The following is a 72,089-nucleotide window of genomic DNA, read 5'->3' on the forward strand; positions in this document are numbered from 1 at the left end:
GAAGACTATTGGACAGTCTCCCAAGGGGTCCAATGAGCATTCAGCAGCCCAATGGCTTGCCTGATTCCTATTGGCCAGGAGACAAAGGGGTCCAATGAGAGTTTAATTGCATTTTCTAATTACCTAAAGCTCTCACAAAAGGGTAAAGCGGGACCATGTCAGAAGGCTATCACTTATGCTCCTGAAATCCTATTGGCTAAGCCTAGGGAGGTCCAATGAGGTGCTAGGAAGAGCAAATAGCAAGAGCGGTCAACCAAGAGAGAGAGAGGGCTGATTTTTCAAAGGCAATTATCCACACACACTCACACAAGCTCATGTGTAGAGTAAGAAGACTCTCTCTCTCTCTTCTCAAGCTTTAATGGAAAGCTTATCACCTACTCCAAGCTTGTGAAAACGGAGGCCTACACCAACAACTCTTGGCTTTGCGATGCAAATCCAACCAAGAGCCAAGCTTCAATGCATCCTCATCTCCTCTACCATGATAATTACTAAGCTAAGCTATGCTAACATGAGTGATTATGTGAGCAGATGTGCATCTTTCTCGTAAGACTACTCCTTCTTCCTCTCAATCTACTCTCATACCCCGCTAGCTCTCACCATCTTTGAAGATGTGTGAGGTCTTGGGTCTGAGACCATGAGGGAATTGATGTTGTGTTTGATAAGTGTTATGCTTAGTGCTTGAAGTTTCCATCTTCATTGCACTAGCAAGTATTGAAGGAACACAAAGAATCGTATTGTAAAATGTCTCTCTTGATGGGAGAAACCATAATACAAAGCCTTTTGGAGGGGGGACCGGCTCCATGCAAACCCGGTACTCAACTATTGTAAATTTTTTAATTTCTCTCTCTTTTAAAGTATTGTTCATGCTATCTAACTAGGTGTTATACTTTTTGTTGCTCTCTCCACCCACGTACTCTTGTTATTCTCAATAGGAATCTATTCTAATGAAATGCTCACTATGTTCATGCTATTTTCCGCTACACACAAGTTACTAGGCCATTAAATGTTACATTGGTATCAGAGCACAAGGTTTCTCTTTTCTTGCTCAAGAAGGGAGGTCCTCAAGCTAGCTATAAATGGTTGGTATTATTAATTGCATGTGAGTAAGTAGAAAAGGGATTTTTCAGCCTTGCAAAGCGCTTGCCTTTGTGCAATTAACGAGGCATCACCGTCGAGAGCTATGGTCTTAATAGTGGAGTCCTACGGGGCTTGTCTACGGCTTAACCACTATTGAGCTATTAGAAGCTTGACAGGACCCGGTGCTGTTTTGGTGTTGAACGACCCTCTCTTCTATTCCTTGCAATTAATGGTATTCGAGCCACGGGTACAGTAGCTTGCGTGCTTTTTCTAAAGGGGTAAAGAGGATTAGCAACTAGGGCTTGAAGTGCCAAAGTACACCTAAAAAGTTTACACCTAAAAGTTGTTAGAATGGCTGACAATAGTAAAGAGAGTGAAATTAATGTTGATAACTTTGATTTTGCTAATGAGCAGGCTACTAATGATGCCCCGATGCTTGTTAACTATCTTGTTTCTAGGCTTCAACAAGCCATGGGCAATCCATCCCTCCAACGTGAAGTGCAACGGCAGCTTCGTGCTCGTGAGATTCTCCAAGCTCCCCACCATGATGAGAGAGAATCTAGGAAGCCTCCTTGCGAAACTTTCAAAAGAGTCCTCTCTCCGATTCGGGAAGAAGAAGAGGATCCATACGAAGGGCTCAGAAATTTGCTTCTTGATGATGCATCTCCTTCCCAAAGGAGAATTCAAGATCCCCCACCGAAGGAACGAGAAAGAAGTGCGTCTCTTGCTATCTTGGCGGAGATGGATCCACGAAGACGGCGGACTAAACACTCTCCATCACCTCCAAAATGGAGAAGACCATCGCATAATTCTCCACACCATATTTCAAAGAGGGATGACAAAAAGCAAGAGAAGAAAAAGGCGAGAAAGAGGACACCCTCTTCTCCATCTTCTTCATCCTCTTCCTCTTATGAAAGTGATGGTGAATACAAAGAAGAACAAGGCAAGAAAAATGCGAGAAGGAGGTCACCCTCTTCTCCATCTTCCTCAAATTATTCACCCTCTGAAGAAAGTGATGGTGTATCTTTGAACCATCAAAAAGAAGAGGCCATAGGAAATCCTATGCCATGTGGAAGAGGTTGTCCAAGCTCAAGAAGTTCAAAGAGGGAGGAAAAAGCATCTCTTTCCTTACCTACCACGGCACCTTTTGGTGCTACGGACAAAGTCTTGGCCTTTATCCAACAGTTCGATGCGGTGTTTGGAGATGAGGGCTTCACGGAGTCCTCTAAGCTACAGCATGTAGCTATGCCCTTTATGAAGTCCACTAGACAATGGTGGTCTAGCCTACGGGCCAACGATGAAGCTCCACAAACATGGAAAGCTTTAAGAGCTTCCATTATGAAGCAATTTTTGGCCACCGATGCCAAAGACAAAGTACTCACCGAGTGGCAAAGCTTGAAGCTCTCTACCTACGAATCCATGCACAAATATGTAGACAATTTTTGGGACTTACAACTCAAAGCCACTATCTTCAAGAAGTTGGATTTTGGAGAGCAAAAGCAACAATTTGTGCGGGCTTAACTGAAGAAATGGTGGAGTATGTTAACTCCCAAAGGCCACGCACCATACCGGCGATTATACACCATACTATGGTGGCTTCTCGAATCAATTTCCAAACGGGGGCTAAAAGAAATTATAAGCCCACGGAAAACAAGGGTTCCAATGAGCCTAAGGGGAAGGACAATGTCCAAAAGTCTCCTAAGAGCAACTCCAACAGAGCTAAAAAGAAGGGAGTTTACAAAGGCAAAAATAAACTCTCTCCTGAAGAGGTAACTCACCACAAAGGATCTCCTCTATACCATGCTTGGGGAAAGGTAAGAGAACATGATGCTTTTATTCTCTTTGACCCTGGTTCTACTCACAATTTGATATCCACAGAGTTGGCCACCAAGCTAGGCATAGAAGATACGAGATGGGAAATGTCCTACCCGCAGACGGTGCTTTCAAGGGGCAAGAAGCTTTAGTCACTCCCTTAATCGGGAAATTGAGGCTCCATGTCCAAAGCTATGTGGACAAAGAGGACTTCTTTATCTCTCCTCTCAAGCATGAGGATGTAATCCTAGGGGCAACATGGTTTGATCTCATGGCTTCCAATGTTAAATTCCCTGCAAGGAGAATCTCCTTTAGGTTCAGGGAAAAAGATATGTACATAGATTCCAAGAAAATGGGTAACACCATACTCATTGTACATACACAAGCTTTCAATAAGTCAATAAAGAGCTCTATTTCCGTGTAGATGATATTTGTTAAGGACTCTCAAAACGAACCTAATGTTTTAGCAAATGAGAATATACACAATCAAAAGGATTTAGAGTTATCCAATTTTCTCAAGGGGTTTCAAGATGTCTTTATTGACGACATCCCTTGTGAACTACCTCCTAAATGAGGTAATGATCACCATGCAATTGAACTTTTTCCAGGAAGTTCACTGCCTAACAAACCTCCTTATAGAGTTTCTCAAGCTCAACAAGAGGAGATTATGCGGCAAGTGCATGAATTAGATGATAAGGGCATGGTTAGGCCTAGCTCATCTCCATTTCGTTCTCCTGTGCTACTAGTGCAAAAGAAAGACGGCACATATTGTATGTGTATCGACTATAGAACACTAAATAGGATCACTATCAAGAATAGGTTTCTCGTTCCACGTGTAGAAGACCTAATTGATAAGCTACAAGGGTCCACCTACTTTAGTAGGGTTGACCTAAAAAGTGGCTATCATCAAATAAGGATAGTTCATCAAGACATTGTAAAGACCGCATTCTGCACTACGTTTGTTCTTTACAAATACATTGTCATGCCTTTTGGCTTGACTAATGCACCAGCCACATTCAACTGCTTGACGGAGAAGCTATTCAGGCCTCATCCAACCTTTACTGGAGTGTTCTTTGATGATATCATCATGTACTCTAATTCATTAGACAAACACAAGCAACACCTCCAGGTAATATTTCAAGTTTTAAGAGAGAATAAGCTTTATGTTAATCGAAAGAAAAGTGAATTTTTCTTACAATAGATTCAGTATTTAGATCACATTATCTCTGAAGATGGCATCCAAATGGATCCATCAAAGTTAGAGGTAATAAAAGGATGGCCTAAACCAAGGAATCTTCATGAACTAAGAAGCTTTATAGGTATGTGTGCATACTATAGATAAAAAGTTATCACTAATAGCAGGACCATTACATGACCTAACAAAGAAAAATTTTAGGTACACATGGTCTGCCAAGGAGAACAGTGCTTTCAAAAAGCTTATCTCTCAACTTGTGCTTACACTACCGCATCTCTCAAAGCCATTTGAGGTCCAATGTGATGCTTGTGGTGATTGCCTTGGAGCTGTTTTTCTCCAAGAAGGGCACGCCATAGGCTATGAAAGTCGAAGGCTCGACCTTGTTGAGCAAGCTCTAGGCATATATGAAAAGGAACTCCTCGTAGTTCTACATGCCTTAGACTCATGGAAGCACTATTTATTGGGGACACCTTTCATTCTGCGAATGGATCACCAAAGTCTTAAGTACTTCATGACGCAAAAAAAGCTCTCCGACAAACAAATGAGGTGGGAAAATTTCCTTTCGCAATTTCATTTTCATATTGCTCACATTGCTGACAAGCATAATCAAGTAGCTGATGGACTCTCAAGACGGTTGAGAGTGAATGCAGTTTCCATAGCAACTCACAATGAATTATCTTCTCTGATAGATGAGTATGCTATTGATCCCGAATTTAGAGATATGATTTCAGCCCTTGCACTAGGAAAGAAAGAGGAACCATTTACTTTACAAGATGGTTATCTTCTCTATGGAAATAGACTATCTGTTACTAGCTCACTCTGTGAGAAAGTAATGTATGAATCTCATGCTCCTCCTTATGCAGGGCATACAGGGATTTAGTCTACCCTAAAGGGGATTGAAACATATTTCTATTGGCCTACCATCAAAGAAAACATACAAGATTATGTTTCTAAATGTGTGGTATGCCAAAGGACGAAGTTTGATAGAGGGAAGCAACCTAGATTTCCTCAACCTTTGCCAATCCCTAATTCACCATGGGAGAGTATATACATGGATTTTATCTTTGGATTCCCTAAGTCTATCCATGGGAGTACGGGAATATGGACAATAGTAGACAGGTTCAGTAAACAAGCTCATTTTATACCTGTGAAAAAGACTATCAAAGCCCATCAAATGGCAACCCTCTTCATTTCACAAATCTTCAAGTACCATGGCTTGCCAATGTCCATAGTGTCGGATAGAGATCCTAGAATGACCAGTTATTTCTAGAAGGGTCTCTTTGAGAATTTAGGAATAAGGCTAAATTTCTCTTCAGCCTATCACACCCACAAACGGATGGCCAAAGTGAAATAGCTAACCTAACAATCCTCGATCTACTAAAAGCCTATGTAACGGAAATAGACCAAAGATCCCAATGGGAGAAGTACTTACCCATTAGTGGAGTATGCCTACAATAACACTATACATACTTCCACAGAAAAAGCACCTTTTGAGGTAATTGAGGGAAGATTAAAAAGTCCCCTTCTAAAGGTACACTGGAAGATCTTCACGCAGATGAGAATAGCCAAGACCTACAAGAATTTTTCCAAAAGATTAAGGATGCTATCTCTATCTCATAGCAAAGGCAAAAGGCTGCTCTGCTGCTGACAAGCACAAAAGAGCCCAAGCCTTTAAAGAAAATGATTGGGTCTTACTCAAATTTCCCAAGGCTCGATTAAGGCACACAACGGGCAAGAATCCTATGGGACACCAAAAGTACTATGCTAAGTTAGCAAAAAGGTACTATGGTCCCTTCCAGATTCTTAGGTCAATCAATGAGATGGTCTATCAACTCAAGTTGCCCAGCCATTGGCTCATACATAATGCTTTCCACGCGAGCCTACTAAAGCCTTACAAAGGAGAGCCACCTCAAGAACCAACTTTTGAAGACCCACCGGAGATTGAGGACCAAGAAAAGGTGCTGCAACCCGAGTCCATTTTCCAACATGAAGACAAGGTACTAAGAGGTGGTAAGACTATCCGACGATATCTTAATAAGTTTAAAAATTATTTTAAAGATGCTAGATGGATGCAAGGCATACAATCAAAGGATAACCTAAACCTTGTCAATGCTTACAATGCTTCCCAAGAGTAAGCAAATGTATAAATGTTAAAAATGAACGCAGTTTTTGTCTTACAAGACTCTCTTTTTATTTATTGTGCACAAATGTGAAGTAGTATGCATGCTTAGATCAAGTTTGTGGAGACGACATCTCCCAAACACCAAGTAGAGCTTGTCACTCTTCTATGGAAGATTGATAGGACTAATGTGCAGACATGCTTGCGGAAGCTTAGGCTGTCAAGCGCCAAATGGACCAGTCATCCATTCTGGAACGATGTCGTAGGGTAACATAGGGATCCTCTACCCGCTAGGAAAAGGACTAATGAATATGCTTTATCTTCTCTACCCCATAGTCAAGGACGGCTATGATTTCAAGAGAGAGGTAATGTCATAATAACTAATATCTAATTCTCCTAAATAATTTTCTCATGTTAAACTGATCATTTAATATGGGGATGTGCCAGGGGAGAAAAAGCTAGAATATTGGTTAAGCTGGCAGAATGATAGGGATCGAAAGAGGGAAAATAGGGATCCAAAGGGGGAGCCACTTGCAAAAGAGCTATGTTCAGCAATGGGCTCCCAAGACCTTAGGGTTCAGCCCATTAAGACTTCCAAAATGCTAATGTTCCAAAATTCAAAGGTTGTGTCCAAAGGTCAAAGACTAGGAAATTTGGATGCTTTGTGGTGTATACAAAAGTCTTCACAAGTCCCTACAAAAGAGGGGGCGAGCCCAAGAAGGAGGGGATGAGAGAGAAACAACCACACACACTCACAACCTTCATTTGTACACAAAGGGAAAGAGGGACACACCCGGGGGATTCACCATGGAAAACTTATCACACCACGTAAGTGCAGGGGAGGGGGGGTTTTTAACAAGTTACATAAGTGTATAAGTTTGAGGCAAGCCTCCAATAATTTTTCTTTCAAGCTTAAAAATAAGGGAGGGGGTATCATATTTATGGGGTAAGGAAGGGAAAAATGAGAAGAAGTTTTTGTGTTTCAAAATCATGGCTTCCCAAAAGAGCCTTCCCTCAAACTTGTGAGTCAATAGCTACAAAGATACATGCAAGAACTAACACTGCTTTGTATCAATTGCTTGTTTTGTGATTATAGTTCATTTGTTGAGGGATGAAAGCCATAAAGAGCTTATATAGATGCAAATTTACACAGAGAAACTAACACAACTTTATAGCCATGTTTTTTGAGTAATTTAAATCGGTCCAAATTGAACAAGTAGTTAGAGTGCAGGTTGAACATGCACATAGTTTGAAAGTCAAACTAGGACACATTGAGGGTACATCTAGGTATCAACAGAAGTGGTTCCTTTGTACATTGCCAATCACTATGCTACATGCTCTTTGACTAGTTTTACTCAGTTATAGCATGTGAGACCTAAATTTTATATGTAAGATAGGGGTATGATAGTTTTTTGCATTGATTATAGTATAAGAGTAGAAAGGGGGGTCATATTCCCTAATATGAGTCGTATATAGGGGTTTTATCAAAGTTGTCCGCTCGCAGGTGGCGTCCCATTTTGTATATAGAGTGAATCCCCTGGGGGGACACATGTCATCTCCCTAGGCCAGATGGCCACAAGGTGTACTCAAATCCTATTGCATGGCCATAGAGGTGGACCAATGAGAATTAAGCTAGAGTAAATCTAGTTTAATTAATTTAAAAACACTTAATAAAAGAACCAGTAAGAATTAAGCTCTCTAAGAAGACTATTGGACAGTCTCCCAAGGGGTCCAATGACCATTCAACAGCCCAATGGCTTGCCTGACTCCTATTGGCTAGGAGACAAAGGGGTCCAATGAGAGTTTAATTGCATTTATTAATTACCTAAAGCTCTCACAAAAGGGGAAAGGGGGACACATGTCAAAAGGCTATCAATTATGCTCTTGAAATGCTATTGGCTAAGACTGGGGGGGTCCAATGAGGTGCTAGGAAGAGCAAATAGCAAGAGGGGTCGACCAAGAGAGAGAGGGGGACTGATTTTTCAAAGGCAATTATCCACACACACTCACACAAGCTCATGTGTAGAGTAAGAAGACTCTTTCTCTCTTCTCAAGTTTTAATGGAAAGCTTATCACCTACTCCAAGCTTGTGAAAAGGGGGACCTACACCAACAACTCTTGGCTTTATGAGCCAAATCCAACCAAGAGCCAAGCTTCAATGCATGCTCGTCTCCTCTACCATGTTAATTACTAAGCTAAGCTATTCTAATATGAGTGATTATGTGAGGAGATGTACATCTTTCTCGTAAGACTACTCCTTCTTCCTCTCAATCTACTCTCATACCTCGCTAGCTCTCACCATCCTTGAAGGGGTGTGAGGTCTTGGGTCTGAGACTGTGAGGGAATTGATGTTGTGTTTGATAAGTGTTTTGCTTAGTGCTTGAAGTTTCCATCTTCATTGCACTAGCTAGTATTGAAGAAACACAAAGAATTGTATTGTAAAATGTCTCTCTTGATGGGAGAAACCACAATACAAAGCCTTTTGGAGGGGGGACCGGCTCCATGCAAATCTGGTCCTCAACTGTTGTCAATTGCTTAATTTCTCTCTCTTTTGAACTATTGTTCATGCTATCTAACTAGGTGTTATACTTTTTTTTGCTCTCTCCACCCAAGCACTCTTGTTATTCTCATTAGGAATCTATTCTAATGAAATGCTCACTATGTTCATGCTATTTTCTGCTACACACAAGTTACTAGGCCATTAAATTACATTGGTATCACAACACAAGGTTTCTCTTTTCTTGCTCAAGAAGGGAGGTCCTCAAGCTAGTTATAAATGGTTGGTATTATTAATTGCATGTGAGTAAGTAGAAAAGGGAATTTTCAGCCTTGCAGTTCGCCTGCCTTTGTGCAATTAACAGGGCATCACCGTCAAGAGCTATGGTCTTAATAGTGGAGTCCTACGGGGCTTGTCTACGGCTTAACCACTATTGAGCTATTAGAAGCTTGACAAGAGCCGGTGCTGTTTTGGTGTTGAACGACCCTCTCTTCTATTCCTTGCAATTAATGGTATTCGAGCCACGGGAACGTAGCTTGCGTGCTTTTTCTAAAGGGGTAAAGAGGAGTAGCAACTAGGGCTTGAAGTGCCAAAGTACACCTAAAAAGTTTACACCTAAAAGCTGTTAGAATGGCTGACAATAGCAAAGAGAGTGAAATTAATGTTGATAACTTTGATTTTGCTATGAGCAAGCTACTAATGATGCCCCGATCCTTGTTAACTATCTTGTTTCTAGGCTTCAACAAGCCATGAGCAATCCATCCCTCCAAAGTGAAGTGTAATGGCAGCTTCGTGCTCATGGGATTCTCCAAGCTTCCCACCATGACGAGAGAGCACCTAGGAAGCCTCCTTGCGAGACTTCCAAAAGAGGCCTCTCTCCGATTTGGGAAGAAGAAGAGGATCCATACAAAGGGCTCAAAAATTTTCTTCTTGATGATGCATCTCCTTCCCAAAGGAGAATTCAAGAGCCCCCACCGAAGGAACGAGAAAGAAGTGAGTCTCCTTCCATCTCGGCAGAGATGGCTCCACGAAGATGGCGGGCTAAACGCTCTCCATCACCTCCAAAAAGGAGAAGACCATCGCATAATTCTCCACACCATACTTCAAAGAGGAATGACAAAAAGCAAGAGAAGAAAAAGGCGAGAAAGAGGACACCCTCTTCTCCATCTTCTTCATCCTCTTCCTCTTATGAAAGTGATGCTGAAGAAAAAGAAGAACAAGGCTAGAAAAAGGCGAGAAGGAGGTCACCCTCTTCTCCATCCTCCTCAAATTCTTTACCTTCTGAAGAAAGTGAGGTGCAACCTTTGAAATATCAAAAAGAAGAGGCCATAGGAAATTCTACGCTGCGTGGAAGAGGTCATCCAAGCTCAAGTAGTTCAAAGAGGGAGGAAAGAGGATCTCTTTCCTTACCTACGATGGCACCTTTGGTGCTACGGGCAAAGTCTTGGCCTTTATCCAACATTTCAATGCAGCGTTTGGAGATGAGGGATTCACGGAGTCCTCTAAGCTACGCCATGTAGCTATGCACTTTCAAAAGTACGCCAGACAATGGTGGTCTAGCCTACGGGCCAACGGTGAAGCTCCACGAACATGGAAATCTTTAAGAGCTTCCATTAAGAAGCAGACAAAGTACTCATCGAATGGCAAAGCTTGAAACTCTCTCCCTACGAATCCATTCACAAATATGTAGACAAGTTTTGGGACTTACAACTCAAAGCCACTGTCTTCAAGAATTTGGATTTTGGAGAGCAAAAGCAACAATTTGTTTGAAACTCTCCCTTGAAACTCTCTCCCTACGAATCCATTCACAAATATGTAGACAAGTTTTGGGACTTATAACTCAAAGCCACTGTCTTCAAGAATTTGGAATTTGGAGAGCAAAAGCAACAATTTGTGCGGGCCTAACTTAAGAAATGACGGAGTATGTTAACTCCTGAAGGCCACACACCATATCGGCGGTTATACACCATGCTATGGTGGCTTCTCGAATCAATTTCCAAACAGGGGCTAAAAGAAATTTTAAGCCCAGAGAAAACAAGGGTTCCAATGAGCCTAAGGGGAAGGACAATGTCCAAAAGTCTCCTAAGGGCAAATCCAACAAAGCTAATGAGAAGGGAGTTTACAAAGGCAAAAATAATCTCTCTCCTAAAGAGCTTGAGCGTTATTGCAAGGATAACCACTGTTTCAAGTGCGGCAAGCAAGGGCATGCGTACCGCGCTTGTTCCCAAAAGAACACTCGCCATGAGCCTCCTAGAGCTACCTTGGTCGAAATCCATGAGGAGGAAACTCACCACAAAGGATCTCCTCTATGCCATGCTTGGGGAAAGGTAAGAGAACATGATGCTTTTATTCTCCTTGACCCTTGTTCTACTCACAGTTTCATATCCACAGAGTTGGCCACCAAGCTAGGCATACAAGATTACAAGATGGGAGATGTCCTACCCGTAGAGGGTGCTTTCAAGGGGCAAGAAGCTTCATTCACTCCCTCAATCGGGAAATTGAGGCTCCATGTCCAAAGCTATGTGGACAAAGAGGACTTCTTTATCTCTTCTCTCAAGCATGAGGATGTAATCCTAGGGGCACCATGGTTTGATTGCATGACTGCCAATGTTAAATTCCCTAAAGGGAGAATCTCTTTTAGGTTAAGGGAAAAAGATATGTACATAGATGCCAAGCAAATGGGTAACACCATACCCATTGTACATACGCAAGCTTTCAATAAGTCAATAAACAACTCTATTTCCATGTACATGATTTTTGTTAAAGACTCTCAAAATGAACCTAACGTTTTAGCAAATGAAAATATACACAATCAAAAGGAATTAGAGTTATCCAATTTTCTCAAGGGGATTCAAGATGTCTTTATTGATGACATCCCTTGTGAGCTACCTCCTAAATGAGGCAATGATCACCATGCAATTGAACTTTTTCCAGGAAGTTCACCGCCTAACAAACCTCCTTATAGAGCTTCTCAAGCTCAACAAGAGGAGATTATGCGGCAAGTGCATGAGTTAGTTGAGAAGGGCATGGTTAGGCCTAGCTCATCTCCATTTTGTTCTCCTGTGCTTCTAGTGCAAAAGAAAGACGGCACATATTGTATGTGTGTCGACTATAGAGCATTGAATAGGATCACTATCAAGAATAGGTTTCTCGTTCCACGTGTAGAAGACCTATTTGATAAGCTACAAGGGTCCACCTACTTCAATAGGATTAACCTAAAAAGTGGCTATCATCAAATAAGGATAGTTGATCAAGACATTGTAAAGACTGCATTTTGCACTACGTTTGTTCTTTACGAATACATTGTCATGCCTTTTGGCTTGACTAATGCACCAGCCACATTCAACCGCTTGATGGAGAAGCTATTTAGGCCTCACCGAACCTTTACTGGAGTGTTCTTTGATGATATCATCATCTACTCTAATTCATTAGATGAACACAAGCAACACCTCCAGGTAATATTTCAAGTTTTAAGAGAGAATAAACTTCATGTTAATGGAAAGAAAAGTGATTTTTTCTTACAAGAGATTCAATATTTAGGGCATATTATCTCTGAAGATGGCATCCAAATGGATCCAACAAAGTTAGAGGTAATAAAAGGATGGCCTAAACCAAGGAATCTTCATGAACTAAGAAGCTTTATAGATGCTTCATAGAAAAGTTCTCACTAATAGCAGACCATTACATGACCTAACAAAGAAAAACGCTAGGTACACATGGTCTGCCAAGGAGAACAATGCTTTCAAAAAGCTTAAAGAAAAGCTTATCTAACAACATGTGCTTACACAACCGGATCTCTCAAAGCCATTTGAGGTCCAATGTGATGCTTGTGGTGATTGACTTGGATCTGTTTTTCTCCAAGAAGGGCACGCCATAGGCTATGAAAGTCGAAGGCTCAACCTTGTTGAGCAAGCTCTAGGCATATATGGTTGAAAAAGAACTCCTCACAGTTCTACATGCCCTAGACTCATGGAAGCACTATTTATTCGAGACTCCTTTCATTCTGCGAACGGATCACCAAAGTCTTAAGTACTTCAAGACGCAGACAAAGCTCTACGACAAACAAATGAGGTGGGCAAATTTCCTTTCGCAATTTCATTTTCATATTGCTCACATTTCTGGCAAGCATAATTAGGTAGCCGATGCACTCTCAAGATGGCCGAGAGTGAATGTGGTTTCCATAGCAACTCACAATGATCTATCTTCTATGATAGATGAGAATGCTACTGATCCCAATTTTAGAGATGTGATTTCAGCCCTTGCACTAGGGAAGAAAGAGGAACCATTTACTTTACAAGATGGTTATCTTCTCTATGGCAATAGACTATGCGTTACTAACTCACTCCATGAGAAAGTAATGTATGAATCTCATGCTCCTCCTTAGCAGGGCATACAGGGATTCAGGCTACCCTAAAGGGGATTGAAACATATTTCAATTGGCCTACCATCAAAGAAAACATACAAGAGTATGTTTCTGAATGTGTGGTATGCCAAAAGACGAAGTTTGATAGAGGGAAGCAACATGGATTGCTTCAACCTTTGCCAATCCCTAATTCACCATGGGAGAGCATATCCATGGATTTTATCTTTGGATTGCCTAAGTCTATCCATGGGATACGGGAATATGGATGATAGTAGACAGGTTCAGTAAACAAGCTCATTTTATACCTGTCAAAAAGACTATCAAAGCCCATCAAATGGCAACCCTCTTCATTTCACAAATCTCCAAGTAACATGGCTTGCTAATGTCCATAGTGTCGGATAGAGATCCTAGAATGAATAGTAATTTCTGGAAGGGTCTCTTTGAGAATTTAGGAGCAAGGCTAAATTTCTCTTTGGCCTATCACCCGCCAACGGATGGCCAAAGTGAAATAGCTAACCTAACAATTCCCGATCTACTAAAAGCCTTTGTAACGGAAGTAGATCAAAGATCCCAATGGGAGAAGTACTTACCCTTAGTGGAGTATGCCTACAATAACACTATACATACTTCCACGGGAAAAGCACCTTTTGAGGTAATTGAGGGAAGATAAAAAATCCCCTGTTACTTAAGGTACATGGGAAGATCTTCGCTGCAGATGAGTATAGCTGTGACCTACAAGAATCTTTCCAAAAGATTAAGGATGCTATCTCTATCTCACAGCAAAGGCAAAAAGCTGCTGCTGACAAGCACAGAAGAGCCCAAGCCTTTAAAGAAAATGATTGGGTCTTACTCAAATTTCCCAAGGCTCGATTAAGGCACACAACGGGCAAGAATCCTATGGGACACCAAAAGTACTATGCTAACTTAGCAAAAAGGTACTATGGTCCCTTATAGATTCTTAGGCCAATCAATGAGATGGCCTATCAACTCAAGTTGCCCAGCCATTGGCTCATACATAATGCTTTCCATGTGAGCCTACTAAAGCCTTATAAAGGAGAGCCACCTCAAGAACCAACTGTTGAAGACCCACCAGAGATCGAGGAAAAGAAGAGGTGCTGCAGCCCGAGTCCATTCTCCGACATGAAGACAAGGTACTAAGAGGTGGTAAGACTATCCGACGATATCTTAATAAGTTTAAAAATTATTTTAAAGATGCTAGATGGATGCAATGCATACAATCAAAGGATAACCTAAACCTTGTCAATGCTTACAATGCTTCCCAAGAGTAAGCAAATGTATAAATGTTAAAAATGAACGTAGTTTTTGTCTTATAAGACTCTCTTTTTATTTAATGTGCACAAATGTGAAGTAGTATGCATGCTTAGATCAAGTTTGTGGAGACGACATCTCCCAAACACCAAGTAGAGCTTGTCACTCTACTATGAAAGATTGATAGGACTAATGTGCAGACATGCTTGCGGAAGCTTAGGCTGTCAAGCGCCAAATGGACCAGTCATCCATTCTGGAACGATGTCGTAGGGTAACATAGGGATCCTCTACCCGCTAGGAAAAGGACTAATGAATATGCTTTATCTTCTCTACCCCATAGTCAAGGACGACTATGATTTCAAGAGAGAGGTAATGTCATAATAACTAATATCTAATTCTCCTAAATAATTTTCTCATGTTAAACTGATCATTTAATATGGGGAATGCGAGGAGAGAAAAAGCTAGAATATTGGTTAAATTGGCAGACCGGGGCCTAAATAGGGATCCAAAGGAGGGAAAATAGGGATCCAAAGGGGGGGCCATCTGCAAAAGAGCTATGTGCAACAATGGCCTCCAAAGACCTTAGGGTTCAGCCCATTAAGACTTCCAAAATGCTAAGGTTCCAAAATTTAAAGGTTGTGTCCAAAGGTCAAAGATTAGGAAATTTGGATGCTTTGTGGTGTGTACAAAAGTCTTCACAAGTCCCTACATAGGAGGGGGCAAGCCCAAGAAGTAGGGGATGACAGAGAAACAACCACACACACTCACAAGCTTCATTTGTACATAAGGGGAAAGAGGGACACATGTCAGCTCCCTAGGCCAGATGCCCACAAGGTGTACTCAAATCCTATTGGATGGCCATGGAGGTGGACCAATCAGAATTAGGCTAGAGTAAATCTAGTTTAATTAATTTAAAAACACTTAATAAAAGAACCAATAAGAATTAAGCTCTCTAGAAGAGACTATTGGACAGTCTCCCAAGGGGTCCAATGAGCATTCAACAGCCCAATGGCTTGCCTGATTCCTATTGGCCAGGAGACAAAGGGGTCCAATGAGAGTTTAATGGAATTTATTAATTACCTAAAGCTCTCAAAAAAGGGGAAAGGGGGACAGATGGTAGAAGTCTATCACTTATGCTCTTGAAATGCTATTGGCTAAGCATGGGGAGGTCCAATGAGGTGCTAGCAAGAGCAATTAGCAAGAGTGGTCGACCAAGAGAGAGAGGGGGCTGATTTTTCAAAGGCAATTATCCACACACTCACACAAGCTCATGTGTAGAGTAAGAAGACTCTCTCTCTCTCTCTTCTCAAGCTTTAATGGGAAGCTTATCACCTACTCCAAGCTTATGAAAAGGGAGGCCTACACCAACAACTCTTGGCTTTGTGATGCAAATCCAACCAAGATCCAAGCTTCAATGCATGCTCATATCCTCTACCATGCTAATTACTAAGCTAAGCTATGCTAATATGAGTGATTATGTGAGGAGATGTACATCTGTCTCGTAAGACTACTCCTTCTTCCTCTCAATCTACTCTCATACCCCGTTAGCTCTCACCATCTTTGAGGGTGTGTGTGGTCTTGAGTCTGAGACCATGAGGGAATTGATGTTGTGTTTGATAAGTGTTTTGATTAGTGCTTGAAGTTTCCATCTTTATTGCACTAGCTAGTATTGAAGGAACACAAAGAATTGTATTGTAAAATGTCTCTCTTGATGGGAGGAACCATAATACAAAGCCTTTTGGAGGGGGGACCGGCTCCATGCAAATCCGGTCCTCAACTGTTGTCAATTGCTTAAATTCTCTCTCTTTTAAAGTATTGTTCATGCTATCTAGCTAGGAGTTATACTTTTTGTTGCTCTCTCCACCCAAGCACTCTTGTTATTCTCATTAGGAATCTATTGTAATGAAATGCTCACTATGCTGATGCTATTTTCCACTACACACAAGTTACTAGACCATTAAGTGTTATATAATCGGGGCAGTTGCCAATTGGGTGTTGTCAAATGACTTTTGCCAATTTTCGTGGCCTTGGTTTGTTGGTTAGGGAAGCTGGAATGCGGTGTGGGTTTTAGGATCAAAGCCAAGGACTGGAGATTTCAAGTATTTTGTCAGCTTGACCATCAAAGCACCAAGTAGGAAAAGGTGATATCGTGACAGTGGGAAAAAAAATAACCCTTTGGTGATTTTGGGAGGGCTTAAAGAGGTTTGAGGGCCAGGGCCCTCACAGCCCCCCATGTGGCATCCCTTTCATCCCACATGGAGGGGACATAAGGTAAAGTGGGGGGTATCTATCCCATAGCTTGGCCCTCATTGTAAGTAGAGATGGGAGAGAGAGAACTCCCTTGGAGCCTTGGCTATGGTGGTCATGCGGTGCGGTGCTGTTGTGGTGGCAAAGACGTGCGGTCACCAGCCATGCTTGGTATCCTTGTCAGTGTCGTGGTGGTGGGGCGGCCTTGGGTAGTGTTATCCATGGTGAAGATGTGGTAGGGCAATTTTTGGGGTGCTTTCACATGCCCCAAAGCTTTTATGAAGGCAAGGGTCCCACAAGGTGTTGTCATGCCGTTTTAATGACCCTTAAGTGGGTGCCTCACACGTGCCTTGCTTTTCAAGTTATTTCTAAATTGGTATTGCTTTGGAGGATAAGCTGAAGATTACTTTTATTTTGCCATGGGGGTGTTTTGCCTACCATCAAAGAGCCGTCGAATGCCCTTTGGGTTGGTGAATGCTTATGCGACCTTTTAGGACTATATGAACAATGTGCTCGGGCCATACTTGGATAAATTCATCAGAGTTTTCATGGATGATATTGGTTGTTACAGTTCTAGGGCGGAACACTTGTCCAAGTTAAGGCTATGTTTTCAAAGGCTAGGAAGGTGGGTAGTTGAATCCAAAAAAGTGCAAGCTAGCTCAACTGCGGGATCATCTCTTGGGCCATGTGGTCTCACAAAATGGCATTGAAGTAGATCCAAAAAAAGTGAAGGCTTTGGTTCTGATGGAACCCCCCACTAGTGTGACAAGTTTGGCTTCCTTTGTGAATAAGCTCAAATGTTTGGCTAGGGTTTTTTGGATGATTTCACAGTATGTGTATCCCCTTCAGAAGTTAAGCCAGCATGTTGATAATTTTTGGTGGATGGAAGATGCACAGGTAGTCTTTAACAGGGTGAAGGAGATCTTATGCTAGTTGCTAACGATATGTCCTCCTAACACTGATGATGATTTTTATGTGGCCATGATGGTAGGCATTATCACCATTAGTGCGGTGTTGATGCAGAAGGTGTGTAACTGCTACAAGCCAGTCTATTTTGATAATGGGGTGATTAGTCTAGGGGAAAGGTCGTATATAGAGGTTGTGCAGCGGGTGATGACCTTGGTTTTTTCCTGTTGCAAGTTCAAAGTGCATTTGATTATTCAAAATTTCTTTGTGCTCACCTCTAAAAATATGTTTCCTGAAGTGGTGCTTCACTCAAGCTAGGAAGGCGTCTGAGAAAGTGGGCACTAGAGTTGTAGGAGTTTGAGTTCGAGTTTAAGATTGATCACACTAGTAGATTGCATTTAGCAGATATTTTGGTCAATAAGGTAGCAGATCTACCGGTCTATCCAAAAGTGGTAAAAGAAGTTGTTGTAGTGGATCCAGATTTAAAGGGAGCTTTCCCTATGTGGTTTGCCAGTGCTTATAGGAGAGTGGTGCAAAAGGCAGGAGGAGGAGTGATCATCCAGGATCCCCAGTGTATGGTAAATTTCTCCAAAGCCTATGATTTGGAAGGTGTTACCATATACATGTGGCAGTGATGTGTGTGAACACACTAGGACCGCCGGGGCATTTTTTCCCTCTTTAAGAGGTTTTTTCCCCCGAGCATTGTATATACGCCCATCACTCTAGGGCTATCTATCTTTCCATTGAACACTAAGTAACACACTCTCTATTGTGTGCCTTGAGCTTCCTTCGTCTTCTCCAAGCTGTGTGTTTCTCTGCAACCCTAATTCCAACAATTGGTATCAGAGCAGGTCACGTCCTCCCACGCTTAGTCACCAGCTGCTCCAGCACACCCCTGCTCACTTTCTCTGATTTCAGAGAGCTTTGGCGAGCGTTCGGAGGTCGACAAATATTTTGGGTGAGCTCAAAGAGCTCGGTCTGCTCTAAATTTTGATTTGGGCTCATTTCGGCCTCCGTTTCCACTACAGGCAACACTGCACAGGCTATTTCCTCATTTTGTGCAGAATTTTTGTTAGTGCCGTTTTTTGCATAACAGGTGCCTTATAGTCTTCTACGGTTTGTGCTATATAGCACAGGTTGTTCCCGCTCCGTTTATCCTATTTTCGGGCAGTTTTCACATCAGGTGCAACATTTACCATGGCTGACAACAACAACACAGATGTGTTCAAGATGTTTGCTGCTGAGGACAGGTTGGATGGGGACAACTACCCTATGTGGGCTTATATGATGCAACATGTTCTTGTGTCAAAAGGTGTCTGGAACATTGTGCAGGGCATTGATGTACGTCCTGGTTCTGAGGATGTAGGCGATGTTGAGGATGTTGCACGTCTTGCTGCAAGGATTGCAGATGTTATAGTTGTTTTGCCTACGGTAGAACAAGCTCGTTGGAATGTTAAGGATGCGCAGGCTCATGCATTGATTGCGTTGTCTGTGAAGCGCACCATTGTTCCTCACATCCGTTCAGCAAAATCTGCAAAACAGGCTTGGGATATTTTAGCAGGTCTTTATGCAAGCCGCAATGACGCTAAAATTGCTTTGCTGCGTAAAGAGCTGGAGTCGAAGATTATGCATGAGGAAGATGATATGGACACTTTCTTTGCTAGTGTCAAGGATATCAATGAGCAGCTTATTTCTGCAGGTGAAGTCATTTCAGACAGTTCCCTTGTGCAGACTCTTCTTGATGCCTTACCAGATTCCTACCAGACTTTTGCTAGTACTTGGAGACTAATGACCCAAGGAAATCCTGAAGTTGTCAAGTTTCATGCATTATGCACATTGCTGTTGCAAGAGTCACTTTCTAGAAAAAACAGGACTAGACAGCGTGCAGTTGAACAGGCTTTTATTGCTTCTCAAAGAAAGGGTGGTAACAGCAATGCAGCCACTTCTTATGGTTCTGCTGCGAGTGGCAAAAATTATGTTCCTAATGCTTCTGCTGGCAGTACTTCGTCTGGCAATTCTAGTGATAAGGGCAAAAAGAAGATGCGTTGCCATTATTGTAAAGGCAATGATCACTTGATCAAGTCGTGTCCTAAGTTGAAGGCCAAAGAGGCTAAGAAGAAAGAGGGTGGTTCCACTGCAAATGCTGGTTCCACTACAAATGCAGCCATTGTTGAGTCTTCTGTGAAAGGAGACTGTGTTGCTGATGTTGATGCAGAATGGGCTTTTAGCGCAGAGTGCACTTACAATCCTGCTGTCCATGATGCATGCTTGTCAGTTGCTGCAGATTCGCATGTGTGGTATTTCGATAGTGGTGCTACAAAGCACATTACCTCACATCGTGAATTGTTTACCTCTCTCGAGTCTGTCCCTCATGGGAATTCAGTTACTTGTGCCAACAACGCCTCTTATCCAGTTCAGGGAGTTGGAAAGATTGTGCTCACTGCTGCTAATGGTAGTTCCTTCACACTTGTTGATGCACTTTATGTACCTGGGATCAAGAAGAATCTCTTGTCTATATCCGCACTTGCTAGACTTGGACTTGTAGTCAAATTTGTGGATGACAGATGTACAGTTCATGATCTCAGTTTTGGTGATGAAATTGTTGCATCTAGGCTTTTGTGCCGTGGGCTGTATAAGCTCACTTTGTATGACAAATGTGGACAAAATTTTGCAAATGCTGTTGGAGATTCAAGGGCTATTTCAGATGCAAAACTTTGGCATGCACGTTTTGGTCATCTGAATTTTGCCAGTTTGCTGCGTTTGCAGAAATCTGATATGGTTGCTTCTTTGCCGCCTCTTGAAGCACCTCTCAAACATGTTTGTGAAGGCTGTATTTTGGGTAAGATGCAGCGTTCTAAATTTCCAAAGGATGGTTCAGTTCGGGCCACATACAGGTTGCAACTTGTGCAAACTCCGTCCTTGGGCAATTACCTGTACTTCGTGACTTTCATTGATGATTACTCCACGCATGCATGGGTATTTCCGCTTAAAGCAAAGTCCAAGGTTTTTATGTGCTTCAAACAATTTCTGGCTATGGCTGAAAATGTCTCGAAATGTACTATGGGACCCTCCGTTCCGATCGAGGGGGGGGAGTATATGTCTCATGAATTTAATGCATTTCTGGCTAGTCGTGGGATAAAACACCAATGTACAGTGCCTTATACACCTCAGCAAAATGGTGTTGCTGAGAGGAAAAACAGGTCACTGACAAAAATGGCACGATGTATGGTCAAAAGTCAAGGTTTGCCGCATTCTTTTTGGCTTGAGGCCATCATGTGTGCCACTTATGTACTTAACAGGTGTCCTACGAAAGCTTTGCAGTCTATTACTCCATATGAAGCATGGCATGATAGAAAGCCTTCTATTGAGCACATGCGTGTTTTTGGTTGTTTGGCATATGCTTTGGTGCCACAAACACAGCGCAGAAAATTGGATGATAAGGCTGTCAAATGTATTTTTGTTGGTTATAGTGCTGAAAGCAAAGGTTACATGTTGTATCATCCGCAAACAAAACGTATTCTGGTTTCACGGGATGTAGTGTTTGTGGAAGATTCTGTTCAGCCCTTGCTGTCATGTACTAGAGACAATAATGTAAGCTCACAGGACATTTATGACACTTTGTTGCCTCTTTTCAGTGGTGGAAATACGAATGTAAGTTCCAATGAGGCAAATGTATAGCCTATGGAGGTTTCTGAAAATGTTTTAGATCAGCCTATTACTGATGCAGATGTACATGATGTACTTGATGAGGAAAGGGCTGAAAATGAGCAGGCTAGAGGTATGCCAAAATGGCTGGTGCACACTTTGCGTGACAGTAAATTGGATGCACCTTTGTCTAGTCGTACTCGTTCAGGCTCTCGCCATGCATCTTATGCATCAGATTGTTATGCTTTGGCTGTGTCTAGTTTACATGATGTTGAGGAGCCTCTGTCTTTTGATGAAGCACAGAGTTCAGAAAATTGGATGGCTGCCATGCAATCAGAATATGATGCACTTATAGAGAATGACACATGGACGTTATGTGATTTGCCTCCTGGCAAAAAGGCCATTGGTACAAAGTGGGTTTACAAGTTGAAACGCAAGCCGGATGGTGAGATCGATCGCCATAAGGCTCGACTTGTTGCAAAGGGTTATGCACAGCAAAAAGGTATAGATTATGACAAAACTTTTGCTCCCACTTGTCGTATGACTACTGTGCATTTTCTATGTGCATTGGCAGCTCATTTTGGTTGGGATGTACATCAATCAGACATTCTTACTGCTTTCTTGAATGGTGACATATTTGAGGAAGTTTATGTAACGCAGCCTCGCGGTTTTGTCATAAAAGGACAAGAGGACAAAGTGTGCAAATGTAACAAGGATTTGTATGTGTTGAAGCAATCTCCTCGTGCTTGGTATGAGAAAGCTGACACTCATTTGGTCAAACAAGGCTTTCATAACAGTGCAACAGAAAGCACATTGTATGTAAAGCATGAGGGTGATGCATTTCTCATCGTGGTTCTTTATGTTGATGATTTGCTGATCACTGGACCAAATGAGAGACATATTGCTGAATTTAAGGCTGATTTGAATGCTACTTTCAAGATGAAAGATTTGGGGCTGTTGCATCATTACTTGGGTATACAGTTTAAGCAGTGTGATGGTGGTATTGCCTTGTGTCAGAAAAGTTACATAGAGACATTGCTATGTAAGTTTGGACTTGAGGATTGCAAACCTATTGCCACTCCCATGGAAAAAGGTTTGAAGTTGAGTCTACATGATGCTGGCGATCCTGTTGATGTCACTCTTTACCAAACTGATGTTGGCTGCCTCATTTATGTATGCAACACGAGGCCGGATATTCAGTTTGCAGTCTCACAGGTCAGCAGATTTATGCACAGCCCAGGGTCTAAGCATTGGCGGGCTGTCAAGAGGATTTTTCGCTACCTTAGTGGCACTTTACATCTTGGCTTGTTTTATCCCAAGGGGGGATCATTGCTGCCAGACTTACATGCTTTTTCGGACTCAGATTGGGCTGGTTGTTTTGACACGCGAGTGTCCACAAGTGGTTTTTGTTTCATGCTTGGCAGTTCATGTATATCATGGTTGAGCAAGAAGCAACCTACTGTGGCCACTTCGAGTTGTGAGGCTGAGTACAGGGCAGTCTTCACAGCTACGGTTGAGTGTGTATGGCTCAGACGCCTTATGGCTGATTTGGGTGTTGGACAGGACACTGCCAACACTATCTACACTGACAGTCAGAGCGCATTGGCAGTTGCGAGGAACCCAGTTTTTCATGCTCGCACAAAGCACATTGAGGTGCATTACCACTATGTCAGGGAGAGGCTCTCAACAGGAGAGATCAGCTTGGCTTATGTGCCAACACAGGACAACCTTGCAGATCTTTTCACAAAGGCATTGTCTCGTGGGAAGCTTAAAGCTTTCCGCAAAGCTTTGGGCTTACTCCCCTTTGTGGACTGATCATGTCCTCAGGGCATGGCACTTCCCTTTACTCATGTGCCAGCTCTCGTTCACCGCATCACTCCAGGGGGGATTTGTTACCATGTACATGTGGTAGTGATGTGTGTGAACAAACTAGGACCGCCGGGGCATTTTTTCCCTCTTTAGGAGGTTTTTTCCCCCGAGCATTGTATATACGCCCATCACTCTAGGGCTATCTATCTTTCCATTGAACACTAAGTAACACACTCTCTATTGTGTGCCTTGAGCTTCCTTCGTCTTCTCCAAGCTGTGTGTGTTTCTCTGCAACCCTAATTCCAACAGAAGGTGTTCGCACGAACAATGAAGTAGAGTACTTGACAATCCACTTGGTGCTCAAGAAATGTGTGGCATTTCAAGGCTGGTAGTTAAAGGTGATACCCTTTTAGTTATAAAGCAGCTTTTGGGCCAATGGCAAGTAAGAAGAGATTCTCTCAAGAATTGGTTTTCTTCCATAAAGAAGTTGTTAAAGGTTTTGAAGAGGTGGAGTTGAAACATGTTAGAAGAGAGAAAAATCAAGAAGGTGATCAGTTGGCTCGTAGTCATGTGTAGACTCAAGTGTCAGGTTTATATGTGGCACCAACTAAGTATGCAGGTAGGGAGACTCTAAAGGAGATTGATGACTTTTTGAGCACAGGTCAATGTTCGGAGGGGTTTGTCATGCAGGGGTTGTCAAAGATGCAAAAGAAGAGGGTTGTTTTGAAGGCTTGTAAGTTCACTTTGGTGGGTGAAGATTTGATGATATATGGAAGGAATGGAGTGCTACATAGAGTCCTCTACAAAGAGGAGATTTTATGGTGTTGGAGCAATTTTATGAGGAGAGAAAACATCAAGGCAAGGATCAAGTATAGTTTTTTATTTTGAGAGGTGTTTTTTGGTGGCCTTCTATTGTACGGGATGTGCACTACTAGTGCAAAACGTGCCACCAGTTCCACGAAATAGGTGAAAGAGAAGTGGTAGCTGATCTAGAAGGGGCTGTCATAGCTCATGATGTGTTTGAAAATTGGGGTTTGGATGCTATTGGTCCGTTGCCCAAGTCAACAAGTGGTAAGAAGTACATTATGGTGGCCATTGATTATCTTACCAGGGGGTTGAAGTTAAAGCAGTGAAAGAGGTAAATGCTGGTATGGTTGCTCAATTTGTTTTTGATTGCATATGTTGCTGGTTTGGACTACCTTGGGTGCTCATTTTTTTTCTTGGTCAAGGTTTTAGAAGTAAGCTGCTATGTGCACTAATGGAAAAGATGGGTATTCAACACAAGTTCTCATCTTGGTATCATCCATAGTGCAATGGTCTAGTTGAGAGTGAAAATGGACATTTAGTCAAGATGCTCACCAAATATATGTACAAGCAGATTGAAGAATGTGAAGCTAATCTAGACAAGTGTTTGTGGGCATACAAGACTTCGTACAAAGTTGCTACCAACTTTACCCCTTATGAGTTGGTCCATGACAAATAGGCAGTTCAGCTAGGTGCATTGAAAGGTAAGTGGAAAATTGATAAATCTCACCAAGATGTTTTCCACGATAAGGTTACAAGTCTTGAAGCTTTGGAGATGGATCAAAAGGTGGCAATGAATTTCTATGTGAAGCAGCGAGAGAAAAGAGTGGCAAAGTTCAACCAACATTCACCAAAGAAGCAGATAGAGAAGGGAGATTTGGTGATGAAGTACATGGACTTTAACTTCCAAAAGAAATTCAAGAAGAAGTGGACAAGGCCCTACAAGGTCCATAGGTTTTTCCCAATGGTACCTGTTTGCTGATGCAAATGAACGATCATTTTCTTAAGCAGAGGGTGAATGTTGTGCATCTCAAGATTTATTTTAGGAGGGAATTGGTGCATGTAGTGCATCAGGTATTGATAAGAGGGGTTGGTAAACCAATATAAGTAGGATATATACTCCAAATAATGCTTTGTACATATAGTGGTGATTATTTTGTTTACTCACAATGCTTACCAATTTTGCAGCTTCCTAGTTCCAATAATCATGTTTTCGATTCACCACGAATGTTCAAGAAAGGGGGTTGGGGAATTATGGTGCAATTAAATTTCAGATGCTACAAGGAGTGCAATGTAGGGTTGTGTGGGCTCTTGAGGATATGCCAAAGTGATTGAGCAGCTATGAAGATCAAGAGCAGGAAAGGAGCAACAAATATGTATGCTTTATGTAGTTTTTAGGGCCGGAATGCTATGCTGTGGTGCCTAAACAAGGTGGCTGGTCAAACTGTGCAAAGTGAAAAAATGGGAGTGCCAAAGGTGGCCCTTAGTATGGCTACGGGAAGGTCCAAACGGCTCCTCAAATGGAGCTATGGAGTGAAAGTTATGGCAACTTGAAGTTCAAAGTGGTTTGCAGATCCATACAAGATTGCAACCTTGGTTTGCGGGCTCGAGAATCTCAAAATGTAGTGTGGGTCTTAGGAATCAAAGTCAAGTACCGAATCTTTCAAGTGATTTGGTCGGTTGAACATTAGAGCACCTAGTAGGAAGAGGCGCTGCTCTGGGACAGCCAGACGATCAGGTGGCTATGCTGGGCGTTGTTGTCGATGTCGTGGTAGCAAGACGGCCTCAACGGTGTTGTCCATGGTGATGACATGACAGGACAGTTTTTGGGGTGCATTCACATGCCCCAAAGCTTTTATGAAGGCCCCTTGGGGTCCCACAAGGTGTTGTCATGCTTGAACATCAGAGCAGCGGGCAGGAAAAGGCCCTGCTCTAGGACAGTCAGTGGCTATGCAGGGAATCATTGTCAGTGTCATGGTGGCAAGATGGCCTCAGCGGTGTTGTCCATGGTGATAACATGATAGGGAAATTTTTGGGTGCGTTCACACGTCCCAAAGCTTTTATGAAGGCAAGGGTCCCACAAGGTGTTGTCACGCCGCACCATGATGACAGGCTTAAGGAGGTGCCTTACACGTGCCTTGGCCTCCATAGTAGTCAAAAATAGAAAAAGGGGAAAATTCACATGCAAAGGGAAGCTAGAAAATGAGAAATTAACAAAAATAGGAGATGCTCTCCACGCCCTATAGGGGGCCTTTTTTTGCGTTCTGGGGAGACTTCTCAATAAGAAGGAGGAGGAGAAGAGAGCTTTGGTAGGGAGAGAAAGACATTGTACTTAAGCTTGGGATTATAAATCCTCGCCCTTTTTAACTGCTATCGATTCCCCATCCCCCTTTCTCTCTACTCTGGTGTTCTTGCCCCTTGGTGTCGATTCTAGTTCATATGCGTGTTCCCCCAGATTGTGGTATGTGCGGTGCAAAGAGAGAGAATCTAAGAGAGTTGTGGTGTGATTGTGGTGTGTGTAATTGAAGTTGAGGGTTTTTGGTGTGAGTTGAATTCTCTAAGCTGCGTTGGTGCATGTTTACTCGGCGTGGTAAATTTTTTATGGGAAAATTTTTGTTGTTTTGAAGGTGAATCTGAGACGAGTGGGGTGTTGCGACTGTCCTGGGCTATAGAGAGGCATCAATGTGTGTCTTCATGTGTGTTCTCATTCCCCCTCTCCGATGGTCCATAACAACCCTTTCAGGGAACTTTCTATTCAAGCAGACATTGTCGCTCAGGTTGAAAAAATTAAAAGAATCACTCAGACATTGGAAAAACAACAATTTGACTATTGAAGCCAAAGATAAAGCTTGCATGAGGGCATGCAACGATTAGGAAGGGGAGAATGTTAGCAAAAGTACCCAATGGGTGTCCTCCTAGTTGGATACACCATCACAAAGCCATGATTTTTTGTACTATTATTTTTTCAAGAAAGCCTTGTATAAAAGATGTTTCAAAACTATTGAATAGCTTTGTTGTACATTTCAAATTGTAATCCTTTTGTCATGAACTAAAAGCCTTGAAAGGCCAAATTATGAGCCCTAGGTATAAGGTTCAAACTTTCAAGTTTGAACACACCCTTGTATCATTATCTAAAGTTTTTGGGAAGATCTTTTTATGTACGACTCGTTTTGTTACAAGTTTTACGACCTCGATCATGATGGATTGTGATTCTGGTACCAGGTTGGCTGACCCTAGGCATATTATACCTCCTTCTAAAGTTTAGTTGCATTTTGAGTTTGTTTAGTCGACAAAGCGGTGTGATGACCTAGAGCAGTGAGATAGGACATATGTAGATTTTCTAGAGTAGAAAGTGATAGATTTGCTAGTGATGATGATAGCTTGGTTTTGTAGGTTCACTTATTGAGATTGACATCCTCAAAGCATCTCCGTTCTGCATCCAACTCGCTTCCCTGAGTATTGACATTATGTTAGTGCCAGACAACTATGTTGCGGGCATCCGATCGCGGCGATGTGCTAGCAGCATTGTTGGCACAAGTGGCCATATTTCTGTGAGGGACATCCTGGAGAGACGTAAACAAGTCACAATGCAAAGTAATGTGCTTTGTAGCACCAATATTAAAGTACCAAACATGTGACTCTCTAGGAATTGACATACATGCATGAGCTTGTGTATCTCTCACATCCCAATGACATTATAGATAGATGTTCCATCTGGAGGTTTTCTGGGGTCAGCAAGGTTCTAGAGGGTGGTATGAATCATGTGGGGCTAGTAAGTACTAACGGTACATCAATTGGAATCATAGTTTCCAAGATACAACTGATGGAAGTTAGGTGCAGATGCTAGAGGGACAGTGTCAGGTGATTTTGCATGGTCTTTTGGCACTTTGTTCAAGGTCATGAGAAAGTTGAAATAGATTGAAAGTTGTGAGGAAAAAAAAGTTTTTTATGTACTACATTTGAAGATTTTGAGGGTTCTTGAGGGAAGTGAGTTATGGCAATGCCACATGGCAAGGGACTTTGAACCCATATGCAGAATCATGCACTATGTACAATCTCACTATATATATAATGGGCCGTGACCTCTTTATGATAGAGAGAGAGAGAGAGAGAGAGAGAGAGAGAGAGAGCTCTTGTGGTGTTGACATGGCAGGTGCCGTCTGCGGCCTTGTGTGGAACCTTGGAAGGCGCTGGTGATGCTTTTGTGGTAGTGGCACGACGAGGTTACTGGTGGAGCAAGTGGTGGACACTACAAGAGGTACTTCACATTAGTGACGCTCGCACTGCGATGCTCGCATTGCGACGCTCAAAAGTTAAAATCCACGGCATCGCTATGAGTGTTGCTATTTTCTTTTTTGCATAGTGACGCCCATAGAAACTCCAACAGGGGTGAAAAATAAACCGAGAGCGCCAAAAACTCAGATCTCATATCTGAGTTTCGGCGCTCTAGCAAAACAGGTAAACCCGCACTCTCCCTCCCTCGCTCTCTCTCTCTCTCTCTCTCTCTCTCTCTCCCCCACCCCACACACACACACACGAGGAGAGCCAGGGTATGCTGCTTCCCTCTCCTCTCTCTCATGTTCCATTCCCCTCTTTCTCTCTCTCCCCCCCTCTCTCTCTCTCTCACATACACACACACACACATTGTGTCTTTGAAAGAGAGAGAGAGAGAGAGAGAGAGAGAGAAAGAGAGAGTACACACATGCATAAACAAAAAAAACACACACACACACACACACGTGCATAAACAAAGAATGCATACACACACACATTGAGAGAGGAAGAGAGAGAGAGAGAGAGGGAGAGAGAGGAGAAAACAAAGAGAAAGAGAAAGAGGGAGAGTAAGAGAAAAAAAAACCAAAGAGAGAGAGGGGGAGAAGACGAAAAGAGAGAGGTAAGGGGAGAAAACAAAGAGAGAGAGAGAGAGAGAGAGAGAGAGAGAGAGATAAGAAGTAGAGAAAATATGAAATGCAATGTTATATTAAGATTTCAGGTTAGGTTAGATTTAAAATTACATTTAAGATTAGGTTAGATTAAGATCTAAGATTAAGTTAGATTACATTCAACTTATATTTAAAATTTATGCTAAATTTAAAATTAAGTTAAACTTAAGATTAGGTTAAGATTTAAATTAGATTTAAGATTATGTTAGATAACGTTTACGTTTAAGTTAGATTTAAATTTATGTTGAGTTTAAGATTAGATTAGATTTAGATTTACGCTAGATACAAAATTAGGACAAGATTTAAGATTAGCTAAGTTACATTTAAGATTAGATTGGATTTAAATTTAAGTTAGATTATATTCAGGTTTAGGATTTAACATTAGATGAGATTTAGCGTTATGTTGAGTTTAAGATTAAATTAGATTTAGATTTATGTTAGATTTAAGATTAAGGCAAGATTTAAGATTAGCTAGTTAGATTTAAGATTATATTAGATTTAAATTTAAGTTAGACTACTTTAGGTTTAGGTTAGATTTAAGATTAGATTAGATTTAGGTTTATATCGAGTTTAAGATTAGATTAGATCTAGATTTATGTTATATTTAAGATAAGATTACATTAGATTTAAGTTATGTTTTAGGGCATGCCAATGAAAGCTTTGCCCAAAGAGCAAACACTAGGTACACAACAATATGTATATTCCCATCAGAATCTAACACCTATTAACTCACCCACTAACCGTGTTCAATTAGCTCAGAATCACCATATGTTCAATTAGGTTAGATTTAAGATTAGATTTTGGATTTAGTTTTTAAGTTAAAATCTACCTTCGGGATTACGGATAGAAATTAGAGTTAGACGAACCGTGATCCCTCTCTTCCTCTATACGGATGCGACCTTAAGTTGGAAAGCTTTCAACAACATGATACTCAGATTGGAGGCCAACATGTAATGTGCTAGGTACTCCCTCGAGCGAGGATTTGCTGTGAAGAGATGTTAAGATACTGTGAATTGCTACAGCTAGAGAAGAGGCAAAGGGGTTTTGTCCACTACATCCATTGTCATGTAGACGTGGGTGTGTAGATTTCTTGTACCCACAAATATAAGCATTGACCAATAAAGACGAGATTATAACTCAGTGGTTCTGATCTCTGTGCACCTATAGACCGAGGTGTGTGGGGATTGGACATGACTAGAGAATGTGAGGTAGTTTACAGTGTGAACAAAGAGAGAGAGAGAGAGAGAGAGAGAGAGCCAATAGAAGATTAAATTTATGTATAGGTTATAAGGTTTTTACCTTCATTATGAGTAGTGACGACGATGTGGGGCCGTCCAACCGGAACACCTATCTCTCAACAAGGATCTTATGTCCTTGTAATCAATGCAAACATGTTGTGCGACGGACAAGACGCGTTTCTTTGCAGCACGTTTGCAAATTTGGCGAGTTTGATCCATCTATTATAGATCAAGTTGTTGCCAATTATAACTCATCAGACTCTGACGCTGACCAACATGCAGCAATCTTGCAACCCAATAGACGTGTTTGCAGGCGCTTTGGTCAAGCAGCATACGTGAGGCCACAAGATGTAGCCTCTGACAGCTTGGAGGATGATCATGCATACCACATTCCCAACGAGGCAATGTTTGAGCCTGAGATCGATGAAATGATAGAGACGATCATGGATTCAAAAAGGCTTATCTATGACGGTATTAAAAGTGAAGCCGATACGCCATTGTATGATGGAGCACGCGTGTCTAGATTGAAGGCGCTCTTGGTTCTTCTCAACATGCAGACAAAGTTCGGATGGAGTGACACTAGCCTCACAGTGCTATTTAGGTGATCTATTACAATGTGTTTACTTCAATAACAAAACTCTAGATGTATAATGATCTGATAGATTACTTACACAAGTGTACTGCATTTTTTTCCCTCTATAGATTGCTCAAAGAGCACATACTGCTAGCTGATAATGTGATGCCAGATTCCATAGAGGAAGCAAGAAAGATCTTGCAAAACTTGGGAATGGATTACAATTCGACTCATGCTTGTCCTAACGACTGCATTCTTTTCAGAGGGGAATACATAGACATGGAGATGTGTCCGAAATATGATTCCGAGAGATATCTAAAATTCCACAAAAGGTTTTGCGACATTTTCCTCCACTTCCTCGCATCAAGCATTTCTTCAAATGTAAGTCCATGGCCACCCTAGCATCATGGCACAGGAGAATAGATCTTCGGATGTTGTGCTACGGATTCTTGCAATTGTGCAACCTGGAAACATATAGACGATACATGGCCGGATTTTGCCAGGGAAGCTCAAAATTTGCGCATAGGTCTGGCTATGGATGGCATAAATCCATTTGGTCAGAGATCAACATCTTATAGTGTATGGCATGTTGTCGTTGTCAACTACAACATTCCCCCATGGTTGACTACCAAGAAGGGACACCTGTTTCTAAGCTTGATTGTGCCGGGGCGGTATAAAGTGAAGAATATGGTGATAGCCGTTTTTCGGCTCTCCATAATTGCCATAGTAAGTTACTTCGACCTACCAAATTCACCCAAACGCTATAGCTATCCCTACCATTTCAGTGTACATAGGCGTGTGTGAGTTAGGGGGCTTTTCCCATATCTTCTTAAAAACCCTCAACTAGCTAGTCACTGGGCTAGTTGAGCCAAAAAAATAAAAAAAATAAAAAAATAAAAGTATATTATGGCCTCTTTGTGTGTAAATATTTCGTTGTATATATGGCCTAAATATAGGGATTTTTTATTATTATTTTGGTATTTTATTTAAATATTTCTACTTAGGTGTGTGTTTTATTAAACCTATGTACACCTTCTTTCTTACACCATAATTATATTTTTTGCCAATATGTACATACTCTAACCTCATATTTTTCCTTTATACAAATCACTCCCACATTTTCACCTTCACCCTCGTGAAAACAAAAAATTGATTTCTACTCATTGGTTATGTTTATTATATTATTTACTTGCATACCTTTTCCTCTTTCACCCAAAATAATTCAAGGAGGGACCATATCATATGATTCCAATATCTTTCCATATCCATAACTCCTTCATATTTTTATTATTATTTTTACTCATTATTCTAACACCATGTGCTCATTGAGCTAAAGTCCATGAATAGTCCATACACTAGTCCCACCATGTATATATTTCTTTATTCACCAATAATCCTCCTCCATGCATGGGTCAAGGGAAACTTGGATGCTTTGTATTATAATATGACAAAGGAGGGGCTCACTCTTGGATGCATTGTACAAATTCAACAAAGGAGGGGGCCACTAAAAGACTTTTGCAGGCATAAAAAACAGGCTTTTTGGTGAGAATTTTGGCACCTATCTCCACTCCAAATTTGGAGCAGTGGTCAGAAGAGAAAATGTAGCCCACGCTCTGAATAATCACCTTAAATTTTTTCATGATTTTTGGAGCTACCAGCGGTGAGCTATGATTTTTTGAGTGGACCCTAGTCTGCCCACTTTTCTCACAAGTAGCCCTTAGTCTTCTCTCACCCTTCCACACACCTACTCACTCTTACACATCCCTCCCTCTCCTTCCCTCACTCAAACCTGTAATTTCCATGGCTTCTCCCACCCTCTTCACCATTACCCTTCTCTCTCATCCCTATAGTTCTTTTATGAACCTCTACATACATACACCCTCTCCATGTCTCTCTCTCTCTATTGCTTCTATGTTACAATTTCATTTACCTCTCCTAAAAATATCTAAAATTCAGCATGATAACTTCTGTAAATTGAGGATTTTTCATCAACAAATCCTCTTTTCATCGTGGTGGTCAACCGTGGCGGCGGCGTAAAGAAGCGAAGAAGAAGAAGAAGAAGACCAGCAGTCATTTTTCCCACAATCTACACAAGGGTGAGTTCAAGCTTCTTCAAAGCTTCACCATCTCAATGATTCTCTTTTAATTCACCCCTCTTCTTTCATCAAATCAACTCATTCTACCCATTGTAAATGTAACATTAACTTTCTAGTGATTACTAACACTAACCACTAACATACTAACACAAAATAGCATTGACCTAACCATAAAAGACACCTCACCTCAAGACATGTACAAAGTAACTCTCTCTCTCTCTCCCTCTCTCTCTCCTTTTCCTTAAAACTCTACTTTCACCTTATTCACCATCAATAATGCTCTCTTTTGAGCCCACACCCATGACTCAAGCAGACAAAGAAGGCCCGCAATGTTTTGATATTCAAAAAAAATCATAATCCTGATTTGTTAGCTTGTAAATTAGGATTTCCAATAATCTTTATGAGGGGTCTCCAACCTATAAATAGGCCCCTCTCCTTCTTGTAAAACAACCTCCAACATCTCACATAGCACCCCAACACTCTATGCGTGAGGAGAGACTTAGGTGTAGCAACCACTTGTGAGCTTCACTCTTGGTGTGAGAGAAGCCTTCAAGCTACACATTGCAAGTGAGAAAGCGTGAGTTCCACAAATCTCAAAACCACTATTGTATATGCTCCTTCATCATCAATAAATTGAGGTTTGGTGCATCAAAGGCGTGATTCGACGTTCAAATCTTCGTCCTTCCATTTGTGCAATACGGTTTGGTGAATTCAAGGTGACTTGTGTATTTGAGTTTTTATCGGTTGATCTTGATTTTAGAAAGTGTTTTAGTGTGTTTTTCATTGCCAGTTTTGTGTCCATTGTAAGAGGGTATTGTGGTGAGAGGTCTCCCACACCCTAAGACTGTGTGTGTGTGTTTTGGCAATGTTTAGCAATCACTAAGCATTGAGTGAGTTTTATACAAGTTCTACGATAGCATCATAACGAACCATCTCCATTTGCAAGTCACAAATAAGGTATTACGCAAGATCCTTTTCTCTCTCTCTTCCCTTTGCTCTAGCTCTCTCTGGTCCAGTTTGTGTGTGTCTTGGTGTGAGGTTGTTTGTGTGTGTTGTGTGGTGCATCTTCTTGGTTGTGCCAAAATCTCTTTTGCGCCCTAGTTCGCTCTTAAACTAGGTGGTGCCTGGCTGTGGGTTTGTTGTTTTGGTTTGTGTTGTGTTGTGCCCGAGCCCCATTGAGCAGCATGGGAGCCTTGAAGGGTGTCTAGAGGTTGCTCTTCTTGTTGCCCGCCCCGGACTGCCTCAATGGATGTGTATCTTTGTCAACTATTGGAAGAGCTACAACAATTGTGGATTGGCATCGAAGTGGTGGATATGAGCCGACACACAAGTCGACGGGATACTTTGATCAGAGGCATTCTAATGTGGACCATGCATGACTATCCCGGACTAACAGAATGCTCAGGTGATTTACACTCAAACTCAAACGCTATAAATCTTGGTTTTTCTCAAGCTTATCTATTGTCATGTGTATACATGTAGGGCTTCAAACAAGCAAATACAGAGCATGTGTCACATGTGGACCTAGACTTAATGCACGTCGGGCACCCTTACGGAAGAAGAAAATCTACGAAGGTTATCAAGCGTATCTTCCAGAGAATCATGAGTTACACGACAGTTTTTTGGGAAGAGAGCCACCGAGGATGTCTGCACAAGCATGGTTAGAGCAGAAGGAGATGTATGAGACGGTTTGCCCCCAGCGATGAAGAGACTCTCTCTATGGTACGAGTTACCATATTGGCCCAGACTCATGATCAATCACTTGCTCGATCCAATGCACATATTCAAGAATGTGGGTAATCTGCTGTGGGATCATTTGACCGGCAAAAAAGATACTTTGGGAGCTAGGGTTGACCTTAGAAATGTGGATCGTATGGAGAAATATTGGCCGCAGACATCACTTGATGGATTGATAAAACTCCCTAAAGCGCCATGGATTTTGACAGGAGCCCAAGAACGCAAAGTAAAAGAGAACATTCGATCTGTGCGGACCCCCACTGGCGTAATGCATTCGCTTCGAACGTGTTTCGCTAAAGAAGGGAAGCTTACCGGTTTGAAGTCACACGACTGGCATAAAATATGTCAGGTATGTTTGAAGTGGAATATATCATAGTAGGAATTGTGTAACAAATTCGTGTGTGGACTTTAATATCATTGCTAGACATGTTTTGTAGTTTATTTTAACGGTGGCCATTGAGGGGTGTTTGTCTCCTGACGTCCGTAACACAATATACAAACTTGCAAAGTTGGTGCAATGGATCTCAAAAAAGGACATCAATGTAGACTCCATACCATTCACCAAACTAAACGCTACAGAGGTTGTGTGCATGTTTGAGACACAATTTCCTACTACCATGCTAACCATTCAGGTGCATCTTCTTGTTCACATAGTTGATGAGATGGAAATAGCTGGCACAGTACATTCCAGATGGATGTTCTTTTTAGAACATTTCATGAAAAATCTCAAGGGATATGTGCATCAGAAGGCACGTTCAGAGGGTAACATGGCAGAAAGTTGGCTGGTATCAAAGTCCCTAGTTTACATTGGAGAGTGGCTAGACGGATTTGATAAAGCGGAGACACACTATGGCAAACCATAGATAATGAGCGCATATCTAGGATTGTCATGTGCAATCTTGGTGTTGAGAAGAAGATGACAAAAGATCTAGAGGCTAAAATCAACCAATTTTGCATGCTTCACAATCCAGTGATGCAAAAGTGGATTTCAATACGAGGATGCAAAGCAAGAGCGACAAAGGGCACTAATCGAGTGGAGATAGGGAAGATAACAACCGATGCATTATCCAACGGTTTTGGAGAGCCTACCAACATTCATGAGCTTAAGATGGTTGCACAACCAATTGAAAAGTGCACAATAGTGTGGTGAAGAAGTAACTGAGGAGGAGTGGAGTACACTCAGGGTTGCACGACCAAGGTAAGTTTGCAATGTAAGACTAGCGACCTTTTAGATGTTTGAACGGCCACTCATGATCTTTGTTGGTTGTAGTATGAGTCATACACAACATCATGGTATATTGGTTGGCATTTTAGGATGGAACAGATTGACAAAAAGCGTTTTACACAGGATTGTGGAATCATGTCAAAATTTGAACAGTCTAGTTGACGACGGTCCTCTGATGCAAATCTTGTGATGGCGGAACTCACTTACTTCAGCACGCTACAAGAGATTTTGAGGATCGATTCTAGAGGATTTTTTGTCGACTTGTTTGACGTGCAATGGTTCAAGATAAACATGGAGGGTTGCAATGCTATTGTGCGCAGAGGAGAGTCTGGTTTCCTTTAGGTGGATTCAACTAAAAAATGGACCAACCTAAGAGACACTTTTGTAATACCCAAGAATTGTGAACAAGTAAGTCTGTAAATATTTAACATCCAATTTTAGAAGTTATGTGCTTGGAAGCTCTCATGTAAGTTTTATGGCTTTGGCAGGTGATATTTCATCCTACAAAGTCTATATCAAACTGGTGGTACGTCATAGAGGTAGCCCCTCATAGTGCATGGACGTATGAGGGATATCATGTGCCAATCACAACAGCATCAATGGAGGAGATCGGAGAAGATGCTTAGTCAAAAGCCGCTGAGGTGGTGCTAGATGAGTATCAAGCTGCTACTCTCTATGGGGTGCATGCAGAGGATCTACAAAATGAAACAGAGGACATCTGCCTACACGGAGAGCTCTATATAGACATAGGGAGTTATGTTGAGCTATGTGAGGATGAGAGAGAGACCTCTTAAAGCCATAAACATTGTATTTGAACAATTTTGCTCCGTTTTATAATATATATTTAATTCACATGGCTTTTTGTCCATTCCTGTCTATATGCTATACTTGAGAATTTTAAATTGTGTTTAGTCGTCATTGCTTCCACTCCAGGTATGCTCCTTCCCTCTCCTCCCTCTCATGTTCCCTTCCCCTCTTTCTCTCTCTCCCTCTCAATCTCTCTCTCACACACTCGGCTAACTCCTATAGTTTCAATGGCTGCGTGTAAGGGTCCTGCAACAAACACAACACACCATTAAGAACTTAAAGATGTACAAACATATACAAATACTTCAATACGAGAGTATTCTCCAGAGAGGGAGCTGGAAACTCCCGTTGCAGCGTAGCAATATCATAATCCTTGGAGGCTTTATCCTAAGCAGTCTCACAAGCAGGGACACTCCTCCATGTGTCATGAAAGTCTGATATGCCAACTACGTCAGCTCAAGGTCGACGTAGCACTGCGCTTCAAGTGCGATGGAGACTGAGGCTGCAATTGCAAAGGAGGTGATCCGTCTTTGCTCATAGATGCTGCTCGTCCCTCCACTAGCTCTAGTTGATCGGGTGAAAGAGACGCTAAGAAGCACTCTATGTCCGCCTTGCTGGGGCGAGCACTACTGCTGCCATGATTACTCATACTGATGGAGTCCGAGAACCTGTAAACAATTGTCTAAGAATATTATGATTTTTTGGTCTTGGATGGTGAATTTTTGATAGTGGGATGGTACATTCATGTTTCCTTTTTCTGAATCCTCCTTACCTTCACTTTCTCCCTCAGTAGTCCATACCTCTCGTAACGTCCGTTTAAGTTCTTTGTATTTCTTTTTACGCTCCATTTTGGTCCACTCTAGATCTTTTGTCTTTTCCTGTTTTGATTGTTGAGATTTTCTTAATTTTGTTCCTGTTTTAGTTTTCCGTGCTTGTTTTATTTTCTCATGTGTCCTTTTCCTTCGAACTCTTGAGAATCTCCGTGATCTTTTACACAATCCTCTGCCTTGACAAGCATTAGATAGTGAGTTTTGTCTTTTATCCTACGCATCAGGTTTTCTCTAATTTTGTTTTCTACTCTTTTTTTTCTATAGCGTCCCTGGCGTCTAGGGTGTTGATTTGCAAAATCATAAAACTTGATATCTGCAGTTGTCTCCCCATGCTCGCTTGAGCTGTCTGAACACTCGTTATCTGCATCGTTACTTACTTCCAGATGCTCAGAGGAGTTATAAACTCTTCCTGTTCTGGTGAGTCTACATCTTCATCTCCTATTGGTACAAGGTTTACCATGTAATAGGGTAGCACATCATAGCCATCCTTATCGCAAAATTTTGTCGTTGGGCTATCTATAATGATACAGACATCCAACGTTGCTAGTATGTGTTCCCATTCCATAGGTTCTAAAGCATCTTCCGGGAAAGGTTCCGGAATATAATCCTTGTCCTCAATAGCTCTTTCTAAGATGCATTCCTCTCTTTTCAAACTTCCACAATGTGAAGCTCCACACATCCATAGCTCTTTTTTCTGTCCTAACCATGCTGGGAGTTCAGACCCTACCAACGTAGCCGAATCAAACTCTTCCACTGGTGTCTGGTTCACATCTTTGTAACTATGGTCTTTTAGATATATTTTGGTTTTAGTCTCCCCACGACTGAGATATATGTGGTCATAACCCCAATCTTGTACCATCTTTAATTGTCTCATGAATGGTCTTCCCAAGATGATCTCGTAATTGTTCTTTTTGTCGAAATCAACTATTGCAAATGTATGCTCATACTCGATTCCGCAAGAGGTGACAATTACTTTTTTTAAAAGTCCTAGAGGCTTTTCCATGAACCCATTTGCCAGTTGCAATTTCATTCTGGTTGCTCTCAAAGCCGGTTTTCCCCATTTTTTCTAGATTTATTTGGTGCCGATAGCGACTCCCGCTCCACTGTCGAGAATAGGCTTGGATACTACTCCCATGAATTCTACTGGTAGTGTAGTATTTCCATCTTCTCCCTCGCAATATTCTCCAACCTTGTTTAAAGGTACAGGCCTAGTGTTTAGTTGAGGCTTATCCAATTCTCTGATCCCTTCTTGAATTCTCGAGGTAGGGTCTTTTAATCCAAATTTTTCTAAATATTTGCCTACGGTGGTCCACATGTTTGGTCGTAACCTCAGGAGTTCGGCTAACGTGATTGTGCATGCCACAAGTGTGGACAATAACTCAATCAACCCTTGTGAATCCATTACTCTGTTGGGAGAAAGTCTTTGAGATGGAATTGCTCTCACTTCAGACTTAGCTTCATACTCCCCTAGCTAAGAGGGTAGAGTTTTTAGCGAGTCTGGTTGGCTGTGCCCCGAACTGATTGACCCCTGGTCCCCCCCTTGTGAATGCATATCAAAATTCATTTGTGATTTTGCCTCAAATTATTCAATGGGAGGTGAGATCTCATTTTTCTCCTTCCGAGTGCAATTTAGTTGGTAGTTTACCCCATTAGCTTCATTCGCTTTCCGAATTTGTTGCCATATACATATGGTAGTGATGTGTGTGAACACACTAGGACCGCCGGGGCATTTTTTCCCTCTTTAGGAGGTTTTTTCCTCCATGCATTGAATATACGCCCATCACTCTAGGGCTCTCCATCTTTCCATTGCACACTAAGTAACACACTCTCTATTATGTGCCTTGAGCTTCCTTCGTCTTCTCCACGCTGTGTGTGTTTCTCTGCAACCCTAATTCCAACAATTGGTATCAGAGCAGGTCACGTCCTCCCACGCTTAGTCCCCAGCTGCTCCAGCACACGCCTGCTCACTTTCTCTGATTTCAGTGAGCTTTGGCAAGCGTTCTCAGGTCGACAAATATTTTGGGACGGCTCGAAGAGCTTGGTCTGCTCTGAATTTTGATTTGGGCTCATTTCGTCCTCCGTTTCCACTACAGGCAGTACTGCACAGTCTATTTCATCATTTTGTGCAGAATTTTTGTTAGTGCCGTTTTTTGCATAACAGGTGCCTTATAGTCTACTACGGTGTGTGCTATATAGCACAGGTTGTTCCCGCTCCGTTTATCCTATTTTTGGGCAGTTTTCACATCACGTGCAGCATTTACCATGGCTGACAACAACAACACAGATGTGTTCAAGATGTTTGCTGTTGAGGACAGGTTGGATGGGGACAACTACCCTATGTGGGCTTATATGATGCAACATGTTCTTGTGTCAAAGGGTGTCTGGAACATTGTGCAGGGCATTGATGTACGTCCTGGTTCTAAGGATGTAGGCGATGTTGAGGATGTTGCAGGTCTTGCTACAAGGATTGCAACTGTTAGAGTTGTTTTGCCTACGGCAGAACAAGCTCGTTGGGATGTTAAGGATGCGCAGGCTCATGCATTGATTGCATTTTCTGTGAAGCGCACCATTGTTCCTCACATCCGTTCAGCAAAATCTGCAAAACAGGCTTGGGATATTCTAGCAGGTCTTTATGCAAGCCGCAATGAGGCTAAAATGCTTTGCTGCGTAAAGAGCTGGAGTCGAAGATTATGCATGAGGAAGATGATATGGACACTTTCCTTGCTAGTGTCAAGGATATCAATGAGCAACTTATTTCTGCAGGTGAAGTTATTTCAGATAGTTCCCTTGTGCAGACTGTTCTTGATGCCTTACCAGATTCTTACCAGACTTTTGCTAGTACTTGGAGACTTATGACCCAAGGAAATCCAGAAGTTGTTAAGTTTGATGCATTATGCACATTGCTGTTGCAAGAGTCACTTTCCAGAAAAAATAGGACTAGACAGTGTGCAGTTGAACAGGCTTTTATTGCTTCTCAAAGAAAGGGTGGTAACAACAATGCAGCCACTTCTTATGGTTCTGCTGCGAGTGGCAAAAATTATGTTCCTAATGCTTCTGCTGGCAGCAATGCGTCTGGAAATTCTGGTGATAAGGGCAAAAAGAAGATGCGTTGCCATTATTGTAAAGCCAATGATCACTTGATCGAGTCGTGTCCTAAGTTGAAGGCCAAAGAGGCTAAGAAGAAAGAGGGTGGTTCCACTGCAAATGCTGGTTCCACTACAAATGCAGCCATTGTTGAGTCTTCTGTGAAAGGAGACTGTGTTGCTAATGTTGATGAAGAATGGGCTTTTAGCGCAGAGTGCACTTACAGTCCTACTGTCCATGATGCATACTTGTCAGCTGCTGTTGCAGATTCACATGTGTGGTATTTCGACAATGGTGATACAAAGCACATTACCTCACATCGTGAATTGTTTACCTCTCTCGAGTCTGTCCCTCATGGGAATTCAGTCACTTGTGCCAACGACGCCTCTTATCCAGTTCAGGGAGTTGGAAAGATTGTGCTCACTGCTGCTAATGGCAGTTCCTTCACACTTGTTGATGCACTTTATGTACCTGGGATCAAGAAGAAGCTCTTGTCTGTTTTCGCACTTGCTAGACTTGGACTTGTAGTCAAATTTGTGGATGACAGATGTACAATTCATGATCTCAGTTTTGGTGATGAAATTGTTGCATCTGGCCTTTTGTGCCGTGGGCTGTATAAGCTCACTTTGTATGACAAGTGTGGACAAAATTTTGCAAATGTTGTTGGAGATTCAAGGGCTATTTCAGATGCAAAACTTTGGCATGCACGTTTTGGTCATCTGAATTTTGCCAGTTTGCTGCGTTTGCAGAAATCTGATATGGTTGCTTCTTTGCCGCCTCTTGAAGCACCTGTCAAACATGTTTGTGAAGGCTGTATTTTGGGTAAGATGCAGCGTTCTAAATTTCCAAAGGATGGTTCAGTTCGGGCCACATACAGGTTGCAACTTGTGCATAGTGATGTTTGTGGGCCCATGCAAACTCCGTCCTTGGGCAATTACCTGTACTTCGTGACTTTCATTGATGATTACTCCACGCATGCATGGGTATTTCCGCTTAAAGCGAAGTCCAAGGTTTTTATGTGCTTCAAACAATTTCTTGCTATGGCTGAAAATGTCTCGAAATGTACTATGGGCACCCTCCGTTCCGATCGAGGGGGGGGAGTATATGTCTCATGAATTTAATGCATTTCTGGCTAGTCGTGGGATAAAACACCAATGTACAGTGCCTTATACACCTCAGCAAAATGGTGTTGCTGAGAGGAAAAACATGTCACTGACGGAAATGGCACGATGTATGGTCAAAAGTCAAGCTTTGCCGCATTCTTTTTGGCTTGAGGCCATCATGTGTGCCACTTATGTACTTAACAGGTGTCCTACGAAAGCTTTGCAGTCTATTACTCCATATGAAGCATGGCATGATAGAAAGCCTTCTATTGAGCACATGCGTGTTTTTGGTTGTTTGGCATATGCTTTGGTGCCACAAACACAGCGCAGAAAATTGGATGATAAGGCTGTCAAATGTATTTTTGTTGGTTATAGTGCTGAAAGCAAAGGTTACATGTTGTATCATCCGCAAACAAAACGTATTCTGGTTTCACGGGATGTAGTGTTTGTGGAAGATTCTGTTCAGCCCTTGCTGTCATGTACTAGAGACAATAATGTAAGCTCACAGGACATTTATGACACTTTGTTGCCTCTTTTCAGTGGTGGAAATACGAATGTAAGTTCCAATGAGGCAAATGTATAGCCTATGGAGGTTTCTGAAAATGTTTTAGATCAGCCTATTACTGATGCAGATGTACATGATGTACTTGATGAGGAAAGGGCTGAAAATGAGCAGGCTAGATGTATGCCAAAATGGCTGGTGCACACTTTGCGTGACAGTAAATTGGATGCACCTTTGTCTAGTCGTACTCGTTCAGGCTCTCGCCATGCATCTTATGCATCAGATTGTTATGCTTTGACTGTGTCTAGTTTACATGATGTTGAGGAGCCTCTGTCTTTTGATGAAGCACAGAATTCAGAAAATTGGATGGCTGCCAATCAATCAGAATATGATGCACTTATAGAGAATGACACATGGTCTTTATGTGATTTGCCTCCTGGCAAAAAGGCCATTGGTACGAAGTGGGTTTACAAATTGAAACGCAAGCCCCGGATGGTGAGATCGATCGCCATAAGGCTCGACTTGTTGCAAAGGGTTATGCACAGCAAAAAGGCATAGATTATGACAAAACTTTTGCTCCCACTTGTCGTATGACTACTGTGCGTCAAGCTACTCATTTACTTTTTCTACCAGTATTGATCCTCCTAATCCTGCACTTTTGGGTTCCACTATTTCAGTGGGCCCTATGGTTGCAGCAGTGTGTGAACTTAAACTAGTTAGATCCTCTAACCACTCCAATCTATCCTTTTTGTGTGTTTTAACTCCTCAAATAGAGCCGTTTGCTCTCTTTCCCTCCTAGCTTTCATACGAGCCTTTCTAGCTTTCCAAGTGCTTCTTTGATTTTTCATTTCTGCACTCGGGGCATCGATCTTTGGCTCTTCAACTATGGGTTCGTTTGTCCTTCTTTGAGCTTGTGCCTGTGTGACTGCCTAAATAGATATTACTGTTTTGTTTTTTGACCCCCCACTAGATGGCACTGCTTCCAACATGTTCAAAGTAGTTTTTGCTCTTTAGGGCAATCAGGAATCAAGTGAGTAATTCCACACTCGGTGCAATACGCGTTGACTCTAATGATTTCATCGTGAGGACAGTCCCTTAGCCAATGATCACCGCCACACTTGTAGCAAGGTCCCTTAGGCTGTTGAGGTGCTCCTTAAGCTCCTCTCTGTTGGTAAGCATGCCTCTGCCCGCCCATGCCTCCGTTAGCTATGAACAACAGTGTTCGTTCATCCAAGTTGTATCTTCCTTCTCCTGCAGCCTGTGCAGTTGTTGGTGGTCCTGTACTTCCAATCATGCTCCAAGGTTCTTGCATCTTAGGTTCTTCCGGTGGATAATCGACAGGATTTGTTGCATATCCATTGGGATCTTTGTAATATGCATGCATAGGTACCAAAGCCTTCTCTTCAGGTTCGTTTACCGTTGGTGCGTATCTTATGCCGATTGGTTGTACTCCTGGTAGGGGTGGTTGTTGCCCCAATACTGGTTGTGGTCTTTCAACTCCTACATGTCCTAGTAGGTTACCTGCTTGATACCTAGGCATCGATGGGATTTGAGGAGATGCCACTTGAGCCTGAGGAGCATATGGTCGCTCTCTCACATATCCCTTGTTATAATAACATTGCTCTGTCACATGGTTTGTCCATTTTTGTTCAATAGCACACCACTTAGGCTGCTTAGCCTGAGGTTTGGCATACATATTAATTTTTTTTAGCACTTCTTCCACAAGCTGCTCCTGGCTTATAGCTACTTCTCCTTTCGGTGTTCTCTTAACGGACTTGCTTCCACTTTGTTTTGTGAGGATGAATCGTCATCAAGATCCTTGAATTCACCCTCTTTGTAGACTGCACAATTGTCTACAAGGTAAATATTCCTTAGTTAACTCATTTAACGTTGTGCTCTTCTTCATATGTAAGTCCTTCTAGAGATCTGCGTTTCTCAGTCCTTTAATAAATATAAGCATAAGTTTGGACTCGGTTGGTAGTCCTTCCACCGGGCAGAACTTCACATATCTCTTTAGTCATAGGGCTGCCTTTCGCACAGATTCCCCTTCTTTTTGTTTGAATTTATGGATTTGTGAGATTGTATTATGTTGCTATCCCCCTTTGTTAGAATTCCTCAATAAACTCGTCAAAAACCTCCTCCACAGATTTAACATCTCTACGCTCCACAAAATCAAACCACGTGGCGGCATCCTCTTCTAGGGTAAGTCCAAACCCTGCAAATTGGGTAGGAAAATCTAAAACTTCTTCAACTCTAATTACATGCACAAAGGCTGCTACATGATCCTTAGGATCTCTGTTTCCCGTGTATTTCTTGTTTACCCATTTTTGCACCTGAGAAGGTCTAATTCTATGATGGTCTACAAATCTCATCATTGGTTCTCCTCGTCCTACTCGATATACCTCCTATGGACTTTGATAGTGGGAGGGTTCCTCTCCCAGAGGTGCTCCTAAGCCATAATTTCTGACGGTTCTTGCAAGAAGTGGTTCATCTCTTCGAACTCGTTCTCTTTGATCTCATTCTATGGGTTGTCTTCCGGGCTCTGCCGACTCTTGATTTTTTGACTTACTCTCGCCTTGATACAGTGAATGGAGTGGTGGTTCTTGCAAATATCTTAGCCCTCATGTGGCTGGATAACAACCTCTGTTTCGGTCTTGTTCTAATGCATGTTGGTTCTCGTAGTTGAACGTCTGTTGTCGGTTAGAATGTGATGTTGCGTCATACTCCTCTAAAAATGGATTTGTTGACTTGCTAGGGGTATAGGTGGACCTTGTTACTTCTTCGGAGGCATATGTTCAAGTTTCTGGAACTGTTGCCTTATCTACCTCCTCTGGCAAAATTTGTTTGTATTCTGGCCCGTACCTTTCAACAAAAATGATATCCTTCCCCATAGCAGTTTCATAAGAGAACAAGCAAAGAACCTTGTCATTGCTCAATTCATTTGGGTAGGGTTCTTTGCATCGAAAATAAGAGACTACTCCCTTGCTCTTATGCTTGTAAATTCCCACATTTTCATTATAGGTAGAGACTCTTGTTGTTTTTTTATCATACATAAAAAGAGCTCCACGTCGATCAATTTTAGGAGGCGGCTCTTGAGTTTCTGAGACCATTTTCCCCTTTGCCACATTATCTCCATACCTGTTGTAATCCTCACGGTTGCTAACTATCAAATAGTGGTTCCCCTTTTCATCTCAGAATCTATCTCCGTCATCATAGACTTGAATTATCTCCAGTCTCTGAGAAGGCCGTTCCTCTATACAAATACACTTGCATCCCCGATGGTCATAATAAACTAGGGCTCCCCGAGAGTTTGTTCCTTCTAAGAAGATTATAGTGAACTTGGCATTGTTCAAAGGGTTTTGGGAGGTACTTCCTCCTAGCATTGATCCTTCACCGGCGGGTCCTTCACCGGAGAAACCTCCTGGCTGTCGACTACCCATCATGAAGAAGGACTTATCTGATGAAGTGTCAGTATCACTACCTTCCTCAATGATTGGGGCTAATGGATCTAGCCTTGCCTGAGTTACACTTTCCTTAGTGGATACTAAGCTACCCTGATCACCTACCTCTTTTTGGTCTCTTGAAATGTGTCTTCCTGATCTTAAATTCATCAAACTTAGCAATGCTACTTATCACAAGTCCAACCACTCACCAGGAAAGGGATCAGTTTTCGCACAACTTCTTGCCTTGCTACTGAATATACCTGTACACAAGCGTTTAATTTTGGCAATCGAATCAAAGCATTTAATCGCTAGAGGTGGTCTTAGTAATCATTGGTATAATTGGAGGGTTAATCCCAACCACTACTGTACTCTATACACTTCTTGATGTTCTTGATTAGGTCTACTAATCTGAGACTGTACACCACCCAAGTGTTTGTCAGTCTAGAGGTAAAGTCTTAATTCCGTCTTTGCTCCGTTAAAAGGTCAATCAAAGTCCAATTTCACTTCTGAAAGAAGTTTTGGAACTCTTAAGTCAATTAGAACCTCCAGGTATGTCAACATTTTAATTTTGTCCAAAAAACGACCATGTAGACATCCTACGCGTAGGATGTCTTTTTGCTCTGTTTCAGCCAAAATTTGCAATGTAGACTTCCCTTGATGTGTTGAGCTCCCAACTGTTCTTACTTTTTGGTTTGGATACCTATAAGCTGGTCAACTAATCAGAAATCTGTTTCAGAAGCCTAATGTCCGTTCTAATGAATTCACCAGTCAAACCAACTCCAAATTGGACCAGACTCGACTAGGAGGTTTGTCTAAGGCTATATGAGAGCTTGGTATGTCTCAAATATGATTTTGGGCTTTTAATCATGCATTAGACATCCTACGTGTAGGATGTCTTTCGCATCAGAATTTAACCCAACTTGGCCCACAACTTTTCCTTGATGTTCTCAGCTCACTGGTGTGTTTAGATCTGAGTTTGAATGTTAAAAGACCCCAAACTTAGCTATTCTAGCCTTTTTTAGTCAAAAATGCTAAAGTCTGCTTAAACTCCAATTTTCTCACCCAATTGAGATGAAATCTTTCACATGCACTCGATAAATCATGTAGATCATGCACATGAAAACATCCTATGGTTTTGGTCTCAAAATTATGCCTTGGCACAATTTGGGTAGGATGTCTGGCTATCTGTGTCTTTTGGCCATAATCTATCAAGATATGGTCAATCTTCCACTTTCGAGGTGAAAATAGGGTAAAACCTACCTTCTAAACACTCTAGTCAACTCAGCTTCTCAAAATTCCTGCCAGGTCACCCTGTAGACATCCTACGCATAGGATGTCTATTGTCTTAGATTTTAATTTTTCTCTGTCAGTGGGCTTCTCTATGATCTGTAGATCTCTCAGAAATAATCACAGAAACTTTTGGACTTCAATTCAACCTCTAACACAATTTACCGTCTTTTACAGCTCTTTGATGAGCCTAATAGCAAATATAACATGCATGAAGTGCTCCAGATCATAAATCATGATGTCCTACTTACCCTACTCCTACTCATCATGTGAGATGGTGATTTTGGTGTCTCGGTTGCTTCCTGGCCTCCCATGGACTCTCAAGATCTCCTCTCACCACCTCTATCACTCCAACTCCTACTCTCCTACCTAATACTACCTAAGTCGAAGGATCTAGGCCAGACACATGCTCCCTAGACTCCTCCTAAGACATGGAGAGTCCACCACCCTATGATCCTATCTAAATGTAAAATAAGACTCTGGCAAGCCAGAGAATCCCTATCCTCAAGGACTAGTCTCAGTCACCTACCTAGGGTTTTCGTCCCCGGCAGCGGCACTAATGTTGGCGGATATGTCGCGACGGACGTCAGCACAGCAAGAACACACCTAACAAGATTTGTCAGCTAAGGACAAAGCTCGACCCGTAGGCACGTGGAAGCAAGCATAGGGTGTCAACCTACACTCGACCGACTATTGACTACTTCCTACAGAGGTTTCTACCCAATTTCTAGGTACAGCCTTCAAAAGTACACAGGAGGAGATTTCCTACAACGCTTCCATGAGCCAAATACCCATCAGATGTTCTTGAAATGCTACAAAACTTAAGGGATATCCTATTAACACCAATAGGCCACTCTCCCTAAGGTTTGTGACCCAAAACCCTACCCAAAAACACCCAATGCAGAATCACGTAGGATGTCTGACAGGTTTTTTTCATTAGAGAATGACTACATAGGATTTCTTCCTTTTCGTATTTCGCCAGTCTCCAGTTGAGTGTGGCCGCAGTCTTCTGCTAACAAAGCTTAAGGAGAAGCAGGTTATCTCTCAACTTGTGCTCACTACTAGATCTCTCAAAGCTGATTCCACTACAAATGCAACTATTGTTGAGTCTTCTATGAAAGGAGATTGTGATGTTGATGTTGATGCAGAATGGGCTTTTAGTGTAGAGTGTACCTATAATCCTGTTGTCCATGATGCATGCATGTCAGTTACTACAGATTCACATGTGTGGTATTTTGACAGTGGTGCTACAAAGCATATTACCTCACATCGTGATTCCTTCACCTCTCTTGAGTCTGTCCCTCCTGGAAATTTAGTTACTTGTGCCAACAATGCCTCTTATCCGGTTTAGGGAGTTGGAAAGATTGTGATTAACACTGCAAATGGTAGTTCTTTCACACTTGTTGATGCCCTTTATGTACCTGGGATCAAGAAGAATCTTTCGTCTTTGTCTGCACTTGCTAGACTTGGACTTGTAGTCAAGTTTGTGGATGACAGATGTACAGTACATGATCTCAATTTTGGTGATGAAATTGTTGCATCTGGCATTTTATGCCATGGGCTGTATAAGCTCACTTTGTATAATAAGTGTGGGTAGAATTTTGCAAATGCAGTTGTGGATTCTTAGGCTATTTCAAATGCAAAACTTTGTCATGCACGTTTTGGACATCTGAATTTTGCCAGTCTGTTGCGTTTGCAGAAATTTGATATGTTTGCTTCTTTACCGCCTCTTCAAGCACCTGTCACTCATGTTTGTGAAGGATGTATTTAGGGTAAGATGCAGCAATGAGAGACATATTGCTGAATTTAAGGCTGATTTGAATGCTACTTTCAAAATGAAAGATTTGGGGCTGTTGCAGCATTACTTGGGTATACAGTTTAAGCAGTGTGATGATGGTATTGCCTTGTGTCAGAAAAGTTACATAGAGACATTGTTATGTAAGCTTGGACTTGAGGATTGCAAACCTATTGCCAGTCCCATGGAGACAGGTTTGAAATTGAGTCTTCATGAAGCTGGTAATCCTGCAGATGTCACACTTTACCAAACTGTTGTTGGATGCCTCATTTATGTATGCAACACGAAGCTAGATATTCAGTTTGCAATCTCACAGTCAGCAGATTTATACATATCCCAAGGTCTAAGCATTGGCAAGCTGTCAAGAGGATTTTTTACTACTTGAGTGGCACTTTACATCTTGGCTTGTTTTATCCCAAGGGGGGATCATTGCCGCCAAACTTACATGCTTTTTTGGACTCAAATTGGGCTGGTTGTTTTGACACATGAGTGTCCACAAGTGGTTTTTGTTTCATGCTTGGCAGCTCATGCATATCATGGTTGAGCAAAAAGCACCCTAATGTGGCCACTTCCAATTGTGAGGCTAAGTACATGGCAGTCTTCACATCTACGGTTGAGTGTGTATGGCTCAAACGCCTTATGGCTGATTTGGATGTTGGACAGGACACTGCCAACACTATCTACACTGATAGTCAAAGCACATTTGCAATTGCAAGGAACCTAATTTTTCATGCTCGCACAAAGCACATTAAGGTGTACCACTATGTCAAGGAGAGGCTCTCAGCAGGAGATCAGCTTGGCTTATGTGCCAATGCAAGACAACCTTGCAGATCTTTTCACAAAGGCATTGACTCGTGAAAAGTTTGAAGCTTTCTGCAAAGCTTTGGTAGTGATGTGTGTGAACACACTTAGGACCATCGGGGTATTTTTTCCCTCCTTAGGAGGTTTTTTTCCCTGTTCATTGTATATATGCCCATCATTATAGGGCTATCTATCTTTCCATTTCACACTAAGTAGTACACTCTTTGTTGTGTGCCTTGAGTTTCCTTCATCTTCTCCAAGTAGTGTGTGTTTTCTTGCAACCCTAATTCCAACACTTATTAAATTTAAGAATTATCATTTTAAAGATGCTAGATGGATGCAAGGAACCTAGCTTAAGGATATTATGAACCTTGTCAATGCTTACAATGATGCCTTAGAGTAAGCATATGAAAATCTCGGGGGGGTGCACTATGTAATCATGTTAATGTTGAGGATAATATGAACCTTGTCAATGCTTACAATGATGCTTTAGAGTAAGCATATGAAAATCTCGGGGGGTGCACTATGTAATCATGTTAATGTATAACGTGAATTCGAAAGGAGGGGTTTTAAAATGCAAAAAAATAGGCATTTTAATAGAGATACATTAAAATAAGGGGTTTTTATATTCAATTTTGGAAAATTTTCTTAAAATAAGGGGTCGTTTTATTCATTCAAACATGTTAAAAGAGGAGTCTTTTTAATACCCCGCGGACGCACGTTATATGGGGGGGGGTATTGAACGGTGAACCCCCCGAGATGAAAATGCATTTTAAATGAACAATGTTTTTCTCTTATAAGACTCTCTTTCTTTATTGTGCACAATTTCAAGAAGTATGCATGCTTAGGATTATGTTTGTGGCGACGACATCTCCCAAACACCAAGTAGAACTTGTCACTCTACTTTGGAAGTATGATAAGGACTAAAGAGCAGACATGCTTGTGGCAGCTAAGTCTCCCGAGCACGAAATGGATTAGTCATCGATTATGGAATGATGTCATAGGGTAATAAGGGATTCTCTACCCGCTAAGAAACATGGACTAATGACTAGGCTTTATCTTCTCTACGTCATAGTCGAGCACGACTATGACTTCAAGAGAGAGGTAATGTCATAAAATCTAATATCTAACTTTACCAAATGATTTTATCATATTGAACTATCATTTAATATGGGAAGATAAAAGGGGAACAAGAGTTAGGATATAGAAAAGTGCTTCTAGACCTATCACAATAGGGGACCAAAATGAGAGATGGTTGCATCTCAATAGGGGTCTAAAAGGAGATGGTCCACCAAAGAGAAATGTGTAATAAGTGCTTCTAGACTTATCTCGGCAGGGGACCAAAAGAAGAGATGGTTGCATCTCAATAGGGGTCCAAAAGGAGATAGTCTATCAAAGAGCAACGTGCATCTAATGAATCTTAAAAGACCTTAGGGTTAACTTCATTAAAGCCTCCAAAGGTTAGTGTTAAAAGTCCTTAGGCCTAGGACCTTTAGGTACTTTAGACCTTAGGCAAGCTAGGTAGGTGCTTGAGGTGCTTGTCGTGTTTGATGACTAAGGTGCTTGAGGTGCTTGTCGTGCTTAATGACCAAGGTGCTTGAGGTGTTCAAGTCAAAGATAATCCCTAAAGGTAGGGGCATGAGAGAGCACACAAACATACACACACTCAAAGCAAGCCCAAGACTCAAGTGGCATTAAGGCCACATGCGAGGCCCCTAGAAATATTGCCCTTATAATTTCCCTGAATCCTATTGGATGACCTATAAGAAGGTCCAATGAGAAAATATATTCAATTTAATAATTAGGATCTTTCTCTCAAAGGGGGAAAGGAGGACACTTGTCCAAATGGTACACCCCTTGCTCGTTATAACTACATCCATTCATTGGCTAGCCCAAGGCTTCAGCCAATAGGCTTGTAGCAAGAGTAAAATAGCAAAATTAAATCAAATCCTCTCTCGCTCTCATGTACTCTACAAGCGACACACACACTCCCCCATTGTGTGTTTTACACACAAGTCATCTCCTTCTCCAAGCTTGAGAAGCGGAGAGCCTACACCAACACCCCTTGGATATTGAATGCAAATCCAACCAAGACTTATGCTCAAAGAAATGCTTATCAATCTCTCTATCTTCATCATCACTATGCTAAGCTATGCTCTAAGAGTGATTATAAGTGAGGAGACTACTTCTTTCTTGTAGAGATACATCTTCTTCTCTTCATCTTCCTCACTCCTTGCTAGCTCTCTCCACCTTTGAAGGTGTTTGAGGTCTTGGGATTGAGGCCGGGACCAGTTAATGTTTTTGCAAGTTAGTTACGAGAATAATATTGGTGCATGAAGCTTATCATCTTCATGGCATCAACAAAGTCTCAAGGAACACAAAGACTTTATTGTACCAAGTATTTCTTCTGTAGACATGTAGTAGTGTTAGTGTGTATACGCGCTTCACCAGGGGCACTTTTCTCCCACTGGGTTTTTCCCCCTGGACATCCGGTGTGAAAGGACACCTTATCTCTTAGGGTTTCATATAAGTTTTGTAGCTCTGAGTTTGTATAAACTATTATTCTAATACAGAGAGAGAGACTACAGAGATCTCGTACGCAAGCTCTGTGTCTTCTCCTTCTCCATCTTCTTCCTACTCTGAGTTGTTGTCTTCCTTCTGTTTCCTGTTTCATCATCTTCAACAATTGGTATCAGAGCGAGGTGATTTCTAGAGCCTCTACTTGCGTTTTCACGTCCGCATGCACAATCGCAGTTTTCAGGCAGTTTTCGGAAAATTTGCTCGTGGGAGCATCCTCGACGTTCCGGGAGTATTCTGACCAGGCGACCTAGTGTTTTACCCCCCTTTCGAAGCCGTTCGAGCCCTCAGAATTTTGTTTTGAGCAGCGTAGCAGAAGTTACTTTTCAGAGGCGTTTAGATCAAGAGGGTGTGCTTTTTGACAGATTTTCTTCAGGTAAACAGTTCTTTTGGGAAGCAGCTTGTCTTAGCTTTGTGCTGAGATTTTGTGTAGAGTTTTGCTTGGATTGGAGAGGAGATTTGTGAATCTCTTGGAGGTTCTTTTGCTCTCTTGTGTGCATCCACAGTATGGCTCAATCTACGGAGAAAGAGATTTTTGGTATCCGAAGACAAATTGGATGGTACCAACTATTCTCTTTGGTCTTTTATGACCAAAAATGTTTTGGTTGGTAAAGGATTGTGGGATTATGTATCTGGAGATGAAGTTCGTCCAGGTAGCATTGCACCTGCCACGCCTGGTCGTGGTGCAGTTGTTGGTGCAGGACCCTCACAAGTCACTCCAGAGCAAAAGAGATGGGATACTAAAGATGCACAAGCTATGGCTGTGATTGCCTTAACCATAAAGAGGACAATCACACCACATATCAGATCTTGCAGAACTTCTGAGGATGCTTGGAACACTCTGCAAGCTATGTTTGGAGGAAGAAACGCTGCCAGAATAGAGTTTTTGAAGAAACAACTTGACAAAATACAGATGGACGAAGGTGACGATATTGTCGAGCATCTTATAAAAATCAGGGATCTTAAAGAGCAATTGCTTAGCATTGATGAAGTGATTCCAGAGAAGGACTTGGTTTCCAAAACACTCAATTCACTACCACCATCTTATTTGACTTTTCAGACTTCTTTGACTCTGTCTTTGCGAGCTAATCCTGAGCCTCTTCATTTTGAAGAGTTAGTGGCTTTGCTATTGCAGGAGGATCAATCACGTAAGAACAAGTCTTTACAGGTGGATGGTATGGATCATGCTCTTGTTGTAGAGAACAAAAACAAGGGTAAAGAGAGTGCTCATTACTCCAAGTCTGGTGCAGGACAGTCTTCAGAGAAGTCTAAAGGTGATTCCGACAAGTCCAAGAAGAAAGGTAAATGTCACTACTGCAAGAAACCTGGTCACTACATTAGTGAGTGTAAAAAGCGAATTGCTAAAGAAAAGAAGAAAGAGTCAAGTTTGGTTGTTTCAGCTTCTGGTGATTCTTCTACAACTAAAGAAGAGTCTGCAAACTTTGTGCAGGATTGTTATGCTTTTGTAGTATGTTCAGATTTTTCTGCTTACAGTGTTGACAAGACACAAATGATTTGGTACTTTGATAGTGGTGCATCCAGGCATATTACTTCAAGGAAGGATTTGTTTTGTTCATTGGATGCAGCTCCAGCAGGAAAGAAGGTGACATATGCAAATAATGCTTCTTATCCAATCAAAGGCGTTGGTAAGATTTTGATTACCATTTCAGATGGTTTAGATTTATGCTTGCCAGATGTCTTATATGTTCCAGGGATCAAGAAGAATTTGTTGTTTGTATCCTCTCTTGCAAAAAATGGTCTTCGGGTCATTTTTGAGGATGACAGATGTGTTGTACGAGATCGAGAGAATGGTTATTCTCTTATCACTACAGGTACGCTGGAAAATGGACTATTTGTGCTAGATTGTTATGAAAAGCAGATTCAGGTATGTATTGCAGAAACAAAGACTCAGGCCATGCAGGATGCTGAGTTGTGGCATGCTAGATTTGGGCATGTTAGTTATGGCAGTTTGATGACTTTACAACGTCATAATATGGTGCATGATTTATCTTTATTGGAGATTCCACCAAGACATGTATGTGAAGGTTGCGTTCTTGGAAAGATGCACAGATTTTCATTTTCTCGGGATGGTTCAGTTAGAGCGACACGAAAGTTGCAGCTTGTACACAGTGATGTATGTGGTCCTATGAGGACGCCATCTATAGGAAACAGCCTTTATTTTGTGACCTTCATTGATGACTTTTCCAGGTTTTGTTGGGTGTATCCACTCAAAGCAAAGTCAGATGTGTTTGCAGTTTTTCAACATTATGTCGCCCTGGTTGGAAATGAAACAAGTTGCAAAGTACAGACTCTTCGTACCGATCGAGGAGGTGAATACATGTCAGGTGCATTTAAGGATTTTTTGGGAAAGAAAGGCATTAAACACCAATGCACTATGCCATACACACCATAACAGAATGGTGTTGCAGAAAGGAAGAACAGGTCTTTAATGGAGACGGCTAGATGTATGCTCAAGGCTAAGAGTTTGCCTCATAAGCTATGGATGGAGGCAGTTTCTTGTGAGGCACATGTTTTGAACAGGTGTCCTACTCGTGCCTTGAAGACCATTACTCCATACGAAGCTTGGTATGACAGAAAACCTTCAGTCAGTTATCTTCGCGTTTTTGGTTGTCTTGCTTATGCTCACATCCCTCAGCAGTTACGTGGGAAGCTTGATGATAAGGCAATCAAATGTATATTTGTGGGATACAGTAGTGGAAGTAAAGGTTATAGACTTTACAATCCTGCTACAAACAAGATTTTTGAAAGTCGTGATGTAATTTTTGCAGAAACTACTGCTCAACCTATGGTTGCTTTTGATGTACCTCATATGCAGACACATGATGTATTTGAAGGTTTGCTTCCTTCTTTTGTGGAGAATCAAGAATCACAACAGGTTGATAATCTTGATCAATCTTTTGATCAGCATGTGACACCTCATGATGTAGAGGAAATTGTGCGTGAAGAGCAAGAAGTTCTCAAGGAAGAAAGAACCTTGCCTAAATGGGTTCAGAAAACTTTGCAGGATAGCAAGTTGGATGCACCGTTGCCACGAAAAACACGTGCTGGTACTACTTTTGGCAGAGAGCAAGTAGATTTGGCTTGCTTTAGCACTCTTTGTGATGCAGATGAGCCTGATTCATTTGAACAAGCTTTAGAGTGTGTTTAGTGGAAAGATGCTATGCAGCAAGAAATTGATTCTATTCATAAGAATCATACATGGGATCTAGTGGACTTGCCTACAGGTAAAAAACCTATTGGTACAAAGTGGGTTTTTAAGGTAAAAAGGAAACAAGATGGTACTCTTGACAGGTACAAAGCAAGGCTTGTGGCAAAAGGCTATGCGCAACAGAAAGGCATAGATTATGATGAAACCTTTGCTCCTACTTCTCGTGCGTCCACAGTTAGATCACTAGTTGCAATTGCTGCTCATCATGGTTGGAAAGTGCATCGGTTGGATATCAAAACTGCTTTTTTGAATGGTGATTTGCAGGAAGAAGTTTATGTAAGTCAACCAAGTGGTTTTATTGTAAAAGATCAAGAGCAAAATGTATGTAGATTGCGTAAAGCTTTGTATGGTCTCAAACAGGCTCCAAGAGCATGGTATGAGAAGATACATACTTATTTGATTGGCCAGGGATTTCAGAATAGTCCAACAGAAAGTACTTTGTATGTCAAAAAGAGAGATGGAGTTCTCATTATGCTAACACTTTATGTGGATGATATGCTTCTTACAGGCAATAGTGCAGATGAAATTGAAGCGTTTAAAGATGCTTTGAGAAAAACCTTTGAGATGTCTGATCTTGGTTTGCTACATTATTACTTGGGTATTCAGTTTGTGCAATCAGAGGATGGCATATACATGCTGCAGGCAAAATATTTGCATAAAATTTTGGACAAGTTTGGTATGCAAAATTGTAAACCAATCTCTACACCTGTAGAAACTGGATCAAAGTTGAGCATGCACGATGCTGGAGAACCTTTTGATGTACATACTTATGCAGCAGCGGTTGGTTGCTTGATATATTTGGCAGGCAACACTCGTCCAGACATTCAATTTGGGGTTTCACAAGCAAGCAGATTTATGCACAGCCCATGTATGCATCATTGGCAGGCTGTGAAGCGCATACTTCGTTACCTTTCAGGTACCCCTAATCTTGCCATGTTCTTTCCAAGGGGGGATATGTATGGAAAGCACAGTTCTATGCAGCTTCTTGGTTACAGCAATTCAGATTGGGCTGGTGATTTTGACACACGACATTCCACAAGTGGCAATTGTTTTTTCTTGGGAAATGCATGTATATCTTGGCTAAGCAAGAAGTAGCCCACAGTGGCTACATCAACTTGTGAAGCTGAGTACAGGTTAGCTTTCACGGCAACAGTTGATTGTGTATGGATACGTAGGTTATTGGCAGATCTTTGTGAGTGTCAACAGGCACCCACTACCATTTTCACTGACAGTCAGAGTGCTATGGTAGTTGCAAGGAATCCAGTATTTCATGCAAGAACAAAGCACATAGAGGTTCACTACCACTATGTCAGGGAAAGGCTACATGCAGGTGAGATCACACTAACTTACTGTCCTACACAGGATAACATTGCAAATCTATTTACGAAGGCATTATCACGAGAAAAGTTTGAAGCTTTTCGAAAAGCTTTGGGCTTACTCTCATACACATGATGATCTGCTACCTTGTACGGATTCACACTATCACTACAGGGGGGATTTGTAGACATGTAGTAGTGTTAGTGTGTATACGTGCTTCACCAGGGGCACTTTTCTCCCACTGGGTTTTTTCCCCTAGACATCCGGTGTGAAAGGACACCTTATCTCTTAGGGTTTCATATAAGCTTTGTAGCTCTGAGTTTGTATAAACTATTATTCTAATACAGAGAGAGAGACTACAGAGATCTCGTACGCAAGCTCTGTGTCTTCTCCTTCTCCATCTTCTTCCTACTCTGAGTTGTTGTCTTCCTTCTGTTTCCTGTTTCATCATCTTCAACATCTTCAAGGGAGAACCTATAATACAAAAGCCTTTTGGAGGGGGGACCTACTCAAAGTAAAATGGGTCCTCAAGTGTTGCCAATTTCTCTAATTCTCTCTCTCTTTTGCAAGTATTATTCATGCAAAGATAACTAGGTATAATGTTTATTTTGCTACCTTCAATCAAGTACTCTCCTTATGTTCATTAAGAATCCTCTTAAGGAAATGTTCACTATTGTTACTTTAATTCCACTACAATTAATGTTATTAGCCATGTTCCATTAAAATGAATCACGTACCTCCTTTGGAAGCTTCGACATAACCTGAGAATCTCCTTGATCTACCACAAAGCATTCCTGCTATACTGGAAGTTCTTCCATTTTAGGCTCCACACTCTCCTTGAGATCCTCCTCTTACTCAATGCCAGCATCATCAAACCCTTCATCATCAACCGGCCCTTCAAGATCAACAAACACTTCCTGTTTGCTAAAAAGCCAAAAAAAACCTTCCAAGATAAGATAGAGTCCTTACTTGCATCCATCCAAACAAAACAATAGATATGTTAGCCTTGGATGTGTTTTATAGGTATCAATGGACTATACAAGTTGTTATCCATGTCCATCTTACAAACTTTTTTTCAACCTTTACAAGCTTAGTCCAAAGTATTTTATCTGTGAAAAATGTTCTTTTTTTTTTTAACCCTAAGTTTCTAGCAAAAAATATTATTCTGATTAGAAGGCCACCACCCCTTCCAATCCAAGTTTCTTAATCTCCCATTAATATCTCTATCAATTTTTCTAGATTAAAGAAACTCCACCATATGAATCAATAAAAGAAACTTTAGAAAATTCAATTTATAGTTCAAAAAGTATCAAGCTTGTTTATGTTTGTTTAGGTCAGATAAAGTTTATGCCCATCATGGTTCGTGGAATCCAAATCTTCCCTTAGTCTGTATATCACTTACCTTATACATCTCTACTGGCAAGGAGCCCTTGCAATATCAAGCCGGTCCTCAAGTCAAACTATGAAGTTGAAGGAATAAGTGCCCTTATGGTTTTTGTTTCCAACTTTACTTGTCCTTGTGAATGCAAAAGTATTGTAATACCTTAACAAGACAACCAGTACCGAAATAATCCCAGTATCTGTAAGCATTCGGCCCAAAACGCAAAACCAAATAACTAAAAAACAATCCAATATCTATATGCAGCCAGCGGGCCAAGCTCCCCCTATTTTTACCATAAGCCAGAACAGAGCACACATTGTAACCGATACTGATTCTACAACCAAAAGACACTCGGCACCATAATACTCCTATGCCAAGCTAAGAGGTAGATACCATAACATATTCCCACATATTATGGTGCAAAAATTAATGCAGTCCACCTTGATTATGACCGCGCTATAGCTAGTACTGAGTTTAAAAACAAAATGGCCCCCGGTGTATACTTACCTCTATTGGTAGAGAGGTTCATTTACATGAATATGGTGTTTAAGCAACAGGGTCATCCCCTGAAAGGTAGTACTGAGCTATAACTAGTACTGAGTCTAAAAACAAAAGGTCCCCCGATGTATACTTACTTTTATTGGTAGAGAGGTTCATTTACATGAATATGGTGTTTAAGCAACAGGGTCATCCCCAGAAAAACTTAATTTAAGAAATTACACCCGCCAAGTGAATGCAACAAATGTACTGCTCTATGTCATCCAAACTACCCAGTTAATGAGTTGGTACAACATTAGTATGCAATTGGGGCAACCACCCCCTCAAGCCATAAAAATCAGTGCATACTAAGTCAAAAAATACTCCTTATATTTACTTAGCCCACCTGATGGGCCTTACTAGGCTTTTAATTGACAGTAATCCATTATGCCATGCCTATGCAACAATATCAAGCCAAACCCAAACTACACCTTCCTATGTAAATATTGTATTACCTCATTCAAAACAACCAAATAATGAACTAGTACAGCATCGATTAGCACCCAGGGCAAACACCCCTACATTCCTAAGAAGAATCTGCCAATATAAGTGCACATTAGGTTAAAATAAGTGTTACCCAGGCCAAGCCAAGCCAAGCGGCAACAACCCCAGGTTTCTTTTCCAACTATCAGTGGTTTCTTTTCCAACTATCAGTGGTGGATAACAAATGTAAAGTGACAATACTTACTGACCATCCAACTTCAAACAACCATTACTATGCTGAGTAAAAGAACCCACAGTGACCCATAGCATCAAGCTGATAACGCCGTACTAGTTCTATTGTAAAAACAATAGGTTTGCAACGAAAGAATATGATAATCAAGCAGAGTAGCCAACCTGCGTAGTTTGTGTTGCAAGCTCCATATTTTGGTGCAGTAAAGAAAAAACACAGTCCCTTACGATTTATGGAAGCAAGAAATACATACAAGGCTAAGTGAGGGGCAGAGATGCCATCCCTGTGTAGCGTGCAGAGTGATGAGTGGAACGATCCATCCTGGGGATTTGAGACAACGAAGCCACCTGTGATGTGGAATGCCAAGGTAGAACAACTACAGCGCCTTCACGACCGGTTTTAATAAGGTAGTAAACCACTCCATTAGGCATTTTTTGTATTACTTATGATTTATAAGGGCCATATCCCATGGGGTGGGGGATATATATTAAAACTAGGAGGCGTTTTATAGTAGAAGCCAGGAAGTCAATTTTTGTATGCACTACTATGTGTGGTGTGTGTGTGTGTGTGTGTGTGTGTGTGTGTGTGTGTGTGTGTGTGTGTGTGTGTGTGTGTGTGTGTGTGTGTGTGTGTGTACCCGCCCTGTCCCCAGGCACCAAGCACAAAGGGTCAATAGTAGGCCCATTGTGAATGGGCCTACTACCTTATGAGAGTGATGAGAATTCTATGTTTGCAGTGTACCCCAGGCTAGTCATGTTGGGTAAGAGTTTGTAGAATGTTATTGATTATTTTGTTTCTATTAAAGCCATCAAGGTAGTACTTTTTCATTAGCACCTTAATGTCCTCCCAGGCAAGGAGGTAAGTGGAGGGAGAGTAGATGATCAAGCAAAGTAAGCTGATACAAGTGCTAAGAGCCACTTTGTGCGGCCTATTACTATTCCTTTTAATGAACTCAACAGGTGGGAGTTTAAGAAGATCTCTTTTCCATACAAATTTTAGGTCATATCCTCCTACACATGGTATATGAAGGGAAATAGAAAAGTTAATGAATTGTACAGAAGTGCAGAAAACTCCATTAGGTGTTACGAACTCTCATAAAGAAGTTGGTTCTATTTTTAGGCAGTTAGGATATAAATGACTGATTTCTTCAAAGAAGGCTTTATTGTTGATGCTTAGTAAGTCATCCATATATATGTAAGTGTGTCCAAACAGTGAGAGTTGGTCATTTTTACTTTCCATGGCTCTGAGACACCATTTTTATTTGAAGAAGGCAAGGTATATATTACACATAAGTGGAGAGCAGGAGAACCCCATGGGGATGCCCAGGCTTTGGTTAAAGCATTGTCCTCCATAGACAATAGTATAATTATTAAGTAACCAAGATATGTAAAGACATAGCTTGTCTTGATTGAAGTGTAAGGGGTGTAAGGAGTATGTCTTCTTTATCCATCTAGGTTTTTTCGAAAGGGATATGTAAAAATGACTCTTTTTTCTGGCATTGGTAAAAGCCATTTTAATAACCCTTGCTAGTATATTTATTAAGCCAAGATCCCCTTCGAAGGGAATGTTTTCATAACATTGAGTAATATCTACCGAAACGATATGGAAGATTTGTTTAGGGAGGCTAAGAGTAACCTCAGTAGAGTTTTTTGTTAACCAGAAGGGGTTGTAATGTTTTTGTAAAAAGTCTTGGCAGATCTTTTGTTTAGAGGCACAAATAAGTTCAAGATCAGCTAATATTAAGTCAAGACATAGAGTGATATCCTTGGTGACATCAGTAAAAATACCATTAGAAGCATCAGATATCCATCTGAATTTATGTTTATGTATTTTATAGGCGGGAAAAAGTACAGGTAGTTTAGTGTCCTATAGAGTATAGCCTAGATTTTCTAAGTGTCTAGCGATGTCATTGGTAACCGTTTGTATGGAAGTGTTAATTCTAGTGAATTCACTCCCAAAAACCCGAAAGTGAGCAGCTTTCCAAGCTAGGTTCTTGCATATAAGAGTGGGACAATTAGTGCTTTTATCTAGCCCGACTATGAACCAATTTTTTGCCAAATTGTGAAACTCATGAGCAAGTTGTGGTGTTAACCAAGAGTTATCAGTTGACAACCATTTTCTCAGTATTTGTGAGACTTTCTGAGAAAAACAACTTTCCACAATTTTTGTTAAGTCCAGTAGGAGTGTCTTCTCCAGTTGGAGAGAACTGACAAGGTCAGTTGGGCAGCTAAGTAAAGCTAGAGTGAGATATGGGTTTTTGGGAAGTTAGGTATGTGATTGAGCCCATTGGCCAAGATTTTTCGTATTTTGGTATTTTCAATGATGCTAAGATCATAAGTACAAACATGCATACCATATGTATCAAAGTTTTTGCAAAATGAGATAAAAGGCTAGCTGCATGTTCATTCGGGAACTCATTCACACCGAAGAAAATCATTACTATAAACCATGTCTTTAATGGTTTGTTGATATTTCCAACCAATAAGTACATTATCACCAAGTATTTTATGGTTGCCAAAAAGTAGGTCAAAGCACTCACAAAAAAATGCCTTAGGTTATATCCAGTTGAGAAGTACATTATGGAAGAGACAGTGTACGTAGATGAAGTCTTCGTTTGGAGCTTTTTTATTGAGAATCCATCTTCCACAGGGGCTCATAGTAACCTGCATGTTCACTGTCAAGGATTACATTTCAAGAAAATTTCTGATAGGGGAGTTTCTGCCTCTTCCCCTAGTGTAGCTACAAGACTTTCCTCGATTAGAGGAAGAGCTAGGTGTCAAAAAAGAAGTAAAGGAGTTGGGAGTAGTAAGAGAGTTGGGTCTTTTCAGAGAAGGGGAATCATCCTCATCAATGTATGGCTTGAGTAATCTAGTGATGATTTTTACTCCTTTGTAATTAGCATAAGTGGTAAGATAGATCCCCGTGGTTCCACCAAATTTTATTTCCTTCAAGATATCCAGCATTAGTCCCCTAAAGATCTTAAAGGCAATCTGAGCAATAACAATTTGTTTCGCTTGGCCGCCCAACCAAGAGCAAATAAGGGAGAGGTGAAAGTCCACAGGTTTTTCAAGGAAGAGTAGGTCAAGATGGTTGAGAATATACCAAATAGCATGATCAAACCACATGATGCTGGATTTGCACAAGGCTTTTGGGTCAAGAAATTTGCAGGCGCACTTTACGTATGGCCGAAAAACATTCCAAATGGATTTTGTGTAGAAATCTGGGTTGCTTTTAGCAAACTCCATGTTATCTTTTGTTCGAGTATAGTTATTGGAGGGGCATTTAGAATGGTCAATGAGGTTGAAGGGGGCTTTAATGAGTTCCCCTTTGTCAAGGAACTGTCCACCTTTCAGGATCTTAAGTCTGCAGTCTTCAACAGTAGAGGCGGAGAGATTAGCAAGGTATACTCAGGTTTCACTTAAAATAGGTGCTAAAAAAGCTTTGTTGGGTAAGACCCAAAGCTGATGGTCTACCCCCAAAGACTCGATTTCTATCTACCTAATAGGTAAGAAAGGAAAAACTTTAGAGATTTTTGGGGCCATTTCCAAGAGGTTAGAGTCATTGAGGGAGCAAGGATTACTCTGAAATTCTTTGACAGCTTCTAGAGTTGCACTATCCCTACAAAAGATACCAGCAGTTTGAGGCATAGTAAGGGTAGTCGGGGTACTAATAAAAGATGGATTGAGGCCACAAAGTTTATTCAAAAAGTTAGATAGATCAACCCCAGAAGAAGAGAATAGGGCAAGCTCTTGTTGGTATTGTAAAGAGAGTATGGGAATCTGGGCAATGTATTGGGAGATCAAATTTACACCCTCCTTGGAGTCCTTGTCTAAAGTAGCCAAAACTTTGACCCAATCATTAAAAGATAGCATGTGTAAAATAGACATCTTTTTGTATGAGGTAAGTGTCAAATCATATATTAGTTGAGATGCATCCAAGATGCTAATACATCTGAGGATGAGAGATGTAGCCACAGAGAGGGGTTCATGGGTCAATTCCAATCCTTACAAGAGAGCAAGGGTCTGCAATATATCAAAAAAGTTAGTGAGATTGTGACTACTTTTTGTAGTAAGTAATACAATCCTTGGCCTTCCTAGCAAAGAGAGGTCAGGTTCTAACGGCCAAGGCATTTTCAGGTTTATGGTCTTTAAATTACAACTTAATCTGCTCAAGAATCTTTGTATGATTCTCAAGTTTGTGTTTAGCCCTCATGTGAGCGGTCATTCTAAAGTGTTTGTGGTCCTGAAAGGAAATATATAAATATAAATAGGATTAGTTACAGTAGATTGGGCCTGCAAACCTTAAACCGACAAAGTCAAAGACGATAATAGTCATGAGCAGGAAACCAAAAAAATAGTCTATGAAGGACCACCTAACACCAGCCAACCAATCAAGGGATTATAGACTGTGGGTCCATCCTAGAGCTATGTTTCAGAATACGGTTCCAAAGCCAGCATCCCTGTTTCACCATAAAAATGGAAAAACCTTATGTTTAGGATGTGTGTGTAGCTGTTTTATCATAATTAATAAGACATAATTGAACTTTTACATTCAAAAGACAACTGGCTCTAGAATAAAGTAAATGATAAGTACAAAAACAAATCGGTCTTAGAATTATCTTTGTATAATTTTTGTAAGAATGAAGCCTCATTCCAGTGTACAAATAGACGAAGTACTTCCCTTGCAGTAGGTGAATGTATAATCTCTTATTTGGACGACTGCTAAAAAGCAAAAAAAAACCTTCCAAGATAAGATAGAGTCCTTACCTGCATCCATCCAGACAAGACAACAGATATGTTAGCTTTGGATGTGTTTTACAGGTATCAATGAACTATACTAGTTGTTATCCATGTCCATCTTACAAACTTTTTTTCAACCTTTACAAGCTTAGTCCAAAGTATTTTATGTGTAAAAAATGTTCTTCTTTTATTTTAAAAAAACCCAAAGTTTCTAGCAAAAAATATTATTCTGATTAGAAGGCCACCACCCCTTCTAATCCAAGTGTCTTAATCTCCCATCAACATCTTTATCAAATTTTATAGATTAATGAAACTCCACCATATGAATTTATAAAAGAAGCTTTAGAAAATTCCATTTGTCGTTCAAAAAGTATCAAGCTTGTTTATGTTTGTTTAGGTCAGATAAAGTTTATGCCCATCATGGTACATGGAATCCAAATCTTCCCTTAGTTTGTATATCACTTACCTTATACATCTCTTAGCATACCAAGTGGCAAGGAGCCCTTGCAGTATCAAGCCAGTCCTCAAGTCAAACCATGAAGTTAAAGGAATAAGTGCCCTTATGGTTTTTGTTTCCAACTTTACTTGTCCTTGTGAATGCACAAGTACTGTAATACCTTAACAAGACAACCAGTACCAAAATAAGCCCAGTATCTGTAAGCATTCGGGCCAAAACCCAAAACCAAATAACTAAAACACAATCCATTATCTATATGCAGTCGGCCGGCCAAGCTCCCCCTATTTTTACCATAAGCTAGAACAGAGCGCGCATTGTAACCAGTACCGATTCTAAAACAAAAGACACCCAGCACCATATTACTCCTATGCCAAGCCAACAGGGATTTCATTAACGTAATCACGATCGTGTGATAACGTCAATAACTCTATTATTTACACAAGAAAATCACTTGATCACGTTAATTATTAACGTGACTTTCATTATGACTTGCAAAAACCCATAGAGTCGGTTAGCCCTCCAGGGTTTTTATTTTTCCCTGGGGGAACTGTCGAGCTTTTTCATTTTCTCGGCGGACCCGCCCGGGTATCTGCAAAAGCCCGGCGGGCCCGCCGAGAAAATGAAAAAGCCCAGCGGGAGTAATTATAAATAGTAAACATTGTGCTAACCGTGGTCTTTTAGCTAGGCAAATCCGTGGGGAGTGTATCCAGTGCCGGCTATAGTCATCTCCTTGTGAATTGACCTAAGGTTACAGATTCACGGGTCTTTCTTTTGGACTAAACGTGATGCTTAATTCGGTAACCACTTCTAAAAAATTTTAATTCGTTTACCGACATAAAGGTACGAAACCAAAACTAGCGCACAATCTGCATTGTGCATGGGATGGCCATACACTTCCAAGTATATCCTCTCAGTGTTTTCTTTGATCGCATCATGGTTGCACTTCGAAACCTTCCACCTTCCTTTCTTGATCTCTACATCCTCACATGACCATATTTTCTTGATCATGTCCTTCGTCACTTCTTTATTGATCTCTTTCCATTGCATATGGTTTGGATTTGCCCATTCTGAGAGTCATCGAGCAGTGAGCGTCGCTTGTTGTGCCAACATACCGTGTCCTAGAGATTTCATGTGTTGAAATGCATTAACAGCCGCTCGTTGTTGATCGTCGGGCACTGATGATGTGCCAATATCTTGTTCTTCATCGGCCATTTTCTCTTGGAGCTGTAATCAATATATAGACAAATATTCAATATCATTGGCAAATATATATTCCCACGATTGAATAGTCCCACAATACTTACCGACCATCCAACCTCAAACAACCATTACTATGCTGAGTAAAAGAACCCACAGTGAGCCATAGCATCAAGCTGATAACGCCATACTAGTTCTATTGTAAGACAATAGGTTTGCAACGAAAGAATATGATAATCAAGCAGAGTAGCCAACCTGCGTAGTTTGTGTTGCAAGCTCCATATTTTGGTGCAGCAAAGAAAAAACACAGTCCCTTACGATTTATGTAAGCAAGAAATATATACAAGGCTAAGTGAGGGGCGGAGATGCACCCTCACCTCTTAAATAGAAGGAGGATGAAGGCCGCCGTCCCTGTGTAGCGTGCAAAGTGATGAGTGGAACGATCCATCCTGGGGATCCGAGACAACGAAGCCGCCTGTGATGTGGAATGCCAAGGTAGAACAACAACAGTGCCTTCACGACCGGTTTTCATAAGGCAGTAAACCACTCCATTAGGCATTTTTTGTATTACTTATGATTTATAAGGGCCATATCCCATGGGGGATATATATTAAAACTAAGAGGCGTTTTATAGTAGAAGCCAGGAAGTCAACTTTTGTATGCAAGTACTACTCTGTGTGTGTGTGTGTGTGTGTGTGTGTGTGTGTGTGTGTGAGAGAGAGAGAGAGAGAGAGAGAGAGATGACCACCTTCACAGGTACGTCGAGAGGAGAGAGGGAGAAAGGGGGTCATGTGGGAGCGTGCTCTACGTCGCAGTGCACGGAATTAGTGGAGTACTTGACCACATGACCCGGGTATGTGTTGTGTGTGTGTGTGTATGTGTTGTGTGGTAGCGTGCCTCTTTATCATATTGCACGGCAGTCATAAGGTACCTTACCACACACTGTGAGTGTGTACGTAAGCTATTCTACGGACAGTGCTTACCACGGGGGCATCACCTCAGTGACACAGACAATATGGTGTCCTTGTTGTAAGTATTAGCTCACTGTCGGGTACTACGTCGGTAACACAGTGATTCTAGTATCCTTGGTGAGTCAACTTCCCTTCCCCTCTCCATAAAAACATATGGACACTGGTCAGTAATGCAGTTATATGGTGTTCGTATGCAAGCCATTATTTCTCTTTAGATTCGGGCGGCACTCAATCGATAAAGCGGTAATTGAGTGTCGTTTGTTAGAAGCATCTGTTTTTGCATAAATATGGCATTCAGGTCGTTAACCCCACCGTACGAACGCCATATAACTTGTATGTGCATGTGCATTTCATTTTTTTAAGTATATGAAATACTTGGTCAGTAACGCGGTCGTGAAAAGTATTTCATATACAAATGTTTGAATTGTTTGATATTGTTGTTTTTAAGTGTTCTTATGAAAATATATACTAGCTAATTGTATTCAAAATAATGCTTTATTCATCAATCATCATCGCTATTTTAAATGCTACATTTACATAAATTCTATGTAAAAAAGTATATGCACACAATTTGCATGTTAAATATTAATTTTTATCTTTTTAAAGAGCAAGATGTTCGTTGCAATTTATCATTTGGTTGTATACTTTCAATGTTTTAAAATGAGCTAAAATAAAAATTGCAAAATGTACGTCACAATGCATGTATTTTCTAAGAGGCATTTGTTTTTAAATGAATCGTGATGACGTACAAAATATAAACTCAGGTCTTATGTTCTATCTGAAAATTTTGAATTGTTTTGGGTTTTTAACATGTTCTGTTAGATCTCGTCATTGCCACCAGCAAATCAGCGTTGACTAGAGATAGAGACTGCACGGATCAAAGTAGTGCTTGAGCATATGCTAGCAATCTGCCACGCTTTAATTGATGGTGTTGCGGTTGCTCACTCGGTTAGTATAGTGCACAATGACCTACACCCTTTCAACATAATGTTGGACTTTACTCGCGCAAATAAACCTCACATCGACATCATTGATTGGGGCATGATGCTTAGAATGTCAGGCAAGCGTGCGTCAAATAATTATTTGCATCCGAGCGCTCAATCAGACTTTGCAGTTTTGGAGGCACAATCAACAAAGGAAGGAGATATTGCAAAGCGATCGTGAATTGCTCCAGAAATATATGATCCACGGTGCACAGATGTGTATACAAAAATCAAGTGACATTTATGCATTAGGTTATCTATTCAACATGTTGATAGACTTCTAGAGTGCAACTAGGAAAGTTTCTTTCCCAGAAGAAGTATTTTACCACCCGGATAAAGATGTCATGAGGGCCATTCAAACAAAAGTAGACTGTGGATGAAGTTAAGAGAGCAAGAAACTAGAAGAAACACATCAGATGTTTTGATCTTTTTCAAAGATCATTTAAAAACAGACCCTAATCCTATCCAACGATCGCTTATTGAACTTGCACCATCTTTTTACCCAGCCTAAACATTTTTGTGCTATACACTTGTCTTGTTGTCTAGGTATTTCATTTGTATTGAAGTCTATTATCGACGGTTGCGGTGGTTCACCTCATTGAGTAATGTCTAGTATTTCAATCGGATCAATTGTTTTGTATTTCAAGCGAATCAATTATCTTTAGTCATTTGTCTTGTGGTTCAATTGTTTCAATCAGTTGTGATTTTGTTTTTCGCATCAATTGTGATCTGATTTAAAGGGCCTACGGCGTGTTATGTAGTGGACGGGAGCAGAACCTTTGTGTATCTATGAGACTGTTGAATCGTGAGAATATATTTTTGTCAATGATATTGAATATTTGTCTATTTATCCATTGCATCTCTAAGATACTATGGCTGATGAAGAACAAGTTTGTGGTACGCAATCAACACCTGATGATCAACAACAAGCGGCTACTAATGCATTTCAACACATGAAATCTCTAGCGCACGATATGTCAGCACAGCCAGCGACATGCATTGCTCGACAACTATCAAAATGGGCATATCCAAACCACATGCCATAGAAAGATATCAATAAAGAAGTGACCAAGGATATGATCAAAACAATATGGCCAATGGAGATAAAGAAAGGACGATGGAATGTATCGAAGTGTCTCCATGAAGCGATCAAAGAAATGCTGACACAATCTACTTGGAAGTTTATGGCCATCCACTGCACAATACAGATTGTGCGTTATATTTTGCAAAAATGGTATATGTTCATTTTGTGCAACAGCGTCCAGTAGAATGTGTCAGGATGGAGAAAAGTATTCACCACCTAAGCCAAGATGTTTAAAATCTGACACAACGAGTGAAACCTCCGTTGTACAAGGGACACACATTAGTCACCTTCTATTGCATCCATATTTGGTCCCCTCGTCTACTTCAGATGCATCTTCATCTTCCCAATGTCCAATTTTCTACAAGAATTTTGATATATGGAGTGGATACTATACATTGACATGTGATCATTATTATCACTTTGTCTGTTTAATTCGTCTATTGAAAAATAGTAGCCAATGCGCAATATGTTCACAAGATATTCCACAAGGACTATATTATATGTTTGGAATGGCAAATGAGTATAAATTCAAGAGAGCCCGCCAAGATACCTATAGCACAATTAGAAATCTGTTTGGTGACCAAGATGCTGGTTCTGAGCATAAGAATTGAGATTGAAAACTATATATAATCGCTACTATGAGGCATTGTATATGATCAAAACACATTGAATACAAGCTCTTTCAAAATGGTTCTTGATACAATCTTCATTCTACTATGAAGTTATACTGAACCTGTGAAGTTGTTATCTGCTTCTAAGTCTGAGTGGCGTGGGTCTTCTTGTAATTCAACTTCCACATTTATTATCAGATTCTCTTCTATTTCGTCTATAATGCATTGAGATACACCAACATTGAATTCTTCTTCATCTTCGTTTTGACAATCATACAACCAGGTTGACATTTCCTCCTCGTGGCCAATACTTTCGATGTGAAGCAATATCTTTACGTTGCAAAACATATACACTAATTTTTTAGCTCTATCGACTAATAATCTGTTGTGAATAGTGCTATGAACATACTTGTACATACTCCAGTTTCTCTCTGAACTTGATTTTGCTGCAGATTGTGCCAGTACTTTCATTGTAAGGGGACGTAAGGTCCAATAATGCTCTCCACCATTCATCATCCACCACTTCCATACAGTATCTATACAAAACCATTCTCAAAAGGACCTTCTTTTAATCTGAATGCACTCATTTCTTTGATACAGTCAATTCGGTCCTAAACTTGGAGTAGAACGTGTTGACCACGTGTAAGAAATCATTGACCATCTCTGTATTGGACATTAGATCTAAATTCCAATACTACAAATCGAGCATGTAAGCCACACTATGGAGTGGACTATGAGATCTCTTCCATCTTGCATGAAAATATTTGACCAAAATTCTTCACTGTTTGCAAGAGAATGATAGTCGCCACTCCTTCTCTGCTACAGACTCTTTTAGCTCCTCGGGATTTTCAAGACTCTATTGGATTGACCACCATGTCGTCCACACTTTGCCCATATTTGGCGCCTTCTGATCAAGGTTGCAAATCGCTAATAGAACGGGCATCATTACATGGTATGCATCCATTACCTCCTCCACCAAGAAGCCCTGTTTATAGAGCCACGTAGACATGTAATCTTCTCTTTCACTTTTTCTTTCTGCTCAAGCTGCCATTCATTAAAGGCCGTGCAATTGAAAGTGTCAATCACAACTCACTTACTATAGAGAAGTGATTCCAATGTATAAAAATGCGTGCAAAATCGAGTTTTAACAGGAAGTTTCAACATCACTGACATGCGCGTTCTATACAAATCAATCACTCTTTGTCGTTTCAAGATAGATTTCACAAGTTGGCGTGCTGTGTCAATTATTTTGGCGAACCATGTGGTTTCTTCACTAGTGTACCAATCCTTCAGTATCGAGTTTAAGCTTTGCGTATTACAACCATTGGCAAAAATGTGTGGAAAGCACTTCTTTATTAATTTGCTAGTGTTTACAGTTTTTTGCGTTGTCCATGACTACTTGAACGACATGTTCAACTCCGATTTCTTTAATTACATTAATCAAGACCTCAAAAATATATTTGCCACTTTTAACTGCACCAGAACTGTCAATCACCTTTATAAACGTTTTTCCTTTTGGACAAACCACTGTTACATTGATTATGGTCTTCTTTGAATATTTGACCAACCATCACTCACAATTATGCATCCTGAAAGCGAAATATTCCCAAGTATTGTTTTGGCAATACGCTCTTTGACTTCGATGTATCATTTGTCCAAGAGAATATTTCGTATCATGTGATAAGAAGGAGATGAAAATCCTGAGCCAAACTCATCGATTTTCTTCGAAGCGTCCTTCCAATGATTGTTGTCTACCATGACCACAGCACTTCCAGTAAAGAAAATTGCTTTGGCGAGTGCAGTTTGTGCTTCTTCTAGAGACTGCATCCGAAAACTTTGATGCAATAATTTTTGACACATTTGACCAAGTCCATCTTCATTGTGATGCTTAAAAGGAATGTTGCTTGACATTTCCTCTCCCTGTGCAAGCTGTTCTCCAAGGTTAGTTGGTGTCACCACATGATCAACAGAGTTAATATTTGGCTCTAGCTGCTCTAATTGACTTGTATCCATAACAGAGCTATATATTTTTTTTCTCTTGCCACCCTTTTTGGCGAGCTCTTCTCTCAAATGCTTTGCAATTGCACGTGCTTGAGGAAGTTCACATTTCTTACAACTCTTTTTAATGCTACCCAAAAAATGGTCCCTAATACGTGGTGCACCACCTGATTTTGTTATGAAGCAAAATTTACATTGCCACTCCATATATCGACCACATGTGTTGTGAGCATAATCCCACTCTTTGCCAAGAGGTTTTTTAACCTTTGGCTTCTTTGTGCCACTTGTGCCGACATTTTGCTCCATTGATTTTAACTGAAGACATAAGAACTAGATGTTCAGTTTTTAAAACATTTTTCTTCTTTTCAATATATATTAAAAAAACCAATCACTAAGAAAGTGATCAAATTTGCACAATATGAGATTTGCAATGCACGCTAGTCAATCCACATATCAATCACCTATGTTGTGAGCAAACATACACATTGCAATGAACTCTCTGCACGACACTATAAATACAATAATGCTATAAATTTCTCAATGCAATTATTATTAAGATGATTATTTATACATCCTTTTCGATTTGCAAACAATAAGACACATCTAATCTCAAATGCTACAAAGAATAATCAACTTCTACACTGAAACGATGTCAATTATTTGCAAAAACACATGAAAGCAATAATATCTATGAGCGGTCATGTCATGTACTAACAATCTTGCATAATACATAATGCACTCTCTATATAAACCAATGCATGAAATAACGCAAAGAAATCTTCAATACAATTACACAATTGAGGACTACTTGTACCCAGTCACACGGACTATAGCCCCCTTATGCATCCAATTCAATATATAAAAGTTATTTTCACCCAAATAAGGATTATACCTCTTATATTGTGCAGTGACAATGTATATCAACTCAAATAAATGATAGCAAAAAATTCAAAACTTCAAGGATCTTTATATGCCCAGTACGCTAGTCCAAGACACCCGACCCTTGAATATCGACTTGTCGTTTGCATATGCTCATCTTCTAAAACCAATTGCTGCCCTCATATGGACCAATGGCTTTGTCACAATGAGCATGACTCTACAAATTCTCAATTGTTTTGGTTTCGTAC

This window comes from Adiantum capillus-veneris, chromosome 24 (assembly GCF_014529385.1).
Source record: "Adiantum capillus-veneris isolate H3 chromosome 24, ASM1452938v2, whole genome shotgun sequence".
Classification (NCBI taxonomy): Eukaryota; Viridiplantae; Streptophyta; class Polypodiopsida; order Polypodiales; family Pteridaceae; genus Adiantum; species Adiantum capillus-veneris.